Here is a 72,089-nt window from a genome sequence, read left to right as displayed (position 1 = left end):
TGAAGTGACCGAGTTCATTGCAGTGGAAACATCAGATGTTTCGGCCATTACCGTGAGTAGGAACAAAGTTGTTGACGTTATTTGTCCTTGCCTTCTTTCTTTGTCCCTGATTGTGGCCTTGAACTCTCTTAACCTGGGGTCTGAATGCTCCTCCGCTTGGGTCGCTATAAGACCAATTCTTAATACTCCTTGTTTTAGCTTGCACTTCCTGAATTATGGGTGCCGCTCGAATGAGTGCATCCTGAAGATCTGATGGTCTCATAGATTCGAGACGGGTATTTACAGGTGGATTTAAGCCTGCGCAAAATTTGGACACCTGCTGTGTCGTGTCCATTCGTGGCGCATACTTCAAGAGTGAGACAAACTTAGAGTAGTATGCGTCAAGCGTGAGTCCTAACTGTTTTAACTCATAAAACTCATTCATTTTCTGAGTACGATATGCTGGTGGCAAATATCTCCCTTGTACGGCTTGCTTTAACTTCTCCCAGGTAACGGAACCCTCTGAGATCCCTTGATCCGTGCACCATTGCTTCTACCATAGTCTGGCTTCACCGGTGAGTTTCAATTTGGCGAGCATGGCCTGATTGGTAGGTGCAGTGCCAGCGGCTTCGAAGTAGTCCTCCATAGATTCAATCCAAATCTCAGCGTCTGACTGGACGAATCTGCCTCTCCCGTCAAACTCGGGTGGCTTAATCTGTTTGAGGAGGAACTTCTTCTCCTGGATCACAGTAGTACTTGATGTAGGGGGCGAATTTGGAACCTGTACCTGGGGTTGTGCCAGGCGTAAAAAGTTTTCTTAACATTATTATATGATAATTGCCATTAGCTTATCTTTAGTTCAGCTAATTCGTAACTCATGAAGCAACTAGACTTTTTGCAACAACTTTGATGCACAATCGGATAGTGATAAAAGAAGTCCTTATTTATATTTATATGGCGTAGCCTCATACAACAATTCCAGTCATTACATCTAGTTTGGGGAGAATAACATAGTATTGGATTTGTCTACAGGAACTGTGTAGTAATAGGGTTTTGGGTCATGTATCTTTAGGAATCGATAATTCATCGGAAGTTCGGGATATCCTTTCCGCTGGAAACCATACTTCCCATGGCGTCCCAATACCTTGATCCTATCAGCTGGAATTACACGGGTTACTTCCTCATAAACATATGAGTTTAATTCAACCCTCCGACCTTGAATATGCAAAGTCGAATTCACGTGAGCTTCCACAAAAATGAACAGCTTCACGACTTTCAAATCTTCCAACCACTTGATCCTCTTCAAGTTGGTTTGTAGATAAGCAAACCGGTGGGCAGCTATGTAGTAGATTCCTGAAGACCCAGTCCATCTTCGCTCTATATATAGAGGTGATGGGTTATAAATCCGCTCCAAGATGTTCATCATCTCAATTCTCTGCCTATAATGCGGAGAATGCATCGCAGTCATGAACATGATCTGGAACACCAGAAATTTATTCCACGCCTCGTAATTCTGGAAGACAGTATTGAAGATGAGAAAATGTTTGGACAGGAACAAATTCTTTACTTCACTTCTAATGAAATCTTATGAAAACAATTCCATTGTAAGTCGGCTCTGATACCAACTGTAACGTGTCCACTAACATCCTCTAGGACACGTCTTAGCAGTCCATCGGAAAGATTGTCTAGAAGACTCCACCCGGCACTCCCATGGAATGTTGCGGGTTTTGTAATCTAGGACTTTCCGCGTCTGCCCCGTAACGGAAGTGTCCTGGGCGCTTTCCACTTAGGATCGAACAGAATTGTTTGGTCGTTTGCTAACAGCGACTAGCGTCAGACCTGATCGAACTACTTTACGCAGAACGCTCGGTCTGAAGCGAATTCATGCTGCACTTGGTTCAAGGAGAATGGGAAACGAGAGAGGATGCAAGGCTCGATCTCTCTGCCAAAAGGCATAGTCCCATTCCGTTCCCCTAAAACAGCCTGAATCGGGTAATCGGTACTTCCAAGTCATTGTTCTCCTTGCTTGCTTTGGTGATGACAATCATCCTCTGTCCATCGAAGATCTTGAGAAAAGTTCCCGGCTAACCGGGACCACCCATCCATAGGACAGACCCATGGTCCATCCTCCGCACTTTCCTCGGTTTGTTTTAGTTATGTAATTACCTACCACATTAGTTTGACACATACAAACAGCTTCCTTGATTAACCCTGTTAAGCACTGGTTCCTTCACGTAATCTTATCACAGGACATAAAGAAAACAATGCCAAACAGCTCCTTTATTATCATTTTATCCTTTTATCTTTGGAATACAAGGAGTTCCCGCCCGTAGGCGTATTCATAATCCGCCCGCAGGCTATCCAGTAATCCTTCCTGTGATTACTATCCCAAGTTTCCGCCCGTAGACTAGTATGCGGGCCTCGAGATCCAATCCCGAGTCACGTTAGTCTCTTGTGCAGGACCCGGAAGGCGAGGGATTTACGGCCAGAGCCCCCCCTGGCACCCAAGCGTCCTCCTGCTCCAAGCAGAACTCAACGGATAGACCTCTCACGGCGGGTTCGGTCCACGTTCCCGGCGCGGTTCACAACCCCCTTGGTTAGGGTCAGGCAGGCAGTCGGGGGTAACTGAAGCTTCCTCTCAGGCACCAACCTGAAGCTTTAGATATATTTCCATCCTTTAGTTCATTGAGCAAACAATGCAAACAGTCCTTTCTAACTTTTACAAACACAATCAAATTCCAATGGCCGTTTGGCTGGCAAACTGTTAAGGATTGACTCCTTATCTCCGAATGCAACCCGCATTCGATCCGGAATCAATTGCAACTTAGCAAGATTCCTATCATTCTTGGGTTAGGGTCATACCCTTCCAATACTTAAGGTTTTGTTGTGGCAGGATCCAGCGACCATGTCGCCTTAGTTTATTGTCGGTCATTTGCTTCAAGGCAAATACTTAACTTACCTTTTCCTTGGCAAACTTTTCCCAAGAAAGTGAATAACAGGATGATTACTCATCCTCAATAAATTAACTTCCTTCAATAACTTGTCAACCTCATTTCGAGAGATGACAAGACTCTTTGCGGACAAATTCCAAGACTATACAATGTTGCGGCTTGTGCGCAAGTATTGCATCTATCCTACGGAATCCTCCTACCCATTTCTTAGTGTTCCGACCACGGGTTTTAACCCTAGCCGAGAAACAGGATTTTGGGGTATCCTTCAAGTCATTTCTAATTAGGTTTGGCTCATGGTTCTAGAATATGCAACTCTGTCGGAGTTCCATCATGATCCTTAGGATAAAACCTTAGATCATTTCATGAATAAACAACCAATCGCTTTGACATTTTGTGAATGCGTGTAAGATCCTTAGACTCACAGTTTTTTTTTGTCTTAAGCGGGGTCGAATTATCCTTGCACTAAATCCTAGTTATCTCTTAGGATTCCTATCATATTGACTCAGTCATGTTTATACGAATCCTTGATGTTTATATTACCTAGTCAATTCAATTAGGCTTGTTCTGCGACAAGAATGATCCTTCTAGGGTGATAAACCAAATCTAACGGGATCCAATTCGCGTAAACATGCGATTGATTGCCGTTTCCTTGGTAAGGTAAAATTACTTACTAATCTGTACGCTAACTTTCCTAAGTCTCCCTAGGGTTTACCAATTAATCATGCCTACTACTTTGTAGTCTATGCTTTCGAAACTTATGCATTGGCGAACCATGCAATCTTTCCTTGGTGCACGATAATCTAGCTACAGCTTTTCCTAGGACCTTCTAGGTCTTACATCAATAGTCGTACCTACAACCTTGTTGTTTACCCTTTTTCATTTTATGCATTTACACCTAATTACGGCTCTTAATGATTGACCTTTTTCTCATGACGACTACGCAATTCCTAACATTCTCCTAGCCACTAAGTCGTTGATGATACTCAAGCAAAATTAGTGTTATTCTATTCCATCTTATAACTATTTTGCAAGTTATAAGTTCACTTTAGTACCCTATTAATTCTTTCTGAATGAAACCTTATGGTGCTAGCCTTTCCCTATAAAATCATTATGAGAGGTATGTTACCTAATGTGCAGCATACGCTTATTCTACCATATCTAGGATGACAAATAATGCACATATAAATTCAGTTTCCTTGCTTAGGATTAGATTCCTTACCTTGATAAGGTACCATCTACATGCATCTAACTCTCTAATCGTTCAATCTTTTATAATGTTCAAAAGATGCATTTCTTTCAATTTCCATATGCTTTTAATTTAAACGTAAACATGAAATTCCCTTTCTAAGCACGCCTAATCATTTCCTTATGCGGAATTAACATGGAAGAACCTGGACTTGTGGTGTCGGGGTGATGTCCACTTGCACATTTGGAGTCGAGCCTCCCGCGGTTGCCTCCTGGGATCTTTTTGGAGCCATCGTAGTCGTAAATTCGACTTCCGATCTGCCTTTGTGCTTGTATGCGGATGGGTTCCTCTTCGGGATAGTGCTTGCGACAAAAGCTTAGGACTCTCCACGAATTCGAATCGGCGCGGTAATTGGACGGCTTGCGGCTTAACCCTTCTTGCGGAGATCACTCGATGGATCTTGCGGTGGTCTTTGAGGCTCCGCCGTCTCTAGTTCTTTGGAAATCCCGGTCTTTAACGGATCTTCGAGGAGATACTGTGGGAAAGGCCTTTTGGCCAAATCGTGGGAAAATTTCCCCTAAAATGGGTGACAAAGGATAGGAGATTTTGGGTCGTGGGAAGGGGGTCTAGGGAGGCCCCCCCTATGGAAGCTTCTAAGAAGCTTCCAAAGGAGCTTCTTTTTCTTCAACTCCACGTGGGGAAAGGAGGTGTCGTGGACAACGTGTCGGCGGCTCAAATGTGGACGGTGGACAGGCGGCAGAATGCTCGGCGGGGCTGGCGACAGCTGCGTTCGATGGCGGCAGCAGCACGGCGGACCGTGGCAGCGGCGGCCAGGCCGGACTGGGCGGCAGCAATCGACGGGCGATCTGGCGGCTTCCCACGACGGCCTCTCCTCCTCCTCTCAGAGTCTTTGCCCCTCCTCTCCCTCCCTAAGCACACGACTTCCTCCTCTTCTCTCCCCACAGAGTCCTCTCCAGTCTTCTCCCTTAAGCCACCCCCCCCATCAAGGGGGTGTTTTTATAGCCAGTGGGGGTGGGGAAGGGGTCTCCCCCACGTGGGGGATCTTCCCATGCAAACTCCTCTTTCCCATCCCCCCCACACACTCCCTTTCCTCCAGCCATGCATCGGCTGGGGGAAAGGGATAAATACATAAAAAAATTTGCCTTTAATTAATTGAATTTGCCCCTCCCAAGAGGGTGTTCCCGTGCGGTTAGCGGTTTTTATCCCCCGGTTCAATTTACTACTCGCAGAGGATTCTATTTTCCTCGTGCGGCTCACACATTACGCGGCCCATAATCCAAATGCGAGAGATACCCTTTGCACAGGGTTTGCACGGCGTGTGGGAAGTGATACGATCACGCGGAAATATTACATTCTCTCCCCCTTAGAAGAATCGAGATGTCCTCATCTCGAGATAAACTGGGGATATTGAAGATTGAGAGAGCTTTCATCCATCCAGGTAGCATCCTCTTCGGGGTAATCTTTCCACTGGACGAGGCATTCTCTCAAGGTTCTAGATCTCAACTGTCTCTCCTTGACCGTGGCCAATACCTTGACGGTGTCCCTCGCTGAGCTTGGGGCATTGCTTTCTGAAGTGACCGAGTTCATTGCAGTGGAAACATCAGATGTTTCGGCCATTACCGTGAGTAGGAACAAAGTTGTTGACGTTATTTGTCCTTGCCTTCTTTCTTTGTCCCTGATTGTGGCCTTGAACTCTCTTAACGTGGGGTCTGAATGCTCCTCCGCTTGGGTCGCTATAAGACCAATTCTTAATACTCCTTGTTTTAGCTTGCACTTCCTGAATTATGGGTGCCGCTCGAATGAGTGCATCCTGAAGATCTGATGGTCTCATAGATTCGAGACGGGTATTTACAGGTGGATTTAAGCCTGCGCAAAATTTGGACACCTGCTGTGTCGTGTCCATTCGTGGCGCATACTTCAAGAGTGAGACAAACTTAGAGTAGTATGCGTCAAGCGTGAGTCCTAACTGTTTTAACTCATAAAACTCATTCATTTTCTGAGTACGATATACTGGTGGCAAATATCTCCCTTGTACGGCTTGCTTTAACTTCTCCCAGGTAACGGAACCCTCTGAGATCCCTTGATCCGTGCACCATTGCTTCCACCATAGTCTGGCTTCACCGGTGAGTTTCAATTTGGCGAGCATGGCCTGATTGGTAGGTGCAGTGCCAGCGGCTTCGTAGTCCTCCATAGATTCAATCCAAATCTCAGCGTCTGACTGGACGAATCTGCCTCTCCCGTCAAACTCGGGTGGCTTAATCTGTTTGAGGAGGAACTTCTTCTCCTGGATCACAGTAGTACTTGATGTAGGGGGCGAATTTGGAACCTGTACCTGGGGTTGTGCCAGGCGTAAAAAGTTTTCTTAACGTTATTATATGATAATTGCCATTAGCTTATCTTTAGTTCAGCTAATTCGTAACTCATGAAGCAACTAGACTTTTTGCAACAACTTTGATGCACAATCGGATAGTGATAAAAGAAGTCCTTATTTATATTTATATGGCGTAGCCTCATACAACAATTCCAGTCATTACATCTAGTTTGGGGAGAAGAACATAGTATTGGATTTGTCTACAGGAACTGTGTAGTAATAGGGTTTTGGGTCATGTATCTTTAGGAATCGATAATTCATCGGAAGTTCGGGATATCCTTTCCGCTGGAAACCATACTTCCCATGGCGTCCCAATACCTTGATCCTATCAGCTGGAATTACACGGGTTACTTCCTCATAAACATATGAGTTTAATTCAACCCTCCGACCTTGAATATGCAAAGTCGAATTCACGTGAGCTTCCACAAAAATGAACAGCTTCACGACTTTCAAATCTTCCAACCACTTGATCCTCTTCAAGTTGGTATGTGGATAAGCAAACCGGTGGCAGCTATGTAGTAGATTTCTGAAGACCCAGTCCATCTTCGCTCTATATATAGAGGTGATGGGTTATAAATCCGCTCCAAGATGTTCATCATCTCAATTCTCTGCCTATAATGCGGAGAATGCATCGCAGTCATGAACATGATCTGGAACACCAGAAATTTATTCCACGCCTCGTAATTCTGGAAGACAGTATTGAAGATGAGAAAATGTTTGGACAGGAACAAATTCTTTACTTCACTTCTAATGAAATCTTATGAAAACAATTCCATTGTAAGTCAGCTCTGATACCAACTGTAACGTGTCCACTAACATCCTCTAGGACACGTCTTAGCAGTCCATCGGAAAGGTTGTCTAGAAGACTCCACCCGGCACTCCCATGGAATGTTGCGGGTTTTGTAATCTAGGACTTTCCGCGTCTGCCCCGTAACGGAAGTGTCCTGGGCGCTTTCCACTTAGGATCGAACAGAATTGTTTGGTCGTTTGCTAACAGCGACTAGCGTCAGACTTGATCGAACTACTTTACGCAGAACGCTCGGTCTGAAGCGAATTCATGCTACACTTGGTTCAAGGAGAATGGGAAACGAGAGAGGATGCAAGGCTCGATCTCTCTGCCAAAAGGCATAGTCCCATTCCGTTCCCCTAAAACAGCCTGAATCGGGTAATCGGTACTTCCAAGTCATTGTTCTCCTTGCTTGCTTTGGTGATGACGATCATCCTCTGTCCATCAAAGATCTTGAGAAAAGTTCCCGGCTAACCGGGACCACCCATCCATAGGACAGACCCATGGTCCATCCTCCGCACTTTCCTCGGTTTGTTTTAGTTATGTAATTACCTACCACATTAGTTTGACACATACAAACAGCTTCCTTGATTAACCCTGTTAAGCACTGGTTCCTTCACGTAATCTTATCACAGGACATAAATAAAACAATGCCAAACAGCTCCTTTATTATTATTTTATCATTTTATCTTTGGAATACAAGGAGTTCCCGCCCGTAGGCGTATTCATAATCCACCCGAAGGCTATCCAATAATCCTTCCTGTGATTACTATCCCAAGTTTCCGCCCGTAGACTAGTATGCGGGCCTCGAGATCCAATCCCGAGTCACGTTAGTCTCTTGTGCAGGACCCGGAAGGCGAGGGATTTACGGCCAGAGCCCCCCTAGCACCCAAGCGTCCTCCTGCTCCAAGCAGAACTCAACGGAGAGACCTCTCACGGCGGGTTCGGTCCACGTTCCCGGCGCGGTTCACAACCCCCTTGGTTAGGGTCAGGCAGGCAGTCGGGGGTAACTGAAGCTGCCTCTCAGGCACCAACCTGAAGCTTTAGATATATTTCCATCCTTTAGTTCATTGAGCAAACAATGCAAACAGTCCTTTCTAACTTTTACAAACACAATCAAATTCCAATGGCCGTTTGGCTGGCAAACTGTTAAGGATTGACTCCTTATCTCCGAATGCAACCCGCATTCGATCAGGAATCAATTGCAACTTAGCAAGATTCCTATCATTCTTGGGTTAGGGTCATACCCTTCCAATACTTAAGGTTTTGTTGTGGCAGGATCCAGCGACCATGTCGCCTTAGTTTATTGTCGGTCATTTGCTTCAAGGCAAATACTTAACTTACCTTTTCCTTGGCAAACTTTTCCCAAGAAAGTGAATAACAGGATGATTACTCATCCTCAATAAATTAACTTCCTTCAATAACTTGTCAACCTCATTTCGAGAGATGACAAGACTCTTTGCGGACAAATTCCAAGACTATACAATGTTGCGGCTTGTGCGCAAGTATTGCATCTATCCTACGGAATCCTCCTACCCATTTCTTAGTGTTCCGACCACGGGTTTTAACCCTAGCCGAGTAACAGGATTTTGGGGTATCCTTCAAGTCATTTCTAATTAGGTTTGGCTCATGGTTCTAGAATATGCAACTCCGTCGGAGTTCCATCATGATCCTTAGGATAAAACCTTAGATCATTTCATGAATAAACAACCAATCGCTTCGACATTTTGTGAATGCGTGTAAGATCCTTAGACTCACAGTTTTTTTTTGTCTTAAGCGGGGTCGAATTATCCTTGCACTAAATCCTAGTTATCTCTTAGGATTCCTATCATATTGACTCAGTCATGTTTATACGAATCCTTGATGTTTATATTACCTAGTCAATTCAATTAGGCTTGTTCTGCGACAAGAATGATCCTTCTAGGGTGATAAACCAAATCTAACGGGATCCAATTCGCGTAAACATGCGATTGATTGCCGTTTCCTTGGTAAGGTAAAATTACTTACTAATCTGTACGCTAACTTTCCTAAGTCTCCCTAGGGTTTACCAATTAATCATGCCTACTACTTTGTAGTCTATGCTTTCGAAACTTATGCATTGGCGAACCATGCAATCTTTCCTTGGTGCACGATAATCTAGCTACAGCTTTTCCTAGGACCTTCTAGGTCTTACATCAATAGTCGTACCTACAACCTTGTTGTTTACCCTTTTTCATTTTATGCATTTACACCTAATTACGGCTCTTAATGATTGACCTTTTTCTCATGACGACTACGCAATTCCTAACATTCTCCTAGCCACTAAGTCGTTGATGATACTCAAGCGAAATTAGTGTTATTCTATTCCATCTTATAACTATTTTGCAAGTTATAAGTTCACTTTAGTACCCTATTAATTCTTTCCGAATGAAACCTTATGGTGCTAGCCTTTCCCTATAAAATCATTATGAGAGGTATGTTACCTAATGTGCAGCATACACTTATTCTACCATATCTAGGATGACAAATAATGCACATATAAATTCCGTTTCCTTGCTTAGGATTAGATTCCTTACCTTGATAAGGTACCATCTACATGCATCTAACTCTCTAATCGTTCAATCTTTTATAATGTTCAAAAGATGCATTTCTTTCAATTTCCATATGCTTTTAATTTAAACGTAAACATGAAATTCCCTTTCTAAGCGCGCCTAATCATTTCCTTATGCGGAATTAACACGGAAGAACCTGGACTTCTGGTGTCGGGGTGATGTCCACTTGCACATTTGGAGTCGAGCCTCCCGCGGTTGCCTCCTGGGATCTTTTTGGAGCCATCGTAGTCGTAAATTCGACTTCCGATCTGCCTCTGTGCTTGTATGCGGATGGGTTCCTCTTCGGGATAGAGCTTGCGACAAAAGCTTAGGACTCTCCACGAATTCGAATCGGCGCGGTAATTGGACGGCTTGCGGCTTAACCCTTCTTGCAGAGATCACTCGATGGATCTTGCGGTGGTCTTTGAGGCTCCGCCGTCTCTACTTCTTTGGAAATCCCGGTCTTTAACGGATCTTTGAGGAGATACTGTGGGAAAGGCCTTTTGGCCAAATGGTGGGAAAATTTCCACTAAAATGGGTGACAAAGGATAGGAGATCTAGGGGGTCTAGGGAGGCCCCCCCTATGGAAGCTTCTAAGAAGCTTCCAAAGGAGCTTCTTTTTCTTCAACTCCACGTGGGGAAAGGAGGTGTCATGGAGGACGTGTCGGCGGCTCGAATCTGGACGGTGGACAAGCGACAGAATGGTCGGCGGGGCTGGCGACAGCTGCGTTCGATGGCGGCAGCAGCACGGCGGACCGTGGCAGCAGCGGCCAGGCCGGACTGGGCGGCAGCAATCGGCTGGCGATCTGGCGGCTTCCCACGACGGCCTCTCCTCCTCCTCTCAGAGTCTTTGCCCCTCCTCTCCCTCCTTAAGCACACGACTTCCTCCTCTTCTCTCCCCACAGAGTCCTCTCCAGTCTTCTCCCTTAAGCCACCCCCCCCATCAAGGGGGTGTTTTTATAGCCAGTGGGGGTGGGGAAGGGGTCTCCCCCACGTGGGGGATCTTCCCATGCAAACTCCTCTTTCCCATCCCCCCCCACACACTCCCTTTCCTCCAGCCATGCATCGGCTGGGGGAAAGGGATAAATACATAAAAAAATTTGCCTTTAATTAATTGAATTTGCCCCTCCCAAGAGGGTGTTCCCGTGCGGTTAGCGGTTTTTATCCCCCGGTTCAATTTACTACTCGCAGAGGATTCTATTTTCCTCGTGCGGCTCACACATTACGCGGCCCATAATCCAAATGCGAGAGATACCCTTTGCACAGGGTTTGCACGGCGTGTGGGAAGTGATACGATCACGCGGAAATATTACAGTGTTTGGATCAATTTCCTTCAAGCTCACGTATCTGTCAGGATGTTTTTCATAATTGTTTATTTTTGTGTAGAAATTCAAAGAGATTCACTACATGATATATGTAATATATAATGAAAAAATACAATGTATACACACCTCACAAGCTCTCCCATCTTGTAAATGATATCACGTACATCTTTGGATACACAATGGGATATGCTAGTAGGAAGTACGAACTGAATGTAAATAATATTCATAGATCAAATGATTAGTTGAGGAAAAAGTCATCACACCCCAAAGTTTACACATAGTTACTCCACTAATTACTATATTCATAGTTTACACATAGTTACTCCACTAATTACTATATTCATGGTTAGATATACCCTTACTTGAATCATTTTGCACCAATCGTGGGACTTCAAACCAGATAGTTGCTCCACACCTCTTTTATTTTTCTTTATGAAGGCTCCCTTGAGATATCTCATACATCCTGTGGGTGTTCGAAATCTACATATTTGTTCCTTCACTATTTTTTCCTCGTTCTTTGACAACATCCAAGGTGCATGGGGTAGCTCAATCTTTCCTATGGGTCCAATGAGTGGCCAGGGTCGTCTCATACGACCAATGTTACGTAAATAGGGAGAACATATTTGGGATGGTCAATAGGAAGAAATCGATTATGATTGTCATAGATAACCTTCTTTAAACGTGCCGGCCTAGAGGAAACTAGAGAGGGACTGCAAATAGGACATACATGATATCCTGATGTGGTTAAACCTGAACAAACAAGTGAATTAATAACATGAAATTGATTCAAGTCCTGAATTTTAAATATAGAGTTATATACATGTACATGAATACTCTCCATATCCTGGAAAGTCATGCATGGTCCACAACAACATGGCCTTCAATGTGAAATCTCTAGAGGATTGCACCTCAATACCTTCCCACAACATTTCTAACTCTTCAATCAAAGCCTCTAAGTAAATGTCCATGTTTTTTACCTTATGCTTTTCAAGAATCAGAAGGGACAACATTACATGTCCCTTTTTAATTGCCATGGATGGAGGAATATTATAGTTCACCAATACCACTGGCCATACACTGTATGATGTGCTTTTGATGCCAAATGGATTGATTTCATCCATATCTAAACCAAATCTCAAATTTCTTGGCTCTTCTTTGAAAATGGACCACAAATTGTCTATATGTTGTCATGCCGGTGTGTTTGCAGGGATTCTCCATTTTCCATCACTTGAACGATGACTAGCATGCCATGACATGAGCTTTCCAATAGACTTACACTTGAACATAAGTTGAATACGTGGAACAATCTGAAAATGTCATGGATCTTGACATAATCGAGGCCTCCCAGAGATGTCAAGTAATGTCTTGCTTGCTCTCTCTTAGTTGGCAATTTGTTTCCTTTTGGAAGCATTTGTGATAATAACCTACATATATTTTAAGTGAGTTAAAAAACCACTAACATATATTTGTGTCTGATTTCAAAATAAAACAATTAGTATTATGATTCATAAGCCAAACTGAATTAATATCTACTTCAATAATGCATTCAAATTGACATTACTCCATCCATAAATTGTTTGCAAGTTAAGTATCTCGAGGGACACATGAAGAACGGAGTACGTACAACCTTCATACAACATAGTAGATGACGCTATATATAGTGGGTCATTTGGCTTCGTATAGGGAGCATCTAAGGATGTGACACCGCATCCTGCTCATCCACAAAAGGTAGTTACATGTACGTTGATATATATTGAGTAACATAGACTAGCAATCTTAGTGTTAAAACCAATGAATACCGGTGATTTTTCTTCATCCCATTCTCCATACATGCTGAGGTGTGGCATTGCAACTCGACGTGCTCGAAAAATACACCCTCGACAACGATCACACATGCATTTGATTTTTCATCGTAGCCATGCATCTCGAGTATGAAGACGTAATTTTTCATCCTCACTTGAGGATGTGCTCGTTGACTCATCAGCATGCACCGCACTAGGTGATGATGACGACATGATTAAACCTAATTCATGACAACATCAAATTTGTTATTCATATGTTTACATAAAAAATTCAAGGCGTATTAATTATTCTAAGATCTCAATTTTAAATACACAATCTTATCATAAATACATAAAAACTTATGATAAGAACTTACTATCAAAACTTAACTTAAATACAAAAACTTATTATAAAAACGTAAGCGCACTAAATGCGTGTCTATACGTGCGTTTAACTACGCATCTAAATCTGCGTCTATCTGCGCGTCTAAATTCGCGCCTATAAGCACGTTTACGTAAACGTAGATGTGCATACACATGTAAAAATAGAAACAAAAGTTAAAATTCAAAAGATACTTGAATCATTTCTTTTCAAACTGCACCTTTCCTTTCCTGTGTTTTTTGCGCGTTTTGAAGCTTGAGTTTAGCCGACATGCAGTCTACCTCCCCTAGTCTCTTTATGCCTCACCTCCTCATGACTCACCTCTTCTTTCACTTCAAAGAGACAAGAGGGGAAAGAAAAAAGACAAGGAGAGGAAGAAAGAGAGAACAAAAGAGAGGAAAACAAGAGGAAGAAGAAGCAAACAGAGGAGACAACAAGCAGCAAGCATCAAGGGATTGTAACTCACCAAGGAGAGAAAGAAGGGGAAGGAAGCAGCGCCACCACCCATCCACACCAAAGACCCAAGGTGAGTCCTCTCTCTCTCTCTCTCTCTCTCTCTCTCTCTCTCTCTCTCTCTCTCTGTGTATTAGGATCTATGATTGAACTTCTTATATCACAAATAAATCGTGGATGGTGGTTGTCGGATTGAAAGCAGCCGACTGAGCGCGTTTGACATGTAGATTTTAGAGCAAATGTAGACATAGACGCGCAGCTATGTTTGCTGTTATCGTGTATCCAAGCGCGTATATTCTGCATCTCAGACGCGAGAATACACGTGCTTTTCCCAGAAGCTTTGACTTCAAAGTCGTGTCTCCAGGCGCGTGTATTCTGCATCTCAGACGCGAGAATACACGCGCTCTACCCAGAAGCTTTGACTTGAGAGACGCATCTGAGAGCGCGTCTATTCTGCATCTTAGACGCGATTATATACGTGCTCTGACCAGAAGTTTTGACTTCAGGGAAGCGTCTGAGAACACGTCTATTCTCATCTCAAACGCGATTATATGCGTGCCAGCTCTGATAAAAAAATAATTTTTTATTTTTGAAATTGTACGAATATGTTACACAATAATATAGTTTACACAATATTACAGTTTAGCAAATTTGTCTTATTCCTGTGTTTTGTTTGCAGATGTCGCATCCTAGTTTATCTAGCAATGACCATAGGAGGTGTTTTGTTTGCAGATTGTTTCATTTACTTCAAGAATCAGAAAAGCGGCTTGTGGCAGGAGGTGTTGAGGGCAATCCATAGGAGGTACCCAAATCCTGAGGGTCAACGATTCTCGGATGATTGAGGACGCACAAAAGTGAGGGATTTGCTTCACAACAAAAGATCCCACCTCATGACACGTGCCAGGGAGTCACTATGGATATAGGAGGAGGGGTGTGGAGCCTATAGCCAACCACCTATGTGCCACCGCATAGGGTGGAAGAAAGCAGTAAAGAAAGTGAAGAGTTGCCAGCACGTAGAGGCGCAACACATCCAAATGAAAACCATGGGATCATCGCATTACGGATCGGGCGGCAGAGAATCGTGGGAGGCAGAGTTTGTAGGTATATTTTGATTTCTAGTTTTTTAAAATTTATATTTCTTTCAATTCTTTATATAATTTGTTCTAATACATTGTGTCTCATAATTGTTTGTATATATCATAATTGTTTTGCAGACTACTATCGTTGGTAGGATACCTACTCCTAGAGAGGTAGGTTATTATTGAGGCCATAACCGCGCAACCACATGGCTTCACTTCTATGAGGAGGGTCTCATCACTGAGGAGCAATACAACCGGGCTAAGAGGATTCGACAGCCAGAGGAGGTATGTTTTTGTTACTTTTTATTAAAAGTATAGCTAATTATAACTTTTTATTTGCAATTATGCGTAAGCAACCTTGATCTTTTATGTGTGTAGGCGAACCCCGATGTGGAGCATAGCGAGGAGGGGGATAGAGACGCTAGTAGCCATGGTGGTGCTAACGAAGATGTTTCTTCTTCAGATTCGTAGAAGAGCACCATACCTCCTCTATGGCCTTGTTTTCTTGTATGTCTATTATCCATCTTTGAGCCTACTGCTTGTGGCCACGCTTTAGGTCACAAGCACTTGAACTCCCCATGTAAATTCGTTTTATATATAATGAATGCATGGATTTTTGTTTTCAATTCTCGTGCCTTCAGATCCATTGTGTTTTTTCCGAATGCACAATCTGATGTATGGAAGGGGGAAAGAAAGACCAAAGAGCATGTGGTTGCAAACCAAAGAGCATGTGATTGCTTTGCAACCACATACTCTCTGGTTTTTTTTTGCCAATTCTGTGCTTCATGTCTATTTGTGCATCTAGATTGCAGAAAACGTGCGTCTATACTCGCGTCTAAAATGCAGAGTATACATGCTCATACACGTGCTATATAATTCAAATTAATAAAAATAAATAAATATCTTTTTTTAAAGGAGATTTTGGGTTTTTCGTTCGTGTCTACTGCCGCATGTAAAAGCGTGTCTATGAACGTGTCTATATGCTCGTCTAATTTTCCATGTAGTCATGCTTGTATTCATGCATGTATTTGTGCGTCTCAAGCGCATCTATTGGTGCGTCTGAATTTCCTCATACATGTGACAAGCAACACCATGAACAATTCTAGTCCTTGATTTTTATACTTTGTGCATTAAACCTTTGCAAGCAGGTCATAAGTCATGACTTATAAGCCAATCAGCTTTAACTATTCACTTTGGGGAGACGGGACTCAGTTCTCCTACAAACTACAATTGATTACCTCTTATGATGAATCCTCGGGGGGGTCACCTTATAGAACACGTAATATACCACGTGAGTTCAAAAGAAAGGGTATTTTTATTATGTTAACTTACAGTTTTCCAAAAACTGAAGGGGTTTATAAATGCACCTCATTTAAAATTTATATTAGGGGTCTTTTTATTCAAAAATTTTTAGAAGCACACTTCTTTAGGGAGCAAGGGGGGTGTGGGGTGGGAAGGGGATGGGTGGGGGGAAGATGGGGGGAGGGGGAATCAATTCTTAAAGGCATATATGTTATCATGAGAAAAATATTTACAACTAGCATGGGGGAGGGGGGTTGGATTCTATCCTAGCTTTTCATCAATACGAATTTACCTTGTGTTCACATTAAAATCCAAACAACCTCCAAGTTTGAGGATTATATGCAACACATGTGCATGTTTCCATGTAAACAATGCATGAATTTGTCACAAAAGTATGTAGCAATGGAAGCAAAGAGACACCAAGGTATTAGATTGCAAGAACATAAAAGATAGAAAAGAACATTGCAAGAGCACAAGAATTCAAAGAGAATCATCTTAGGAAATGGAATCCATATAGCATGGCACAAGAATAATACAAAGGCTTGGGCATGACTCATTAGCAATGTGTATAGTCTTTCTCTCTCTACTTAGAAGTAGTGTGATGATTAGATGTGTGTCTAATTATAACTGATAGTGGGAGAGGGGAAGCCTATAAATAGGCTAAAATAATGCCTTAAAAATGACCAATTGGCTAGCTGAAAATTTGTGCCCAAAATACAAGTTGGCTAGCATAAAAGTACTTTGGTATAAAAGTAGAAATGCATTGTAAGGCCCAAACTCTTGCACCCATGAGATGTACTCTTCTAACACCCTCTGTTAAATCATGGGTGATCAATAAAATAAAGTATATAATGATAATGACACATCATAGTACATACAACAATGACCATTAGATAAGACCATGGATACCCAAGTAGTGGGTGATCAAGCTACCACAAGCATGCCTAGACACTGATGTCAATGTTGAGTCTACCAAAATCCCTGACCGCAAAAAGTATGCATAGTTGAACCCGAATGCTTGTCATGAACTAGCTCCATGGAAGGCACATCATGACCATCTTTGGCTTTTGGCTAGACTTTTGTATGAGGCAAGTTAGAATATACAGGTGTTTGGGTTATATAGATGCAAATTGGGTTGGTAGTATATCTAATAGAAGATCTACCAATGCGAATTAGCTTTTCGCTCCAAGGACATTGATGCTACGAACATCATCTTCTAGATCCAGATGGGTGCCATCATAAGAGATATGTGTGTCTAGCTCTTGATTCACATTATCATTGGTATTTGCATCCATATGAGATTCCTACAATATATATGAATCAAGAAGTAGAATAATCATTAAAAGTAGAGAAAAAGGTTATGTGTGCTTCCTCATACTCATTGCTTTGTTCTTGACATGTATCATACTCAAGGAATTCTTCCACGACATTTACATCTTCCCCCCTAAATTGTTGCTCACAAGAAGGCCTCGAAGATATGTGATGGTGTCTTCCTTGAGGTGTTATGGGCTCTCCAACTCTTGAGGTTTGGGTGTTGGTTCTCCAAGGGATTCTACTTGTATGGAGTTCAAAGGAAATCTTGTGCTCAAATGGCCATCAACACTATCATATCTCCTCAACATCTTCTTTTCACTGCTCTCGAGTTTCCTAAACCAGTCATTGAATTTCTTGATCATTTTAAGCTATTGCTTAAGATTAGTGTACTTGCCAACCTTGGTAGACTTTGCATTGGTTGGCCGCGATGTGGTTCTTGTGCTTTTTGCACTACGTTTTTTGTACTCAAGCTTTGCTTGTGGTATCTCTATCACTTTTCAAGTTTATCAAAAGTACATTGAACATGTGTGTCATGGTTTTTCTACTTTCTTATTGCCTCTACTTGCTAGACTCTTGAAAGTTTGATCAAGTGTGTGGGTGTGGTAGGCATCACTCCTTAACCTTGAATTCTCTTGCATGTTGCTAGATAATGAACTAGAAATCTCGACTGGTGATCTAGGTCTAATGTAAGGGTGGACTCAAAACTACACAGATAATCATGGAATCATGGAAAAAGAAAATGGCATAGAGGTGCTTGATTGACTACAAGTGTGTCCATCACATGATTTGAACAGTGACCTTGACATGACATACAAGAGATGGTAGCATCTTCAATTAGAATATCAACAATGGGATTTGAACTCAACACAAACAATAGTAATTCTTGACTTTCTACATAATCGAAGTACTCGATAAGAAGTGGATGCAAGGAAGATCTATCCATCAAAGTATTCTTACTACTGTAGTTTAGATAAGCCATCCATCTAGCATGTGTGGACCGACCCTAAAATGAATAAACCCCACCATTTTTTCTAAACGTCATATTTTTTTATATAAAATAGAAAAAACTAGTCTTTACTCTCACCTTACTATGTCATGATTGGAATAATGTTTTCCCTTTAACTTTAAGAACAACCTCTCAATTAGGATTTGAGAAATTCATTAAAGATTCACATTTTTAAAGGCCTTTTTTTCCTTAAGATAGGTTTCTAAACCTAGCCTATTTCTTAAAGCTACCAGTTTTTTATTGTTCTACACAATTGGTTTAGTCTCATTAATAGATTTAGATAATCATACTTCTCTTCATCACCCAACACTAGTCTTTACTCTCACCTTACTATGTCATGATTCTGCTTATCATGTTTTGACTCAAACTCAAGACATTCAAACTCACAATTATGTGTATTTTCCTCCAACATACAAAAGAATTCCAACATCAAATGAAATGCTCTCTTCTTGAGAACCCCCAACAACAATTAGTTGAAGAGGGTGCCATGCCAAGGACAATGGCGGGGAAGATAGTCATTTCACTAGAGGATGCCTTTGAGATTGCAGATGCAAGGATTGAGGTCAATGGAGGAGGGCTTGAAGTCATCAGCATGCGAGGGGAGCCCAAGGCCGCACATGGCTGAGAGGGTGCCGTTATAGGACAATTTGATGTCACGACACACCTTGTAGAAGTTGTAAGCAGTGTGCTTGTAAGTTGTGTGCCCCAAAGACACCCCGCTTGGTCTTGCAAAGGATGCACACTGTAGCATGCCATTCACATTGTCCAACCTCTTGCTCAGGTGGATGGCTACTCTGACCCACCCTAGTTGGGGCTACCCTGCTGGTTGCTACATGTGGCTATCATCCCCATGCTCTCCTCTACCTCCACTAGTGCGAGGTTATTGCACGACATCTGAGCAAAGTTGTTGGTGGACCACTCGCTGCACTCTGTTGGAGGGGATCAATCAACAGAAACATGTCTATGTAGCGATTGACACCATATGGTCTTATCTTTTGGTTTTGCAACCTGGATGTATGTTGATGAAATACGCAAACTATGAGGAAATTCAAGAATACTTTCACAGTCATCCTCGGGGGAGTCAGATTGAGGCGATTGTGACTAACAGAGTTAGATATTACCAAATAGGTAAGTATTCTATGAATACCACTGAAAAATATGCAATTCTAACTCACAGAGAGGCTGTACACATACTTGGGGAGTTGCCAGCACATTAAAAAATTTATAGCAAATTAAAGAGATGTGACAACCTTGACAGGCATATCTACTCGGGTAAGTTACTCATGAATATATGTGTACATCACGTGGGTTCAAAATAAGGGATTTTTAAAATACCATTTTATACACTTTTTACATACAAAAGGGTGTAATATAAAGAGGTTATTTACATATTGAATAGAAAAGGATTATATTTTATTCAGGAAACATTCACAAATAAGGATATTTATAAATAGGCCTTAAACGCACGTGATGTAGAGGATATACATATAGTAACTTCCCCGAGCATATCTATCAAAAAATGGGATGTGGTTGTTGCAATAAGAGGCTTGTGTGCCACAATCAAAGATGCACACCTACTATAGGAGGAACAACTACCATAAAGAAGAAGAGGACTGGAATCTACTCTCTATAGATGCAAGTGCTACATGTGCTATAGAGACATAATCATGGCCACAACAGGGGTTGCATGCTGAAAACTACAGGTTGTGGGCTAGATTGTGGTGATGTTTGGATGTGGATTGAGAAATCAAATGATGTATGCCTAGAAGAGGCTTTGTATAAGAGAGATGACAAAAGTTTTATGCTCCAAAAGCTCTAGGAAAATATATCTAGAATCCCATAAGCACAGAGAAGAAAGTGGTGCTATCCAAAAATCTATATAACCATGTACTTGACACTCATTCATAATGGAATGGAACTTTCAATTTGAGGCACTCAAGATTGTGTTTATGAGTCCAAGCTAATCTATCTTGGAACCTAATTCACTTGAGTTACAATCTCTTCTCTTTATCATGTATCATGTGTTTGATTTATGTCCACCATAGCTCATCTAGTTCTAGGTCCATGATTCTCAACATGGTATCAGAGCCATGGCTGAGCTAGGTAGCTAGTGGTGTGGTTTCTTCATGAATGGATCATAGGTCTTGTTACTTCTCAAGTTCCTCTTAGCTCAACTACTCTCGTCCTAAACTTCTATTATGTAGTCCAATATAGGACAGAGGTGATGATTCTAACGAGCTAGGGCAAACAGCTGGTTGGCTGTCAATATGGGAACAAACCCCAAAACAACTATCCCTATTGGTGGCTTAGAAGAAAATGTCACAAAATCTATTTTGCATGCTGCATTCATTCCTTTTGGTGACATCAAGGACCTTACAATCCCCTTGGATCAATCTACACAAAAGTATAGAGGCTTTGGATATGCTACATACTTGGAGAAAGAAGATGCTGCTGCTGCAGCCATGGACAATATGCACAACGATGAACTCTATGGGAGAGTTTTTGACACTAAACTATGCCCAACCCATAAGAATAAAGGGTGGTGAGCAAGGATGGTCATCTCAGCCAATTTGGGCAGATGCAAATACTTGGTTTGAACGGCAGTAGCAGGAAGCAGAGATGAAGCGGCTTTAGGCAGAGCATATAGCCAAAGCACGCGCTACTAAGGAGGAGAAAAAGAAATTACTTCAGGAAACTGGAGAGGAAACATGAGAAAAGAAAGCCTGAGATGGCCCAATGGCTAGGGAAAAAGTAGCTCTTGAAGAAAAAATCTTGACTGCTTGAAAAGCATAACATCTGGAGCTTTCGATGTTGGCACAAGATTGCATCCGACTATATCTTTCAGTTACGAATCTGCAGTGAAAAATGCCCTACGAACAACAAATGGAACATATGATTGAACAGAGAAAGGGGGAGGGATTTGGATCAATTGTATGGTGGCCCCCCAGTGATCGCCAACAAGAAGAGGAAGAAGCAAAGAGCAAAGCAGACCCATCTTTGCTTTCATGGCGCCCTCCTCTCAAGCATAAGAAGAGATTCTCTTTCAGCAGAGGCAAAGTAGGAAAGGAACCTACAGAAGATCTGACACAGGTCAACGCGGTAGCAATCAGATTCAACCTTCCAGTACGTTTCATGGTAGCAGGTCAACATCAGATTCATTTCCTAATCCAAGCTTTCAAACGAAAAGAAAACCTAAGGGTTGAACCTTACTACCTTTGAAGGCTCATTCACACTTGAGCTTTTGCTCAAACTCGGTTCCTTATCACCCATGTTCACACCTTGCCTTAATAAAAAGGTCATTGCTTATTTAAAGTGCTTCTCAAATTAAAGATAACACACATACATTATATGTTTCAACATTTATTAGCATTGTGTGCTTTATCAATAACTCTAAAGCATCTTGTAAATTGGGATTAAACACTACCCGAGTATACTCGTGGTAAGACCCTCCCATATCCCAAAATCAAAATGATTTGCTTATATCAAGTGATGTACCTATAAAGCACAAAGATCATGTCAAGAAGTCTGGAGCAAAAAGCATGTACCACGCATCAACAAAAGGGATAAAGAGCACAACTAAAGACAAAGAAATCTTACACCATGAAGACAAAAATGCCAGAAGATCAAACATTGGAGCAAAAGACCAAGAAGAAGATCAAACAATGCCAAAGAAGCATAAGGAAATGAAGAAGATAAAATACTCCACTGCTACAACAAAAAAAATGTGTCTTGAAAAATTTCCCATCATGGATCATGTGGATCTTGTATTCCCTTAGTGGTTTTGCTTCCCACAGTGGATGTAACAAACCCTACCCAAAATGTAAAGTTTCAAGCCTTAACTTGACTAGGCTGCTAGAGAGCTAGTTTCCCGAGCCAAGTCATCATGTAGGGGGGGGCAAAAGCCAACAAGGGTAGAGACTCATCATTTGAGGGGTGGGTGTTGAGAAATCAAATGATGTATGCCTAGAAGAGGCTTTGTATAAGAGAGATGACAAAAGTTGTATGCTCCAAAAGCTCTAGGAAAAGATATCTAGAATCCCATAAGCACAGAGAAGAAAGTGGTGCTATCCAAAAATCTATATAACCATGTACTTGACACTCATTCATAATGGAATGGAACTTTTAATTTGAGTCACTCAAGATTGTGTTTATGAGTCCAAGCTAATCTATCTTGGAACCTAATTCACTTGAGTTACAATCTCTTCTCTTTATCATGTATCGTGTGTTTGATTTGCATCCACCATAGCTCATCTAGTTCTAGGTGCATGATTCTCAACAGAAAGGCAATAGTGTGCTATCTTGGACTAGCTCATCATGTGGGAAGATGAGAGCTACCACTTCCAGGCTGCATCTGCTCATATATTTGCATATTTAAAAAAATTAGACAGTCTTAGGTAGATCACTTAGTTAAAGGATGATTATTAAATAATGGTTACAGGAGGACCATTAGATAATTCACTTGTTTGCAGTATGAAGGATGGCTTTCTAAACTACCCTTCAAGGTTTTTAGATGAACCTTGTTGCCATACATTGCTAGATCTGATTGTGGATCCCTCTTTGTGTGAAACGTGTGGTAAATAAAGTACAAATTGCAAGTCTCAAGATGCAAATGGTCAATTAGCGATTATCATTCCATGAGGGAGCAATGAGTTTTAAGAAGTTAGAATTCTAAACTCATTGAAAACAAAAATGATCATGTTCGCTGAAGCAAAAATCTCTAAGTAATAGCAAGCAAGTGTAATAATAACCAGCAAATATGCTCTATGAAGAAGTAGAGAAATTGTAGGTCTAAATGTATGATCTAAAAATCAGGATGTACTACCACCAGAAAAGAGAGGTCCTAAAAGCTAGTATCATGAATAAGTATAAGAAAAAAAGCCATCTAAGGTAGATAATAAATTACAGATATGAGGCAGTATGCAGTTGGGACAAAGAAAAGGATAATGTATTCATATATTTTCCATAATGTGACAAATATACGAGGTAATATGCAATTGCAACAAATATATGAGGTACTTAAAGGTAAATATCTTTGCAATGATTCAATTTTGTACTGGTAGAAAAATAGGTGGATGAAATTTATTGGTGAGTCTCTATCATACACATGTTGTTTTCATAGGTTAATACAATGTTCTAGTGTGCAATTTCTCATCATGTTTTGGATTGTTGATAGAAGGAGCTATGGGTAGGAGATTGCTCCTATTTTGAGAGGATCCAAGATATCAAAGAGACTAGTCATTAACGTGTATTCTGGTGCTTATAAAAGCATCTTTTGTGTAGTGAGAGCACCATGGATTGGTGGTGCTAGAGGTTGAAGAGCCTTGGAAGGTTTGTTTCTTCTTAAAAAAGTGTGTTTCCTTTGATCTCTTCAAGTAAAAAAGTGTGTTTCCTTTGATCTCTCATACTTGAAGATTCATTTTTGATGCTTTATGGGATACATATTTGGGAGTAAGTGTTGAAGTTTGTATGTTGGTGCCTACCTTCTTCCTCCATATTTTGGAGCTAGAGCAGAGTTATATACAATGTATTGAGTGTGAACTTTGCTCATTTCTTGATGATGCAAGGCTTATCATAAGGGCTTATGCTTGACATGGCTAGTGTTTCTGACTTTGATTGATGTGTGAAACTTGTGATCAATGAACACACGATTTCTGAGTTCAAAGCTGGTAAGGTTGAATACAGAGTTGACAAGGTGGGGATGTTGAAGTTTCTCTTACATTATGCTCATCAACGTAGGCTATAGTTTATTTTCCATTGTGCTCATCTTTGTTTGATGTTGAAGTTGATAGTTTGATAGCTAGTTTATCAGAAAGTAATGACCAAGTTGCAGGTTGCATCTAAAAGACTTTCCAGGGGTAGATTCTACCTTGTTATGACCCTCACACCAAATTTATGTGGAAGCCTTATAGAAGAGCTAGATATTTGACTTTATTAGGGGTATAGTGCATTTTCAAGTCATAGTCTTCTCCTACTAGAATGGATTAGACTATATGCTTAAAGTTGCTACTAGTTATGATGTCCGGCTACTTCATACTCTATTTAAACTGATTATGATAACCTGCTACTTTTTGAAGTAGTCAAAGTTGATCTGGCAATAAGGATACTGGTATGGAGGAGGATGCAAGTTCCTACTCCAACATTACCTACACCGACGTCTCACCAATTTTGTCTTTAAATCTGTAGGTATAAGTGGTGAGCATTATCATTTTGGATACATATTTCTTCATGTCATTGTAATACTCTTGTTGTATCATTGTTAAATATTTTATGCAGATGGTACCGTGGTAATGATGTTTTGAATACATACACATCCGCTAAGGCATCTTCTTCTTCTCTGCCATGCATTAGGGTAGCAAGATTGGCTGTAGCATCAGCTGCATCTTCATCTATATAGAGATCCGTTTCATTGTTGGCTCCCTTTGATGGAGCAAAGAGATTGGCCAGGCACAAATCAGAGGTGATCAAATTCATGTTCATGATCTTTGATCATTGGAGCAAGGTCAACATCCAATATAGCCATGGTGGACATGGGACAAAGGTTCTCCTAGGATAGGGATTTTTCACGAAAGGTAGTAGGATTCAGGGCAATGAGGAAGGCTACATTGATATCTTTTGGATCATCTGTGGTATTGGACATGTCAGCATCATCATTGACCAGCGCTAGATTGGCTTCCACTAAGGGTAAGGTGGGCATCGGAGGGCAGTGATCTCCAAAATCAAGTGCACCATGACCATCAGAAGATTGTTCTTCTTCCTCTCATTGGATGGGCATTAGGCCCCAGGCCATTATCAAGCGACTAATACCATGTGGAAGGCCATGGCCACAAGAGGCCTCCCACTATCAAAGTGAAGCAAAGAAATCATAACAGAGAGTAGAATCAGAGTTGAAAATAGAGAATACCATGAAGAAAGGATATGTATTGAAATAGGCATTACATCTGCTATAAAGGGGTTGTGTGCATGATCCGAAGGGGTACATGTGTCATTTAGATTCTCGAGGTATTTATTGGATTCACACCAATGCCACAAAATAGTCAAAGGAGCATACTGAGATAGAGAAAGTGATGAAGCTAGAAGCTTCAACACAATTGACTAACATCTTAAGGGGAAGTCAGCGATTGATGTCATAGAGGCAAGATTGTGTTGCAGAGGAACTGCACTTGCTCTTAGATATATATTGGTCCTATATTAGTGTATTTCAAGTCAACCACCTTGAGTGCCCTTGAATCTTGTTAGTTTAACAAGGTTTGTGCTTTACCATTCTATGATTTACTTTTGATGCTTTTTGTCGCATTCTTGAAAGGAATGCTTTATCTATCAATATATAATTTTGTATTATTTCCTTGCTCAAGTGAAATCAATAAGAGACAATGTGCATGATGGAACACAACTATGGAAAAGCCTTTTAGGGGCAGATTGTGAATCTCCTTCATCACCAAAGAAAGCTGGTATTCTGTTTTGAAATATATCCAGTTGTCTAGTTCTGCAGCCTAGTTGGAGGAGGTTGGGATTGCAATAAAAAGGCATACGCTTATCTTCTATAAGAGATGGTGATTCACCTGCAAAGAGTGTTGGGGTACACATGAAAAAGGGGGTGGGGCATGCATGTGACAAGAAGAAGCAAGGGCTGCAATTTGCATTAGGCTACTGCAGGTCTTGCTTATTTTCTTATATTTTCCATAATGTGACAAATATATGAGGTAATATGCAATTGAAACAAAGATATGGGGTTCTTAAAGGTTCAATTTTGATGCTTTAAGGGATGCATACTTTGGAGTAAGCATTCAGGTTTTTATATTGGTGCCTACCATCTCCCTCTATATTTTGGAGCTAAAGTAGAGTTATATATAGTGTATTGAGTGTGAATTTTGTTGATTTCTTGATCATGCAAGGCTGGCCATAAGGGATCTTATGTATTTCTTATCTTTATGTAGGACTATTGGAGTTATTGTTTGAATGGATCTTGTGCATTCAAGATAGGGCAAGGTAGATATCTTTGCAATGGTTCAATTTTGTACTGGTAGAAAAATAGGTGGACAAAATTTATTGGTGAGTCTCTATCATACACATGTTGTTTTCGTAGGTTAATACAATGTTCTAGTGTGCAATTTCTCATCATGTTTTGGATTGTTGATAGAAGGAGCTATGGGTAGGAGATTGCTTCTATTTTGAGGGGATCTAAGATATCAAAGAGACTAGTCATTAACGTGTATTCTGGTGCTTATAAAAGCATCTTTTGTGTAGTGAGAGCACCATGGACTGGTGGTGCTAGAGGTTGAAGAGCCTTGGAAGGTTTGTTTCTTCTCAAAAAAGTGTGTTTCCTTTGATCTCTCATACTTGAAGATTCATTTTTTATGCTTTATGGGATACATATTTGGGAGTAAGTGTTGAAGTTTGTATGTTGGTGCCTACCTTCTTCCTCCATGTTTTGGAGCTAGAGCAGAGTTATATACAATGTATTGAGTGTGGACTTTACTCATTTCTTGATTATGAAAGGCTTATCATAAGGGCTTATGCTTGACGTGGCTAGTGTTTCTGACTTTGATTAATGTGTGACACTTGTGATCAAGGAACACACGATTTCTGAGTTCAAAGTAGCTAAGGTTGAATACAGAGTTGACAAGGCGGGGATGTTGAAGTTTCTCTTACATTATGCTCATCAAGGTAGGCTTTAGTTTATTTTCCATTGTGCTCATCTTTGTGTGATGTTGAAGTTGACAGTTTGATAGCCTGTTGATTAGAAAGTAATGAGCAAGTTGCAGGTTGCATCTAAAAGACTTTCCAGGGGTAGATTCTACCTTGTTATGACCCTCACACCAAATTTTTGTGGAAGCCTTATAGAAGAGGTAGATATTTGACTTTATTAGGGGTATAGTGCATTTTCAAGTCACACTTTTCTCCTACTAGAATGGATTAGACTATATTCTTAAAGTTGCTATTGGTTACGATATCCTGCTACTTCATACTCTATTTAAACTGATTATGATAACCTGCTACTTTTCTGAGGTAGTCAGAGTTGATCTGGCAAAAAGGCTGCTGGTATGGAGGAGGATGCAAGTTCCTACTCCAACATTACCTGCACCGACGTCTCACAAATTTTTTCTTCAAATCTGTAGGTATAAGTGGTGAGCATTCTCATTTTGGATACATATTTCTTCATGTTATTGTAATACTCTTGTTGTATCATTGTTAAATATTTTATGCAGATGGTACCATGGTAGTGATGTTTTGAATACATACACATCCGCTCAGGCATCTTCTTCTTCTCTACCATGCATTAGGGTAGCAAGATTGGCTGTAGCATCAGCTGCATCTTCATCTATATAGAGATATGTTTCATTGTTGGCTCCCTTTGATGGAGCAAAGAGATTGGCCAGGCACAAATCAGAGGTGGTCAAATTCATGTTCATGATCTTTGATCATTGGAGTAAGGTCAACATCCAATATAGCCATGGTGGGCATGGGACAAAGGTTCTCCTAGGATAGGGATTTTTCACGAAAGGTAGTAGGATTCAGGGCAATGAGGAAGGCTACATTGATATCTTTTGGATCATCTGTGGTATTGGACATGTCAGCATCATCATTGACCAGCGCTAGATTAGCTTCCACTGAGGGTAAGGTGGGCATCGGAGGGCAGTGATCTCCAAAATCAAGTGCACCATGACCATCAGAAGATTGTTCTTCTTCCTCTCATTGGATGGGCATTAGGCCCCAGGCCATTATCAAGCGACTAATACCATGTGAAAGGCCATGGCCACAAGAGGCCTCCCACTATCAAAGTGAAGCAAAGAAAGCATAAGAGAGAGTAGAATCAGAGTTGAAAATAGAGAATACCATGAAGAAGGGATATGTATTGAAATAGGCATTACATCTGCTATAAAGGGGTTGTGTGCATGATCCGAAGGGGTACATGTGTCATTTAGATTCTCGAGGTATTTATTGGATTCACACCAATGCCACAAAATAGTCAAAAGGAGCATACTGAGATAGATAAAGTGGTGAAGCTAGAAGCTTCAACACAATTGACTAACATCTTAAGGGGAAGTCAGCTATTGATGTCATAGAGGCAAGATTGTGTTGCAGAGGAAGTTTAGTTGCTCTTAGATATATATTGGTCCTATATTAGTGTATTTCAAGTCAACCACCTTGAGTGCCCTTGAATCTTGTTAGTTTAACAAGGTTTGTGCTTTACCATTCTATGATTTACTTTTGATGCTTTTTGTCGCATTCTTGAAAGAAATGCTTTATCTATCAATATACAATTTCTTATTATTTCCTTGCTCAGGTGAAACCAATAAGAGACAATGTGCATGATGGAACACAACTATGGAAAAACCTTTTAGGGGCAGATTTTGAATCTCCTTCATCACCAAAGAAAGCTGGTATTCTATTTTGAAATATATCCAGTTGTCTAGTTCTGCAGCCTAGTTGGAGGAGGTTGAGATTGCAATAAAAAGGCATACGCTTATCTTCTATAAGAGATGGTGATTCACCTGCAAAGAGTGTTGGGGTACACATAAAAAAGGGGGTGGGGCATGCATGTGACAAGAAGAAGCAAGGGCTGCAATTTGCATTAGGCTACTATAGGTCTTACTTATTTTCTTATCTTTTCCATAATGTGACAAATATATGAGGTAATATGCAATTGAAACAAAGATATGGGGTTTAAAGGTTCAATTTTGATGCTTTAAGGGATGCATACTTTGGAGTAAGCATTCAGATTTTTATGTTGGTGCCTACCATCTCCCTCTATATTTTGGAGCTAAAGTAGAGTTATATATAGTGTATTGAGTGTGAATTTTGTTGATTTCTTGATCATGCAAGGCTGGCCATAAGGGATCTTATGTATTTCTTATCTTTATGTAGGACTATTGGAGTTATTGTTTGAATGGATCTTGTGCATTCAAGATAGGGAAAGGTAGATATCTTTGCAATGGTTCAATTTTGTACTGGTAGAAAAATAGGTGGACAAAATTTATTGGTGAGTCTCTATCATACACATGTTGTTTTCGTAGGTTAATACAATGTTCTAGTGTGCAATTTCTCATCATGTTTTCGATTGTTGATAGAAGGAGCTATAGGTAGGAGATTGCTTCTATTTTGAGGGGATCTAAGATATCAAAGAGAATAGTCATTAACGTGTATTCTGGTGCTTATAAAAGCATCTTTTGTGTAGTGAGAGCACCATGGACTGGTGGTGCTAGAGGTTGAAGAGCCTTGGCAGGTTTGTTTCTTCTCAAAAAAGTGTGTTTCCTTTGATCTCTCATACTTGAAGATTCATTTTTTATGCTTTATGGGATACATATTTGGGAGTAAGTGTTGAAGTTTGTATGTTGGTGCCTACCTTCTTCCTCCATGTTTTGGAGCTAGAGCAGAGTTATATACAATGTATTGAGTGTGGACTTTGCTCATTTCTTGATGATGCAAGGCTTATCATAAGGGCTTATGCTTGACGTGGCTAGTGTTTCTGACTTTGATTAATGTGTGAAACTTGTGATCAATGAACACACGATTTCTGAGTTCAAAGCAGGTAAGGTTGAATACAGAGTTGACAAGACGGGGAAGTTGAAGTTTCTCTTACATTATGCTCATCAAGGTAGGCTACAGTTTATTTTCCATTGTGCTCATCTTTGTGTGATATTGAAGTTGACAGTTTGATAGCCTATTGATTAGAAAGTAATGAGCAAGTTGCAGGTTGCATCTAAAAGACTTTCCAGGGGCAGATTCTACCTTGTTATGACCCTCACACCAAATTTTTGTGGAAGCCTTATAGAAGAGGTAGATATTTGACTTTATTAGGGGTATAGTGCATTTTCAAGTCACACTTTTCTCCTACTAGAATGGATTAGACTATATTCTTAAAGTTGCTATTGGTTACGATATCCTGCTACTTCATACTCTATTTAAATTGATTATGATAACTTGCTACTTTTCTGAGGTAGTCAGAGTTGATCTGGCAATAAGGCTGATTGTATGGAGGAGGATACAAGTTCCTACTCCAACATTACCTGCACCGACGTGTCACAAATTTTGTCTTCAAATCTGTAGGTATAAGTGGTGAGCATTCTCATTTTGGATACATATTTCTTCATGTCATTATAATACTCTTGTTGTATCATTGTTAAATATTTTATGTAGATGGTACTGTGGTAGTGATGTTTTGAATACATACACATCCGCTAAGGCATCTTCTTCTCTGCCATGCATTAGGGTAGCAAGATTGGCTGTAGCATCAGCTGCATCTTCATCTATATAGAGATCTGTTTCATTGTTGGCTCCCTTTGATGGAGCAAAGAGATTGGCCAGGCACAAATCAGAGGTGGTCAAATTCATGTTCATGATCTTTGATCATTGGAGCAAGGTCAACATCCAATATAGCCATGGTGGGCATGGGATAAACGTTCTCCTAGGATAGGGATTTTGCACGAAAGGTAGTAGGATTCAGGGCAACAAGGAAGGCTACAATGGTATCTTTTGGATCATCTGTGGTATCGGATATGTCAGCATCATCATTGACCAGCGCTAGATTGGCTTCCACTGAGGCCAAGGTGGGCATCGGAGGGTAGTGATCTCCAAAATCAAGTGCACCATGACCATTAGAAGATTGTTCTTCTTCCTCTCATTGGATGGGCATTAGGCCCTAGGCCATTACCAAGCGACTAATACCATGTGGAAGGCCATGGCCACAAGAAGCCTCCCACTATCAGAGTGAAGTAGAGAAAGCATAACAGAGAGTAGAATCAGAGTTGAAAATAGAGAATACAATGAAGAAGGGATATGTATTGAAATAGGCATTACATCTGCTATAAAGGGGTTGTGTGCATGATCCAAAGGGGTCCATGTGTCATTTAGATTCTCGAGGTATTTATTGGAATCACACCAATGCCACAAAATAGTCAAAAGGAGCATACTGAGATAGATAAAGTGATGAAGCTAGAAGCTTCAACACAATTGACTAACATCTTAAGGGGAAGTTAGCTATCGATGTCATAGAGACAAGATTGTGTTGCAGAGGAAGTGCAGTTGCTCTTAGATATATATTGGTCCTATATTAGTGTCTTTCAAGTCAACCACCTTGAGTGCCCTTGAATCTTGTTGGTTTAACAAGGTTTGTGCTTTACCATTCTATGATTTGCTTTTGACGCTTGTTGTCGCATTATTGAAAGAAATGCTTTATCTATCAATATATAATTTCATATTATTTCCTTACTCAGGTGAAACCAATAAGAAACAATGTGCATGATGTGACACAACTATCGAAAAACCTTTTAGGGGCAGATTGTGAATCTCCTTCATCACCAAAGAAAGCTGGTATTCTGTTTTGAAATATATCCAGTTGTTTAGTTCTGTAGCCTAGTTGGAGGTGGTTGGGATTGCAATAAAAAGGCATACGCTTATCTTCTATAAGAGATGGTGATTCACCTGCAAAGAGTGTTGGGGTACACATGAAAAAGAGGGTAGGGCATGCATGTGACAAGAAGAAGCAAGGAGTGCAATTTGCATTAGGCTACTGTAGGTCTTGTTTATTTTCTTATCTTTTCCGTAATGTGACAAATATATGAGGTAATATGCAATTGCAAGAAAGATATCAGGTACTTAAAGGTTTAATATTTATGCTTTAAGCGATGCATACTTTGGTGTAAGCATTCAGGATTTTATGTTGGTGCCTACCATCTCCCTCTTTATTTTGGAGCTAAGGTAGAGTTATATATAGTGTATTGAGTGTGAATTTTGTTGATTTCTCGATCATGCAAGGTTGATCATAAGGGCTCTTATGTATTTCTTATCTTTATGTAGGACTATTGGATTTATTGTTTGAATGGATCTTGTGCATTCAAGATAGGGCAAGGTAAATATCTTTGCAATGGTTCAATTTTGTACTAGTAGAAAAATAGGTGGATGAAATTTATTGGTGAGTCTCTGTCATACACATGTTGTTTTCATAGGTTAATATAATATTCTAGTGTGCAATTTCTCATCATGTTTTGGATTGTTGATAGAAGGAGCTATGGGTAGGAGATTGCTTCTATTTTGAGGGGATCTAAGATATCAAAGAGACTAGTCATTAACGTGTATTCTGGTGCTTATAAAAGCATCTTTTGTGTAGTGAGAGCACGATGGACTGGTGGTGCTAGAGGTTGAAGAGCCTTGGAAGGTTTGTTTCTTCTCAGAAAAGTGTGTTTCCTTTGATCTCTCATACTTGAAGATTCATTTTTGATGCTTTATGGGATACATATTTGGGAGTAAGTGTTGAAGTTTGTATGTTGGTGCCTACCTTCTTCCTCCATGTTTTGGAGCTAGAGCAGAGTTATATACAATGTATTGAGTGTGGACTTTGCTCATTTCTTGATGATGCAAGGCTTATCATAAGGGCTTATGCTTGACGTGGCTAGTGTTTCTGACTTTGATTAATGTGTGAAACTTGTGATCAATGAACACACGATTTCTGAGTTCAAAGCAGGTAAGGTTGAATATAGAGTTGACAAGGCGGGGATGTTGAAGTTTCTCTTACGTTATGCTCATCAAGGTAGGCTACAGTTTATTTTCCATTGTGCTAATCTTTGTGTGATGTGGAGGCTCTTGATCACCCTCACCAGAAAATGAGAGAGGTGAGCCTCCACAAATGTACTACTCTATCATTGATGTTGGTAATATCTTGCATGACTTTGAGGGGAGGGAAGTAATAGCCTACTTGAGGAGTGTCGTGCATGCCACATACAAAGATTGCATGATTCCCTTCAAGCACCAAAAAATGGTTTGTGGCAAGAGGTACTGCGGGCAGTACATAAAAGGTACCCTAATCCTGAGAATTCATGATTCTCAGATGATTGGGGATGGTCAAAGGTGAGAGACGCGCTTCATAACAAGAGGTCTCACCTTATGACGCGTGCCAAGGAGTCATTGCGGAGACAAGAGTAGGGGCACTCTAGATATGGCCAACCACCCAATTGCCACCGCAAGGAGTGGAAAGAGGCCAAGAAGAGAGCAGCGGAGAAAATGACAAGTCGCCAGCATGTAGAGGCGCGATGTATCCAGATGGCAACCATGGGATCGTCGCATTATGGATTAGGTGGCAGGGAGTCATGGGAGGCTGAGTTTTTAAGTATTATTTGATTTCTTTTTTTAAATTAAATTTTGTAATTTGTTTTACTTCATTATGTAGTGTGTTTTAATACGTTGTATGTTCAAATTGTTTTGTAGTATCATATCGTTGGTAGGATGCCTACTCCTAGAGAGGTAGGCTACCATCGAGGTCATAACCGGGCGTCCACTTGGCAGTATTTCTACGAGGAGGGACTCATCACGGAGGAGCAATATAATCGCGCCATGAGGATTCCACCATCAGAAGAGGTATGTTTTATTTTTTACATGAAAAGTATAGATAACTCTAATTTATTGTTTGTAATGGTATTTATATACCTTAATCCTTTGTGTAGGTGAACCCTGATGTAGTTGAGGATAGCGAAGGAGGGACTAGCAGTAGCGGTGGTGGCAACGGCAACGACATAGGTAGAGGTGGTAGCGATGATGATGCCTCTTCTGAGGAGATATAGAGGAGCCCCATGTATGCATGCCTCCCCTTGGCTTGTAATTTTCATTTTTGATATATATTACTTTCAGCTAGTGCTTGCGACCATGACGTCATAAGCACTAGAACTCATAATGTAAAAACGTTTCATCTATATATATGAAATTTCGTGTGCTACATACATTGTTTTGTTTTCACTATCCAATCTTCAAAATAATCTTTCTCTGTTTTCCCTAAGCATACAATTTGATGTTGATGGGGGAAAAAAAACCAGAGAGCATGTGGCTTGCATGCTCTCTGGTTTTTTTTTCATACCTCTGTTTTGCGCGTCTATCAGCGCGTCTAAATTGCAGGATAAATGCGCATCTATTCTCGTCAAAAACTTTCAGAGTAAACGCGGTTGTAGACGCGTAGATACACGCATGTATAGACGCACAATATGAATATGTCCACTTTTTTATAAATATGATTTTATATTTACGTAGCGCATTTATACGCGCGTCTAAGTGTATGTGTAACTCTGATCATAAGCGCACTTTTAGACGCGATCTTGTAGATGTGCAAATAGACGCGTTAATAAACGCGCACGACATTTTTTTTCACAATTCAAATATTGCGTCTACAAGCATGTCTATGAACCCTTTTTGTTATAGTGACATGTCTGGCTGTTACAAGTACAGAACCATAAGATATGTATCTCATCATTTTAAAATCCAAAATTAGAGATAATCATAGAAGCATTGTTTATAATACACTTCTTAATATGGGATGCATAGAGCCTGTCCCTTCATTAATCGTATTTATTTTCTTAAAATAAAATCATGATGCTAGTATGTTTTTGTATTTTCTAATGGTAAATTTAAGTAATTCTAACCATACACAATTTATGAAGCAGAAGATTCATGAGTCATCCTACATGTTTTTTTAATGTCTCGAGCTTCTTTCTTTAATTCCAATGAAGTGCATATACGTAACTATATTAGCTAATGAAATAATTTATAAAATTATTTGAGTTAGAATTTGAAGATTTAGAAATAACTATTTTTTTCATTCACAAACTTGATTATCCTTTATGGGCCAACCATCGTTGTTACGGGGTATGACTTCAACTTCGATTTGTTGTGTGATGACTGGTTCTATGGGTTGGATGGGTTTGTGAGTAGCACCTTATTGTCTTATTACTCAAAGAATAAAGAATGAATGTGTACATATATAGTTAGGGTTAGTGAGTAAGAAAGGTGGCTGGCCACATTAGCCTTACCCCAACAACCTTCCACTTAAAGGCCAATGTGCCTTTAAGGGAAACAAAAGAATGAGAGAATGTGTGAGGTATAGCACTTGTGAGTTGTGCTCACCCATCAACTCTTGAAGGGCTATCATTAGTATGAACATTGATAAGCCTAACTCAATCATGCTTAAGCACCTGATGAATAAAGTGATACCTCACTTCTATGTGCTTGATTTTCACATGACATTTCATGGCACTTTGACTATTGCTATGCAACAATGGCATGTCTTCATCCAAATCAATTCTCCCACTAAAAGAGTAAACCATATGGCTTCTATGCATGCCTTTGTGATTCCAATATACTCAGTTTCAATGGTAGATAATACCACATATTGCTACAAATGAGACATCCTTGAGATTACACCAACATACAAAGTAAAAACCTATCCTATGGTTGAATTTTTATTATCAACATGTCTTATATAATTTGAATCTATGTATCCAAGTATACCAATACTATGTTTGATTAGCATATATTGGTTTTTGGTTGAGTTGCAATGAACTGATATATTTTGTTGATGGCCTGATTGGTTTTAATATGTTGTGTATATGTTTGTTTGGATCTATTTTTTATTCTAATGAAAGGTTGAGATTGTGGAAGATTGATTTTGAGTGTGGGTGGATATATTTTGAATGTTTTTTTATGAGTTGGAACGGATTTTCTTAGAGCTAAGTGGCTTTTTTAAATTATGCTGATCTTTAGTGGTATTTAATGAGTTTATATATATCTTTTGTTAGTCTTTATATGTTTATATATATGTTTTGGATGGTCTTATAGGTTGGAAAAAAATTTCCAACCTTGGAAAGAGAAGAATATAAGCCCAAAGTAGCTAGCTCAAATAAAAAAGTAGCAGTTGAAGACTGAAGTGAAGCTTGGGATGACCATTCACTACAAGAAGATATAGGCCTTATATCGACGTTAAAAGTGACGAAAATGTAAATAACAAAATTTACCCCCGTTGTTGCAAAAAGCGCCGTTATTGGCAATGCCATAGAACAGTCGGTCTCAGCATCACTATCAGCATCGGTATTGGCGTCGATATCAGAGTCGCATTTATCGACACTGATAGCGACGAAAATAACGACGTGAGCAGTAAATTTGCAACGCTAATAGCGACGGTAATATGGATTTTTTTTTTTGTGGTAGGACAATATAGCATTGTTTGCTTTATTTGAGCCATACAAAATAGTTTCTGCACTGTGTATAATGCTCGTGCAAACAAAAACAAAGTATACTAAAATCATAACACTGATACATGAAATAAATACACGATCGCATAATAAGCGATTGGTACAATCATGACAAGATAGCGCTAATACATAGAAAATGTCTACACAGATCAGGCGACCAAAAAATAAAGGTGTGTGAGCTCTAGGGATCCAAGGGCGAGCTACATATCCTCGCCATTCGAAATCTCATCCCGTCGCAAAGGAGCATCGAACTGACTCTCCAAAAAAAGAAACAACAACACATCAGTCCACCATACAATAATACATTCTAATTAAACATGGTACCTACGAACAAGAAAGATGAGTGACTTACAGGGCCGCTACATCTATATAATCGGTCGATCAATGAAGTGAGACCGTGCCTCTCTGCATATTGAGTCTGAAGGCCGGTTGGGATCATGATTTGTAATGGAGTGGTACAAAGAAAACAGAATGCTAATTGTTAGAAACATGATTGTTAGTGCAAAGGATATTGCAAAGAAATAAACAAGCAAAAAAAAAAAACTTACAAATTCCTCCAAATATGTCCTGTGGCCGCCACTCCCAAGATCATGGACCACTCCGGCCTTGAGTCGTGCCCTCGCGGCCTCGCGCTGCTCACTCCAATGTCCTGGAAAATCTGTAGCCTCCTCCCTCAGTCACCGCCAATCATCCGTGTCTAACCACTCGTGCTTTACATCCGCACTCTTGATTGCCTTGTGTGCGTCGGATCGTCTGTGTGACATATATGCACGCATGTAATCCATCATCCAGCCCTTAGAAAATCTATCTACTGAGGCTGGAACCAAAAACTCCTCATGCAAGGATGGTACTATGTAGTCCTTGCTCCCCTCCGGTATATTCTTCCAATTATCTAAGATGTTGTGCCGAAAAACTTGTTGGGACAACTCTCTCACCACAACACAAACGAGGCATAGACGCGCATGTTAGATGCGCAAAGTTGGGCATGTCTATCATTGTGTCTATATGTGCATGTAAAAGAGCGTGTAAAAGAGCATGATATTTTCCATAGAATTAAGAATACACATTGAATCATTAAGGGAATAAAGTATGTTACAGTGAATGATCCATCTCATCTTCAATGAGATCAGCCCTTGCTAAACTATCTACTTCTAGGTCTACGTTACCAAGAGGTAACGAAACAAATAAGTCTATCCCACTATCAGATGTGTTGTTATATTGCTCAATAACTTCATCATCATCAACCACATTATTGTCCTCTTCTGCGTTTCCTTGAACATCCTCGCGAGGTTCATCTTGTACTATATCACGCATATCATCCATTATGGTGTCATCGTGTACATCATCATTAATTTTTGGATTGTCATCTGCTATCTCTATATCGGTAATATTACCATATATTGGTTTTGAACAATTTATTTAGATATAGGGATAATATATCACCATCGGTTATTGTTTACCATTGGATAATACACAACCTGTATTTGAAAAAAAAACCAAGAAAATTAAATACTTATTATATTGTGTATATGTATCACATGTATACATATTAAAAAATTAGCTTTTACATATATACCTGCTCGCATTGTTGAGGTGGTACTAATGTGTCATTCTTGTTTTGGTGAAATTTTGTAGAGTCAATGATTACAAAACCACTTGTATGACGTCTGATTGTGCAATTCTCACCATTTGTTACCACTTCACATCCAGTACAATATATATAAAGAATCGTCTGAAGTCAAGCTTCATAATATCTTGGATCAAGCCACAATAATCTTCTATGGTACAATTGGCATCCTTGAAGTGAGCAAGGACACCACAATCTTGGGTATTTCTCTTTTCATCTATACTTGAGTTCGAAGATGTTTACCCTCACACCAAATAGCATTGAATAATGTGCACTAGTAATAAAAGATTAAGATCAAACATGTCAATTTATTATATAAAATATAACTAGAAACAAATTAATTGATAGTATGTCTCACCTTTGATAAGCAATCTCGTGTGTATTCCCACTCTTCTTGAGATATATTAATTTTCTCATCTTTTTCCATTCTCTCCATTTTCTCATGTAACCAATCTATATCAATATGATGTGGGAGCACATTTAGATGATCTGGAAATGAGACATTACGTCCATATCTGGTGCAAAATGTTTGTCTTTCGCTTTTTCTTCTTGCCCTTGCTTCATTATATAGTGTCACCCATTTGCTCATTTCATCACTATTGAGCACACAAAAACTATTTAACTTACAAAGTTCTTCTTTTGTTAGCACTTTACTCATTCATTTTCCTTGAGGTATTATAGAGGTCAAAATGGCCCGAGGAAAAATTTCATCCACCAAACAAACCACCTCAACAGATAATACTCGAGCATCTTGCAATGTGTTTGGATCAATTTCCATCGAGCGCACGTATCTGTCAAGATGTATTTGACAATTGTTTATTTTTGTGTAGAAATTCAAAGAGGTTCACTACATGATATATGTAATATATAATGAAAAAATACAATGTATACACACTTCACAAGCTCTCCCATCTTGTAAAGGATATCACGTACATCTTTGGATACACAATGGGATATGCTAGTAGGAAGTACGAACTGAATGTAAATAATATTCATAGATCAAATGATTAGTTGAGGAAAAAGTCATCATACCCCAAATTTTACACATAGTTACTCCACTAATTACTATATTCATGGTTTACACATAGTTACTCCACTAATTACTATATTCGTGGTTAGAGATACCCTTACTTGAATCATTTTGGGCCAATCGTGGGACTTCAAACCAGATAGTTGCTCCACACCTCTTTTCTTTTTCTTTATGAAGGCTCCCTTGAGACATCTCATACATCCTGTGGGTGTTCAAAAGCTACATATTTGTTCCTTCACTATTTTTTCCTCGTTCTTTGACAACATCCAAGGTGCATGGGGTAGCTCAATCTTTCCTATGGGTCCAATGCGTGGCCAGGCTCGTCTCATGCGACCAATGTTATGTAAATAGGGAGAACATATTTGGGATCGTCAATAGGAAGAAATCGATTATGATTGTCATAGATAACCTTCTTTAAACGTGCCGGCCTAGAGGAAACTAGAGAGGGACTACAAATAGGACACACATGATATCCTGATGTGGTTAAACCTGAAGAAACAAGTGAATTAATAACATGCAATTGATTCAAGTCTTGAATTTCAAATATAGAGTTATATACATGTACCTGAACACTCTCCATATCCTGGAAAGTCATGCATGGTCCAAAACAATATGGCCTTCAATGTGAAATCTCTAGAGGATGCAAATGTGCTTGTATCTTGCACCTCAATACATTCCCATAACATTTCTAACTCTTCAATCAAAGGCTCTAAGTAAATGTCCATGTTTTTTACCTTTTGCTTTTCAAGAATCAGAAGGGACAACATTACATGTCCCTTTTTAATTGCCATGGATGGAGGAATATTATAGTTCACCAATACCACTGGCCATACACTGTATGATGTGCTTTTGATGCCAAATGGATTGATTCCATCCATATCTAAACCAAATCTCAAATTTCTTGGCTCTTCTTTGAAAATGGACCACAAATTGTCTATATGTTGTCATTCCGGTGTGTCTGCAGGGATCCTCTATTTTTCATCACTTGAACGATGACTAGCATGCCATGACATGAGCTTTCCAATAGACTTACACTTGAACATAAGTTGAATACGTGGAACAATCTGAAAATGTCGCAAAACCTTACGAGGCACATCCATTGACTTCATCTCAACTTCATATCTTGATTCGCCACAAACAGGACACTCTCGTGTGAACTCATGAATCCCACGAAATAAGACACAATTATTGACACATGCATGGATCTTGACATAATCGAGGCCTCCTAGAGCTGTCAAGTAATGTCTTGCTTGCTCTCTCTTAGTTGGCAAATTTTTTTCCTTTTGGAAGTATTTGTGATAATAACCTACATATATTTTAAGTGAGTTAAAAAACCACTAACATATATTTGTGTCTAATTTCAAAATAAAACAATTAGTATTATGATTCATAAGCCAAATTGAATTGATACCTACTTCAATAACGCATTCAAACTGACATTACTCCATCCATAAATTGTTTGCAAGTTAAGTATCTCGAGGGATGCACGAAGAACGGAGTACGTACAACCTTCATACAATGGAGTAGATGATGCTAAGTATAGTGGGTCATTTGGCTTCGTATAGGGAGCATCTGAGGATGTGGCACCGCATCCTACTCAACCACAAAAGGGAGTTACATGTACGTTGATATATATTGAGTAACATAGACTAGAAACCTTAGTGTTAAAACCAATGAATATCGGTGATTTTTCTTCATCCCATTCTCCATACATGCTGAGGTGTGACATTGCAACTCGACGTGCTCGAAAAATACACCCTTGACAAGGATCACACATGCATTTAATTTTTCATCGTAGCCATGCATCTCGACTATGAAGACGTAATGTTTCATCCTCACTTGAGGATGTGCTTGTTGACTCATCAGCATGCACCGCACTAGGTGATGACGACGACATGATTAAACCTAATTCATGACAACATCAAATTTGTTATTCATATGTTTACATAAAAACTTCAAGGTATATTAATTATTCTAAGATCTCAATTTTAAATACACAAACTTATCATAAATACATAAAAACTTATGATAAGAACTTACTATCAAAACGTATCTTAAATACAAAAACTTATGATAAAAACGTAAGCGCACTAAATGTGTGCCTATACATGCGTTTAACTACGCATCTAAATCTGCGTCTATCTGCGCGTCTAAATTCGTGTCTATAAGCGCGTTTACGTAAACTAGACATGCATATACACACAAAAATTGACAAAAAAGTTAAAATTCAAAAGATACTTGAATCATTTCTTTTCAAACTGCGCCTTTCCTTTCCTGTGTTTTTTGCGTGTTTTGAAGCTTGAGTTCAGCCAACATGCAGTCTACCTCCACTAGTCTCTTCATGCCTCACCTCCTCATGACTCACCTCTTCTTTCACTTCAAAGAGACAAGAGGGGAAAGAAAAAAGACAAGGAGAGGAAGAAAGAGAGAAGAACAAGAGAGAAGAACAAGAGGAAGAAGAAGCAAAGAGAGGAGACAACAAGCAGCAAGCATCAAGGGAGAGTAACTCACCAAGGAGAGGAAGAAGGGGAAGGAAGTAGCGCCATCACCCATCCACACCAAAGACCCAACGTGAGTCCTCTCTCTCTCTCTCTCTCTCTCTCTCTCTCTCTCTCTCTGTGTATTAGGATCTATGATTGAACTTTTTATATCACAAATAAATCATGGATGGCGGTTGTCGGATTGAAAGTAGCCGACTGAGTGCGTTTGATAGTGCATGTAGATTTTAGAACAGACGCAGACATAGACGCGCAGCTATGTTTGCTGTCATCGCCTCTCCAAGCGCGTGTATTCTGTATCTCAAACGCGAGAATACACGTGCTTTGCCCAGAAGCTTTGACTTCAGAGTCGCGTCTCCAGGCGCGTGTATTCTGCATCTCAGACGCGAGAATACATGCGCTCTGCCCAGAACCTTTGACTTGAGAGACGCATTTGAGAGCGTGTCTATTCTGCATCTCAGACGCGATTATATACGTGCTCTGACCAGAAGGTTTGACTTCAGGGAAGCGTCTGCGAACACGTCTGTTCTCATCTCAAACGCGATTATACGCGCGTCAGCTCTGATAAAAAATAATTTTTTATTTCTGAAATTATACGAATATGTTACAAAATAATACAGTTTACACAATATTACAGTTTAGCAAATTTGTCTTATTCCTGTGTTTTGTTTGCAGATCTCGCATCCTAGTTTATCTAGCAATGACCATAGGAGGTGTTTTTTTTGCAGATTGTTTCGTTTACTTCAAGAATCAGAAAAGCGGCTTGTAGGCAGGAGGTGTTGAGGGCAGTCCATAGGAGGTACCCAAATCCTGAGGATCAACAATTCTCGGATGATTGGGGACGCACAAAAGTGAGGGATTTGCTTCACAACAAAAGATCCCACCTCATGACATGCGCCACGGAGTCAGTGTGGATACAGGAGGAGGGGCGTGGAGCCTATAGCCAACCACCTATGTGCCACTGCATAGAGTGGAAGAAAGTAGTAAAGAAAGTGAAGAGTTGCTAGTACGCAGAGGCGCGACGCATCCAAATGGAAACCATGGGATCATTGCATTACGGATCGGGTGGCAGAGAGTCATGGGAGGCATAGTTTGTAAGTATATTTTGATTTCTAGTTTTTTAAAATTTATATTTCTTTCAATTCTTTATATAATTTATTCTAATACAGTGTCTCATAATTGTTTATATATATCATAATTGTTTTGCAGACTACTATCGTTGGTAGGATACCTACTCCTAGAGAGGTAGGTTACCATCGAGGCCATAACCGCGCAACCACATGGCTTCACTTCTATGAGGAGGGTCTCATCACTGAGGAACAATACAACCGGGCTATGACGATTCGACAGCCAGAGAAGGTATGTTTTTCTTACTTTCTATTAAAAGTATAGCTAATTATAACTTTTTCTTTGCAATTGTACGTAAGCAACCTGGATCTTTTATGTGTGTCGGCGAATCCCGATGTGGAGCATAGCGAGGAGGGGGATAGAGACGCTAGTAGCCATGGTGGTGCTAGCGAAGATGTTTCTTCTTCAGATTCGTAGAAGAGCACCATACCTCCTCTATGGCCTTGTTTTCTTGTATATCTATTATCCATCTTTGAGCCTATTGCTTGTGGCCACGCTTTAGGTTACAAGCACTTGAACTCCCCATGTAAATGTGTTCTATATATAATGAATGCATGGATTTTTGTTTTCAATTCTCGTGCCTTTAGATCCATTGTGTATTTTCCAAATGCACAATCTGATGTATGGAAGGGGGGAAAAAAGACCAGAGAGCATGTGGTTGCAAATCAAAGAGTATGTGATTGCTTTGCAACCACATGCTCTCTGGTTTTTTTTGCCAATTCTGTGCTTCCGTCTATTTGTGCATCTAGATTGCAGAAAATGCGCGTCTATACTCGCGTCTAAAATGCAGAGTACACACGCTCATACACGCGCTATATAATTCAAATTAATTTAAAAAATTAAATATCTTTTTTTTTAAATGAGATTTTTGGTTTTGCATTCGTGTCTACTGCCGCATGTAAAAGTGTGTCTATGAACGTGTCTATATGCTCGTCTAATTTTCCATGTAGTCACTCTTGTATTCATGCGTGTATTTGCGCGTCTAAAGCGTATCTATTGGTGCGTCTGAATTTCCTCATACATGCAACTATAGACGCGAAATGGTAGACGCACAAATAGATGGGCTTGTAGACGTGTCTGTAAGATTTTCTCTCAATTCAAAAATCGCGTCTAAAAGTGCATCTAAGAGGCCTTTTTGTTGTAGTGTAACTTGCATATGGAAAAGGTCTGCCAACACTATTTGCTAGGCATGCATGGGCATAAATCATGCCGTGATATTTATATCGACTTGGCCACGTGCCCAAAAGCTCATTTCCCACCGAGTCCTTCACAGGTTGATATGTATTAGAAGCCAAGCAGCTTAGCTAGTCACATTGGTTATGGTAGTCTATAGATCACATGTACAAGCTTGCATCACATTTTCCCTTTGTCCAAGCTCATTGCCTTAGAACACTTTATAGTCATCTTGGAGGCATTTGCTAGAGTATAGGGCTAGCCTTACTAGTGAATAGTCTTGGTCAATTTCCTTTTGTCCATATGACAAACGAGGTATATTGGCGCATACCTAAATGTTATACAAAAGGTGTTACAAATACATGAAAGAGCTTTGTGTATGCTCAAATTCAAGATTAACGTAGCTATTAAAAGAGTAAGTCAATGTTAATGAGAGAAGTCTTGTACAAAGTTGAAGAAAGTAGGTAGATAAACTAATTCTCAACACCAGTCTAAACAATCATGAAAAATGATATAGAATATATAGTCACTATATATGCCAAATTACAATGGTGGAAGATTGCACACATAAAAGATTGTTTTTCTTGCTCTCTACAAGTATGTGAAATTGCGGCTAGTTGAGGATGATAGTTAGCATGCATTCAACAAACAAAAGAGCATTTTTGAGATGTGTGGTGGCACGTGCCATGCTCAATTACGTACATGGTAGCCACCTTCTTATAACCATTGTTGCTCATTCGACTTCAGTAGATAGTATATCATGTGCTTCACTTGTGATCACATGGTAGTCACCCTCTTCTTAGCTCTTAAGTAGTGGATTCGAAGGGCAGCTTGGCCAGTTCGCTGAATGTTACCAACGGATTACCTTGGATATTCTACTCACGAGGACCTCGGCTGGGTACGAGATGGTCGTCCTTGGGTACGTAAGGATAAACGAAGCTTTCCTCCCTATCGACACCATCATCGTCGCGATCAGAGTAGGTGCTGTATTGGAGCTGCAGAATGCGGTCTTTGTCCTGTGTGTCTAGGCCGAGCTTGATGTTTTTAATCATACCGCCCCACAGTAAGGGCATATAGAGTGTCCGGAACTCCTGGAAGGGCACGCGCAAGATCCGCCCGTTCCTGTTGATGCTGGTGGTGAGCAAGCCGACCTCGTCCACGAGGCCCCAGTGAATCATCATCATGATGTACAGCCTGTCGTCCCGACTGTACTCCGACTCCCAGAAGTGATGCTGGACGAGGTCTACTGCCAGCCTGATATTCACCTTCTTGTTCTTCTTCGGCTGCTGATCATCCTCAGACGGGGCCTCCTTGGCGCCGATCATCGTCGACTTGTTGGACTTGGGATGATAATCAAAGAAATTATCGGCAGTGAGCGGATGCACGTGCCTCTCCACTGCGTACGACATGCGCAGCTTCTCTGCCACCAGAAGCTTCACGTTGGGCGGAGCCTGCTCATCCAACAGACGTAGGAATCTTCGACGTTGCCTGAACGTCCACGTGCATGGTGCCGTAGTGATATCCTTACTGTCCGGCCGCCAGCAGCTATCAGCGTCATCGCTTGCCATCGCCGTTACTTGGTGTTGGCACGCCGGACGTCTTTGTGGCAACAACACGTATTTATATGTAGTGAGATAAGATGTCCGATTCCCAAAAGCGAAAAGGCAAAGTGTGGGCGAAAAGCGAAATGTTTTATTTTCTTTTCTAATGCGAATCGAACGTTTTCTCCTTTTACTTTCGCTCCGACCGCTTGAGCCACAAGTTCCCACAACCGCATTGATTTAAACTCCGATGTTCAAACTCCCTTCGCCATGGCCTATCCACCTTCCTCCTCTCCTCTGGCCAGCTCCACAAAATTATGGCCATTGGTCCGTCCGTACCGCCCCGCCCCGCCCGCCCGCCCCCCCCCCCCCCCCCACAAGAACAAAAGTGGTCACGGAGTCTCGCTTGCAAGACGTTCCAAGGTTTCTTTAGGGTTGCTGATCCCTTTTATAAGCATTTTGACCTTCAAGAGAAGGCAATTTCTTTTAAAGCCTTGATATGAAAGGCCAAGATAAAAATTTTACCCTTCTTCACAAAAGGCAAGTTTTTCTAACCTTGCTTTAGAAGGGCAGCTTTTTAACCTTGTTTAGGTAGGCCCAAAACCCAAGGCCAAATTTTGAAGGCTTGTGAGTCGCCACTCAAGGATTAAAATTGGGACCCCTGATTTTTAAACCTAAAGGCAGTACACTCAAGTGAGGACTACTCATTGCTCAAGAGGCATGAGTACAATTTCAAGCTTCAGCAGCTCAACCTTCCAAGTTCCCACCCAGCTCGTGACCGTCATGAGTCGCCACTGGCCGACAATCCCAATTCCCCATTGACTCGTGTCTGCCGTCATCACCTATGCCTCCTGTTGTAGATGGCCGTCTATCGACTCTCGAGTCTTCAAGAGCCATTGCTAGGTATGGGGCAGCAATAACATATGTTTTTAATATAGACTCCACTCACTGCTCAGCACTCTCCACAAAGGTACATTGAGGTCACAAAATAGATTATGGAGATTCACTGCCTTCACTATCCAGAGATACATTGAGGTCACAAACCAGATAGACTATAGTACTTACTAGAGTCTAGGCAACCTGCAGGCACAGAATCATAAATAGAGCACCCTGGACCAGTCTCACAACTCAACATAGAGTAGGCAATAGCTTAGCAACTTGCCTTTCAATCATCTCGACTGTCCCTCAGCCTTCAGTGGCCCTTCACACTTCAATGGCACAGCTACACCAATGCACATGCAGTTGGCTCTTGATTCCCTAGCCTACCGTAGCCTCTCCTAGGCCATTAATTCATGAGCAATCCTACCGACTTCCAAGGCTACAACATTATTAGTTTTGCAAGCTACAAGACTCATGAGCAACACTATGAACAATCATAGTCCTTGATTTCTATACTTTCTGCATTAAACCTTTGCAAGTAGGTCATAAGCCATGACTTATAAGCCAATCAACTTTAACTAATCACTTTGGGGAGACGGGACTCAGTTCTCCTACAAACTACAATTGATTACCTCCTATGATGAATCCTCGGGGGGGCCACCTTATAGAACACGTAATATACCACATGAGTTCAAAAGAAAGGGTATTTTTATTATGTTGACTTACAGTTTTCCAAAAACTGAAGGGGTTTATAAATGCACCTCATTTAAAATTTATATTAGGGGTCTTTTTATTCAAAAATTTTCAAAAGCACACTTCTTTAGGGAGCAGGGGGTGTGGAGTGGGAAGGGGATGGGTGGGGGGAAGATGGGGGGAGAGGGAATCAATACTTAAAGGCATATATGTTATCATGAGAAAAATATTTACAACTAGCATGGGGGAGGGGGGTTGGATTCTATCCTAGCTTTTCATCAATATGAATTTACCTTGTGTTCGCATTAAAATCCAAACAACTTCCAAGTTTGAGGATTATATGCAACACACGTGCATGTTTCCATGTAAACAATGCATGAATTTGTCACAAAAGTATGTAGCAATGGAAGCAAAGAGACACCAAGGTATTAGATTGCAAGAACACAAAAGATAGAAAAGAACATTGCAAGAGTACAAGAATTCAAAGAGAATCATCTTAGGAAATGGAATCCATATAGTACGGCACAAGAATAATACAAAGGCTTGGGCATGACTCATTAGCAATGTGTATAGTCTTTCTCTCTCTACTTAGAAGTAGTGTGATGATTGGATGTGTATCTAATTATAACTGATAGTGGGAGAGGGGAAGCCTATAAATAGGCTAAAATAATGCCTTAAAAATGACCAATTGGCCAGCTAAAAATTTGCACCCAAAATACAAGTTGGCTAGCATAAAAGTACTTCGGTATAAAAGTAGAAATGCATTGTAAGGCCCAAACTCTTGCACCCATGAGATGTACTCTTCTAACACCCTCTGTTAAATCATGGGTGATCAATAAAATAAAGTATATAATGATAATGACACATCATAGTACATACAACAATGACCATTAGATAAGACCATGGATACCCAAGTAGTGGGTGATCAAGCCACCACCACTACAAGGATTTGAGCTAGTAGCGACGCCGATTAGCGACGGGGGATAGCGGCGTCGCTATTGGCGTCGCTATTTGCGTTGCTAATAGTCGTCACTATTTGCGTCGCTATTTGCGTTGCTAATAGTGTTGCTATTTGCGTCGAATAGCGTCGCAAATAGCAACGGGCCGCAGGGAAAAAACGCGGCCGAAACCGAGCGTGGTTTTCATTTCGCATTTGCTCCATTGTGAGTTTTGAGAGCGAGAGCGAGGGAGAGAGCGACCGTCGTGAGAGAAGGAGAGGAAGAAGACTTGCCACTGCCGCCGCCGCCGTTGTTCGCGAAGGAGAGGAGGAGCCTTCATCGCAAAGAGGAGCCACCCCACGCTCGCCATATCTCATCAGTGAGTCACCCTCTCTCTTTCTTTTTCTTGTTTAAGGTTTAAATCACTCTCTTTTGCTTGTTTAGAAGAGGAAATGAAAGAGAAAGAGAGGGAGAGGGAGAGGGAGGGAGAGGGAGAGAGAGAGAAAGAGAAAGAGAGGGAGAGGGAGAGGGAGAGGGAGAGGGAGAGGGAGAGTGCATTCTCTCTCTCTCTCTCCCTTTTGCTTGTTTAATATTTAAATCACTTTCTTTTTTGCTTCTTTACAAGAGGAAACAAGAGAGTAAGAGAGAAAGAGAGGGAGAGGGAGAGGGAGAAAGAGAAAGAGAAAGAGAGGGAGAGAGAGAGGGAGAGGGAGGGGGAGGAAATGAGAGAGGGAGAGAAAGAGAAAGAGAGTGAGAGGGAGGGAGAGTGCATTCTCTCTCTCCCTCTCCCTTTTGCTTGTTTAATGTTTAAATCACTTTTTTTTTGCTTGTTTAGGAGAGGAAATGAGAGAGAAAGAGAGGGAGAGGGAGAGGGAGGGGAAGGAAATGAGAGAGGGAGAGAAAGAGAAAGAGAGGGAGAGTGCATTTACTCTCTCCCTCTCCCTTTTGCTTGTTTAATGTTTAAATCACTTTATTTTTTGCTTGTTTAGGAGAGGAAATGAGAGAGAAAGAGAGGGAGAGGGAGAGGGAGGGGAAGGAAATGAGAGAGGGAGAGAAAGAGAAAGAGAGGGAGAGTGCATTGTCTCTCTCCCTCTCCCTTTTGCTTGTTTAATGTTTAAATCACTTTATTTTTTGCTTGTTTAGGAAATGAGAGAGAAAGAGAGATAGAGAGGGAGAGAAAGAGAGGGAGGGGAAGGAAATGAGAGAGGGAGAGAAAGAGAAAGAGAGGGTGAGGGTGAGGGTGAGGGTGAGGGAGGGAGAGTGCATTCTCTCTCTCACTCTCCCTCTTGCTTATTTAATGTTTGAATCACTTTCTTTTTTGCTTGTTTAGGAGAGGAAATAAGAGAAAAGGAGAGAAAGAGAGAAAGAGAGGGAGAGGGAGAGAGAGGGAGAGAAAGAGAGGGAGAGGGAGGGGAAGGAAATTTAAGATAGTAGACTTATCGATAATGGTATGCTATGTGCTTTGCCATGGGCCACGTACATTGGTGACTCTTTAAGATGGCTTAAAATTGGTCATGTTCTTCATAATGTCCACATAAGGGATCTAATTGTGATATGCATAATTCATTGTTTTTGTATTAACTTTATAGGCATAACAAATTAGAAATCATGCCAACTAGTCAATGGAAGGACTAAAAGAAAATGATACCCTAGCTAATGGTCATTACGGTACTTCATCAAAATGAACCCAAAAGTATTGTTATAGAAGAAGAATCCCTTAAATTGAGTATAGTATATTTTCTCTCAGGTCTTATGACTATGAGTAGAATTGATTGAAATAAATTTTATTACTATAGTTGGTAAATTTCATAGATGGCATTAATTTTAATACGCGATCCTAGGACAAAAAAACCACATTTCTAAGATGCTTTTTGTTGAGACTGATTTATTATTAGACTAAGAGATCCTCAATGATGCTCAAAATGGATTACTTATACTCAAAGCCCTCTAGTGCAGTTTTTTACAATAACGAATAATTATCTACCGGGACAAACAAATCCTTGAGCATGATACAAGGCCGAGATATAACATCGGAAAATCTCTCAACTACTATGTACAATGCAAGATTTATGGTCAACTTGCAACTTGACGTACATATCCATAAAGCTATCCATTTAAGTCTCGTTTGCTGTAATGTAGATAAGATGGAAAACAAAGAAGGTATTATTGTTCAAGACCACGAGACGTATCTTAATCAGTGTGTCCCATGTCCTTGCTCTCAATGCAAGTTGGAAATTAGATGAAAACGCCGATTGTCTATAGAACACGTACGACGATTTAGCGAGTTTCAATCTAAGATCATTGATCAGGCGATTGCGGATTTTTAGGAAACGGTAATTTGAAGTCAATATTAATCATGCATTGTACTTGCAAGCTAATTGAAAACCATGCACAATAAGATTGGGTCTCGTTGGCAAATTTTCTATCTAGGGGGGTGATGTCTCGACCCAAGGGGGAGTGCACCCTTTGCGGCCAATTAGAATTGTTCGTGGACATGCGATGGATGGATTGTAGGAGCCAATCCACCACTCGCAAGGCCCATCTATACCGTCAATGCCAGAGGAGACCAAACAACCTTCCCGACCTACCTACAATCTTGGAGCCTGAGATGGAGGCAATGATCGATGCATTGATTCCCATGGATGTTGAGACATCTGACACGCTTAGAGAGGAAGCATCCATACCATTATATGATGGGTGCCGAGTATCTCGGTTGAAGACATTGCTTGCACTCTTAAGTGTGCAAGTAATTTAATACGGTTGGAGCGATACGAGTGTGACTGAGTTATTCAAGTACCTTGCACATAGGCTTCATTGATTTTTTTTTTCAGTATTATTGCAAACATTTGTTCTTTTTCAAGGTGTTTTATGATTTTTTTTCAGGTTATTGAAATATCATATATTACCACCTGCAAATACCATGCCTGAGTCTCGTGATGATGCACAACATGTTTTACGGAAGCTTGGCATGGACTACAATAACATCCATGCATGTATCAACGACTGCATACTGTTTCGAGATGAATATAAGGCTATGGAGACATGTCCAAAGTGTGGTACTCACAGGTATCAACAGGACTTGCAAGGGCAAACCATCCCTCAAAAGGCTCTCAGACACTTCTCGCTCATCCCCCGCATAAACCACATGTTTCGCACGTCTGGCATGGCAAGCTTGACAACGTGGCATGTGAAAAATAGATCCACGGATGGAGTTCAACGAATATCAGTAGATTCACGCGCATGGAGCCACATTGACTCTACCTTCCCAGGCTTTGCGCGAGAGCCAAGGAATCTTCGGCTCGGTCTCGCCATGGATGGTGTGAACCCATTCGGTCTGCGCTCGACTTCTTACAGTGTGTGGCCTATAGTGCTTGTCAACTACAACATCCCTCCATGGCTTTCTACGAAGAAAGGACATCTCATCCTTAACTTGCTCGTCCCGAGCTGCTACAAAGTAAAAAATATGGACGTGTATCTTCGTCCATTAGTCGATGAGCTTAAGATTTTGTGGGAGAAGGGGGTCATTGTGCAAGATATGAGCAGGCGTGATGGTTGGCGGTCAGCCAACATTCGAGCCACTCTCATGTGGACGATGCATGACTTTTCGGGATTGGGAGAGTGCTCAGGTGAGTAGACCTTCGTTCTCGCTGGTAATATCTATATTTTATTTCATTCAATCAAGTATTCACTAGGTCGTGGCTCGCCTTACAGGTCTGGTTACCTCAGGTTATCATGCATGCCCATTGTGTGGGCCACAGCTAGACTCCCGAAGGTCACAAACCATGAAGAAGATGGTATATCAAGGACACGCTGCTTTCTTGCCAGAGGATCATGAACTCACGGAAGGTTTTCTTGGACAACCTCCAGCACGTATGAACGCTGCAAGCTAGTATGAGCTGAAAATGGTAAACCCGAAATCACATCCAAATGGAATGCGACGGTTCTCAGTTTTATACGAGTTGCCATATTGGACCCACTTACAGGTTAACCACTTGTTGGATCCCATGCATATTTTCAAGAATGTGGACAGCTTGCTATGGGACCACATCACAGGAAAGAGAGACACTATAGGGTCATAAATGGATTTGAAGGAGGTAGGTAAGATGGAGGCGCTTTGGCCGCAGTCGAGTGCTGAAGGGGGAGTGCAGCTTCCTCACGCTCCATGGGTTTTGTCTACCAAAGAAGAGCGCATTGTGAAGCAAGTAATCAAGTCTATCCGCACTCCGACGGGTATGATGTATTCTCTCAGGTCTGCATTTTCTAAAGATGACCAATTGTCCGAGCTAAAATCCCATGATTGGCATAAGATATGTCAGGTTTGTGAACAGAATGGATTGTAATTAGCGTGGGCATTTTGCAATTTGAAAAGTGGCCATTATTCATAATGGTTTCTCATTTGTGGCAGTTTATCCTACCGATCGCGATCGCAGGATACCGTACTCCAGAAATTCGCGGGGCCATTTACAAGCTGTCGACTTTGGTGCAATGGATATCACAGAAAGAGATTAAGATGTCCTCTATTGAATCCGCAAGGCGGGAAGCAGTGGAGATGGTCTGTCTCTTTGAGAAATACCTGCCCATTAGCATGCTCACGATACAAGTTCACCTGCTGGTGCATCTTGTGGACGAAGTGGAGATTGTTGGACCTGTCCATACGCGATGGATGTTCTTCTTGGAGCGCTTCATGAAAACCCTGAAAGGCTTTGTGCGACAACGAGCTTGTCCAGAAGGTAGCATGGCGGAAGGTTGGTTGGTGTCAGAGGCGTTAGTGCATATCTCACAATGGCTACCAACGATGGAACCAGACAATGAAATGCTATGGACGTTGAAGGACGATGATAGACTGACTAGAGATGTGGTGGTTGGAAATGGGTTAGAAAAAAGAACGGATGCCTCAATGGAAGAGAAGGTGAATCGCTTTTGTATGTTGCACCATGCCTACATGGAGACGTGACTCGCCAAGTACCAGATTGCAAGGCAAGATCGAGAGGAAGCGCGAGCTAAATTCCGACGCAGTACGCATCACCGACCGATTCGATATCTCGAAGGCATGGAGGAGATGCCGTGGCTTATGTCAATACGATGGTTGTATGGAGCCTTGACTGAGCATCCAGCGAAGGGACAAAGGTCTCAATGGAGGAGTGGGAGTTCTCGAGGGGATGTAGTCCAAAGGTGATGAGGGGTTTAGAATGTGTCGTATCTAAATTTTCTTGCTACATCTAATTTGAGTGTTTCAATGTACAGTACAAAATATATAGTGCAGCATGGTCGTGCGGACGGCATTTTCGCGTGAAGCGTATTGACAAAATGCGCTCCACAATGGACTGTGGTGTCATGGCAAGGTTTGAGCAAGAGAGCCGACGACGAGCAATGGATCCGAACACGGTTGTGGATGAGAAGGAGTATTTTGGGAACTTGCAAAGTATTATTACGGTGGATTACCGTAGCTTCTCCATGATATTATTCGATGTGCAGTGGTTCAAAGTGGTACTTGGAGGAGCTGGAGTAACAGTTTGACGAGGTCCATCTGGATTTCTCGAAATAGATTCCCAAAAAAAATGGACGGATTTGCACGACACCTTTGTGTTGTCGGCCCATTGTGAACAGGTGCAAAGAGTCATTTGCTTGCTAATTGTAATACGACATGGTTTATGTCACAATGGTTTGAACTCACTTTGTACGTGTTTGTGAATAGGTAATCTTCTATCCAAACCCCCGACAACCTCGATGGTGGTATGTTATACCTTCAACTCCTCGAAGTGCGAGAGTATATGATCAAAGCGATGTTCCAGGCATAGATGAAGAAAATATACAAATAGAGGGGTCGATATTACAAGGGGTGGAGGCCACCGCAAGTTTGGAGCCCACATCGGCTAACAATGATGGAAATATAGAAGTCCAAGAATTTTTTGAGAACGAGGCAGACTCATTCTTTTGTGGTGACATGTCTATCGACCTTCCAGTGTATGCAGAGTTGTGTCAGGAGATTAACATGGGACCATAGAATACTTCATTCTTGGAGAATTGTATTACTCAATTCGTTGTTTAGATCTTCCATAAAGGTACATAAGATATGCATTTTAAGAGGGATTTTTCAAAAATGATTTATATTACTTTGCTTTGTATAGTTTAAATTGATTATTCTAACACCATTTTTTATCTGTGCAGGTGACATTTTCAGGATGAGTCGAGGGATGAGCGATGAGGAGTTTTAGGACATGATGGCACGCATGTCTCTAGATCAGCTCACGAGATTCAGAGAGATGGCAGACCAGGAGCTGTCTCGTTCTTCATCAAGGCGCTCTGCTAGATCTGCTTCAGCGCGATCAGATGCTTCAGCTTCAAGCAAACGATCTCGACGCTCACGACTTGGGCCAGAGGGAGAGACTGCATCAGGATTAGGGGGGTGCTGCTGTGGAGACACGGACGTGGTGTCTCCGTCTCGTCGTTCAGCTGGAGCTACGTCACCTCCAGGATTTGTCACACCTGTGGGGACGTCTACTCCAGTTACTTCGGCTTTTGCGCAGCCGTCAGCAGGTGGCACCCCTTTTGGTGGCACCCCTTTGAGTGGCACTCCGAGAGATGTTACCCCTATTGGTACACCGGATTTACAGGGGTCTCCTGGATATGGCCAGGAGCGTGGACGGAGAAGGGAGAGCACCCATCTTAGGCAGACTCCTAGGGGTTATGGATACCTAGTTGATAGTAGGTTAGGAGCCATCATCATGAATGATGAGGGGAGGAGGGTGATGCCTCGCATGAGGGAGTTGTGCCAACAAGTTTTTCGGCACAACGTCTTGGATCATTGGAAGAACATACTGGAGGGGACTAAGGACTACATAGTAGCATCCTTGCATGAGGAGTTTCCGGTGCCAGCCGTAGTAGATAGATTCTCTATGGGCTAGATGATGGATTGCATGCGTGCATACATGTCACATAGACGATCCGACACACGCAAGGCAATCAAGAGTGGGGCTACAAAGCCCGAGTGGTTACATGCAGATGACTAGCGTCGACTGAGGGAGGAGACTACAGATTCGCCAGGACGTTGGAGTCAGGAGCGAGAGGCGACGAGGGCACGACTCGAGGCCGGAGTGGTGCATCATCTTGGGAGTGGCGGCCACAGGACATATTTGGAGGAGTTTGTAAGTTTCTCTTTTGTTTTGCTTATTTGTTTTTTTGAAATATTCTTTGTACTGACAATCATGTTTCTAACAGTTAGCATTTTGTTTTCTTTCAAGCACTCCATTACAAATCGCGATCCACAAGGCCTTGAGACTCGATATGCAGAGAGGCATGGTCTCAATGCATTGATCGACCGATTGTATAGATGCGGCGGCCCTGTAAGTCACTCATCTTTCTTGTCCGTAGTTACCATGAGATATTTGAATGCATTATTGTATGGTGGATTGATATGTTGTTTCTTTTTCTGCAGAATCTGTTTGATGCTCCTTTGCAGCGGGATGAGCTTTCGGGGGACGAGGATTTGTAGCTCGCCCTTGGATCCTTGGAGCTCACACACCTTTAGTTTTTAGTCGCCTGATCTATGTAGACATTTTCTATGTATTAGTGATATCCTTTCATGATTGTACCAATCGCATTTTATGCGATCATGTATTTATTTCATGTATCAGTTTTATGATTTCAGTATACATTCTTTTTGTTTGCAAGCACTTTGTATGCAGTAGTGCAAAAACTATTTTGTATGGCTCTCATACAACACACAATGCTATATGTGGTAGGGCAGACAAATTTTTTTTTCCCTGTTACCAACGCGACGCATATAGCAACGCCAATAGTAACGTTTCTATGGCGTCGTCAATAACGACGCTTTTTACGACGACAGGGGCAAATTTTGTTGTTTGTATTTTCATCGCTTTAAACATCGGTATAAGGTCTATATCTTGTAGTGCACAAGCATGCCTAGACACTGATGTCAATGTTGAGTGTACCAAAATCCCTGACCGCAAAAAGTAGGCATACTTGAACCCGAATGCTTGTCATGAACTAGCTCCATGGAAAGCACATCATGACCATCTTTGGCCTTTGGCTAGACTTTTGTATGAGGCAAGTAAGAATATACAGGTGTTTGGGTTATATAGATGCAAATTGGGTTGGTAATATATCTAATAGAAGATCTACCAATGCAAATTGGCTTTTCGCTCCAAGGACATTGATGCTACGAACATCATCTTCTAGATCCAGATGGGTGCCATCATAAGATATATGTGTGTCTAGCTCTTAATTCACATTATCATTGGTATTTGCATCCATATGAGATTCCTACAATATATATGAATCAAGAAGTATAATAATCATTAAAAGTAGAGAAAAAGGTTATGTGTGCTTCCTCATTCTCATTGCTTTGTTCTTGACATGTATCATACTCAAGGAATTCTTCCACGACATTTACATCTTTCCCCCTAAATTGTTGCTCACAAGAAGGCCTCGGAGATATGTGATGGTGTCTTCCTTGAGGTGTTATGGGCTCTCCAACTCTTGAGGTTTGGGTGTTGGTTCTCCAAGGGATTCTACTTGTATGGAGTTCAAAGGCAATCTTGTGCTCAAACGGCCATCAACACTATCATATCTCCTCAACATCTTCTTTTCACTGCTCTCGAGTTTCCTAAACCAGTCATTGAATTTCTTGATCATTTTAAGCTATTGCTTAAGATTAGTGTACTTGCCAACCTTGGTAGACTTTGCATTGGTTGGCCGCGATGTGGTTCTTGTGCTTTTTGCACTAGGTTTTTTGTACTCAAGCTTTGCTTGTGGTATCTCTATCACTTTTCAAGTTTATCAAAAGTACATTGAACATGTGTGTCATGGTTTTTCTACTTTCTTATTGCCTCTACTTGCTAGATTCTTGAAAGTTTGATCAAGTGTGTGGGTGTGGTAGGCATCACTCCTTAACCTTGAATTCTCTTGCATGTTGCTAGATAATGAACTAGAAATCTCGACTGGTGATCTAGGTCTAATGTAAGGGTGGACTCAAAACTACACAGATAATCATGGAACCATGGAAAAAGAAAATGGCATAGAGGTGCTTGATTGACTACAAGTGTGTCCATCACATGATTTGAACACTGACCTTGACATGACATACAAGAGATGGTAGCATCTTCAATTAGAATATCAACAATGGGATTTGAACTCAACACAAACAATAGTAATTCTTGACTTTCTAGATAATCGAAGTACTCGATACGAAGTGGATGCAAGGAAGAGCTATCCATCAAAGTATTCTTTCTACTGTAGTTTAGATAAGCCATCCATCCAGCGTGTGTGGACCGACCCTAAAATGAATAAACCCCACCATTTTCTTTAAACGTCATATTTTTTTATATAAAACAAAAAAAACTAGTCTTTACTCTCATCTTACTATGTCATGATTGGAATAATGTTTTCCCTTTAACTTTAAGAACAACCTCTCAATTAGGATTTGAGAAATTCATTAAAGATTCACATTTGTAAAGGCCTTTTTTTCCTTAAGATAGGTTTCTAAACCTAGCCTATTTCTTAAAGCTACCAGTTTTTTATTGTTCTATACAATTGGTTTAGTCTCATTAATAGATTTAGATAATCATACTTCTCTTCATCACCCAACACTAGTCTTTACTCTCACCTTACTATGTCATGATTCTGCTTATCATGTTTTGACTCAAACTCAAGACATTCAAACTCACAATTGTGTGTATTTTCCTCCAACATACAAAAGAATTCCAACATCAAATGAAATGCTCTCTTCTTAAGAACCCCCAACAACAATTAGTTGAATAGGGTGCCATGCCAAGGACAATGGCGGGAAAGATAGTCATTTCACTAGAGGATGCCTTTGAGATTGCAGATGCAAGGATTGAGGTCAATGGAGGAGGGCTTGAAGTCATCAGCAACAGGCGAGGGGAGCCCAGGGGCGCACATGGCCGAGAGGGTGCTGTTATAGGACAATTTGATGTCACGACACACCTTGGAGAAGTTGTAAGCGGTGTGCTTGTAAGTTGTGTGCCCCAAAGAATCCCCGCTTGGTCTTGCAAAGGCTACACACTGTAGCATGCCATTCACATTGTCCAACCTCTTGCTCAGGTGGATGGCTGCTCCGACCCACCCTAGTTGGGGCTGCCCTACTGGTTGCTACATGTGGCTATCATCCCCATGCTCTCCTCTACCTCCACCAGTGTGAGGTTATTGCACAACATCTGAGCAAAGTCGTTGGTGGACCAGTCGCTGGACTCTGTTGGAGGGGATCAATCAAGAGAAACATGTCTACGTAGCGATTGACACCATATGGTCTTATCTTTTGGTTTTGCAACTTGGATGTATGTTGATGAAATACGCAAACTATGAGGAAATTCAAGAATACTTTCACAGTCATCCTCGGGGGAGTCGGATTGAGGCGATTGTGACTAACAGAGTTAGATATTACCAAATAGGTAAGTATTCTATGAATACCACTGAAAAATATGCAATTCTAACTCACAGAGAGGCTGTACACATACTTGGGGAGTTGCCAGCACATTGAAAATTTTATAGCAAAGAGCTGTGAGAACCTTGACAGGCATATCTACTCGGGTAAGTTACTCATGAATATATGTGTGCATCACGTGGGTTCAAAATAAGGGATTTTTAAAATACCATTTTATACACTTTTTACATACAAAAAGGTGTAATATAAAGAGGTTATTTACAAATTGAATAGAAAAGGATTATATTTTATTCAGGAAACATTCATGAATAAGGATATTTATAAATAGGCCTTAAACGCACATGATGTAGAGGATATACATATAGTAACTTCCCCGAGCATATCTATCAAAAAATGGGATGTGGTTATTGCAATAAGAGGCTTGTGTGCCACAATCAAAGATGCACACCTACTATAGGAGGAACAACTACCATAAAGAAGAAGAGGACTGGAATCTACTCTCTATAGATGCAAGTGCTACATGTGCTATAGAGACATAATCATGGCCACAACAGGGGTTGCATCCTAAAAACTACAGGTTGTGGGCTAGATTGTGGTGATGTTTGGATGTGGATTGAGAAATCAAATTATGTATGCCTAGAAGAGGCTTTGTATAAGAGAGATGACAAAAGTTGTATGCTCCAAAAACTCTAGGAAAATATATCTAGAATCCCATAAGCACAGAGAAGAAAGTGGTGCTATCTAAAAATCTATATAACCATGTACTTGACACTCATTCATAATGGAATGGAACTTTCAATTTGATTCACTCAAGATTGTGTTTATGAGTCCAAGCTAATCTATCTTGGAACCTAATTCACTTGAGTTACAATCTCTTCTCTTTATCATGTATCGTGTGTTTGATTTACATCCACCATAGCTCATCTAGTTCTAGGTCCATTCTCAACATGGTATCAGAGCCATGGCTGAGCTAGGTAGCTAGTGGTGTGGTTTCTTCATGAATGGATCATAGGTCTTGTTACTTCTCAAGTTCCTCTTAGCTCAACTACTCTCGTCCTAAACTTCTATCATGTAGTCCAATATTAGACCCAGGTCATGATTCTAGCGAGCTAGGGCAAACAGCTGGTTGGCTGTCAATATGGGAACAAACCCCAAAACAACTATCCATATTGGTGGCTTAGAAGAAAATGTCACAAAATCTATTTTGCATGCTGCATTCATTCCTTTTGGTGACATCAAGGACCTTACAATCCCCTTGGATCAATCTACACAAAAGTATAGAGGCTTTGGATATGCTACATACTTGGAGAAAGAAGATGCTACTGCAGCCATGGACAATATGCACAACGATGAACTCCATGGGAGAGTTTTTGACAGTAAACTATGCCCAACCCATAATAATAAAGGGTGGTGGGCAAGGATGGGCATCTCAGCCAATTTTGGCAGATGCAGATACTTGGTTTGAACGGTAGTAGCAGGAAGCCGAGATGCAGCGGCTTTAGGCAGAGCATATAGCCAAAGCACGTGCTACTAAGGAGGAGAAAAAGAAATTACTTTAGGAAACCAGAGAGGAAACAGGAGAAAAGAAAGCCTGAGATGGCCCAATGGCTAGGGAAAAATCAGCTCTTGAAGAAAAAATCTTGACTGCTTGAAAAGCATAACATCTGGAGCTTTCGATGTTGGCACAAGATTACATCCGACTATATCTTTCAGCTGCGAATCTGTAGTGACAAATGCCCTACGAACAACAAATGGCACATATGATTGAACAGAGAAAGGGGGAGGGATTTGGATCAATTGTATGGTGGTCCCCCAGCGATCGCCAACAAGAAGAGGAAGAAGCAGAGAGCAAAGCAGACCCATCTTTTCTTTCATGGCGCCCTCCTCTCAAGCATAAGAAGAGATTCTCTTTCAGCAGAGGCAAAGTAGGAAAGGAACCTGCAGAAGATCTGACACTGGTCAATGCCGTAGAAATCAGATTCAACGTTCCAGTACGTTTCATGGTAGCAGGTCGACATCAGATTCATTTCCTAATCCAAGCTTTCAAACAAAAAGAAAACCTAAGGGTTGAACCTTACTACCTTTGAAGGCTCATTCACACTTGAGCTTTTGCTCAAACTCGGCTCCTTATCACCCATGTTCACACCTTGCCTTAATAAAGAGGTCACTGCATATTTAAAGTGCTTCTCAAATTAAAGATAACACACATACATTATATGTTTCAACATTTATTAGCATTGTGTTCTTTATTAATAACTCTAAAGCATCTTGTAAATTGGGATTAGAAACTGCCCGAGTATACTCGTGGTAAGACCTTCCCATATCCCAAAATTGAAATGATTTGCTTATATCAAGTGATGTACCTATAAAGCACAAAGATCATGTCAAGAAGTCTGGAGCAAAAACCATGTACCACGCATCAATAAAAGGGATAAAGAGCACAACTGAAGACAAAGAAATCTTACACCATGAAGACCAAAATGCCAGAAGATCAAACATTGGAGCAAAAGACCAAGAAGAAGATCAAACAATGCCAAAGAAGCATAAGGAAATGAAGAAGATAAAATACTCCGCTGCTACAACAAAAAAAATGTGTCTTGAAAATTTTCCCATCATGGATCATGTGGATCTTGTATTCCCTTAGTGGATGTGCTTCCCACACTGGATGTAACAAACCCTACCCAAAATGTAAAGTTTCAAGCCTTAACTTGACTAGGCTGCTAGAGAGCTAGTTTCCCGGGCCAAGTCATCATGTAGGGGGGGCAAAAGCCAGCAAGGGTAGAGACTCATCATTTGAGGGGGTGGTGTTGAGAAATCAAATGATGTATTCCTAGAAGAGGCTTTGTATAAGAGAGATGACAAAAGCTGTATGCTCCAAAAGCTCTAGGAAAATATATATAGAATCCCATAAGCACAGAGAAGAAAGTGGTGCTATCCAAAAATCTATATAACCATGTATTTGATACTCATTCATAATGGAATGGAACTTTCAATTTGAGTCACTCAAGATTGTGTTTATGAGTCCAAGCTAATCTATCTTGGAACCTGATTCACTTGAGTTACAATCTCTTCTCTTTATCATGTATCGTGTGTTTGATTTGCATCCACCATAGCTCATCTAGTTCTAGGTCCATGATTCTCAACAGAAAGGCAATAGTGTGCTATCTTGGACTAGCTCATCATGTGGGAAGATGAGAGCTACCACTTCCAGGCTGCATTTGCTCATATATTTGCATATTTAAAAAAATTGGACTGTCTTAGGTAGATCCCTTAGTTAAAGGATGATCATTAAATAATGGTTACAGGAGGACCATTAGATAATTCACTTGTTTGCAGTATGAAGGATGGCTTTCTAAACTAACCTTCAAGGTTTTTAGATGAACCTTGTTGCCATACATTGCTGGATCTAATTGCAGATCCCTCTTTGTGTGAAATGTGTGGTAAATAAAGTACAAATTGCAAGTCTCAAGATGCAAGTGGTCAATTAGCGATTATCATTCCATGAGGGAGCAATAAGTTTTCTGAAGTTAGAATTCTAAACTCATTGAAAACTATAAAGCCTGTCAAGACAAACTATAAAGCAGAAATCTCTAAGTAATAGCAGGCAAGTGTAATAATAACCAGCAAATATGCTCTATGAAGTAGAGAAATTGTAGGTCCAAATGTACGATCTAAAAATCAGGATGTACTACCACTAGAAAAGAGAGGTCCTAAAAGCTAGTATCATGAATAAGGATGAGAAAAAAAGCCATCTAAGGTAGATAATAAATTACATATATGAGGCAGTATGCAGTTGTGACAAAGAAAAGGATAATGTATTCTTATATTTTCCATAATGTGACAAATATATGAGGTAATATGCAATTGTAACAAAGATATGAGGTACTTAAAGGTTCAATTTTGATGCTTTAAGGGATGCATACTTTGGAGTAAGCATTCAGGTTTTTATGTTGGTGCCTACCATCTCCCTCTGTATTTTGGAGCTAAAGTAGAGTTATATATAGTGTATTGTGTGTGAATTTTGTTGATTTCTTGATTAAGCAAGGCTGATCATAAGGGCTCTTATGTATTTCTTATCTTTATGTAGGACTATTGGAGCTATTGTTTGAATGGATCTTGTGCATTCAAGATAGGGCAAGGTAAATATCTTTGCAGTGGTTCAATTTTGTACTGGTAGAAAAATAAGTGGATGAAATTTATTGGTGAGTCTCTATCATACACATGTTGTTTTCATAGGTTAATACAATGTTCTAGTGTGAAATTTCTCATCATGTTTTGGATTGTTGATAGAAGGAGCTATGGGTAGGAGATTGCTCCTATTTTGAGAGGATCTAAGATATCAAAGAGACTAGTCATTAACGTGTATTCTGGTGCTTATAAAAGCATCTTTTGTGTAGTGAGAGCACCATGGACTGGTGGTGCTAGAGGTTGAAGAACCTTGGAAGGTTTGTTTCTTCTCAAAAAAGTGTGTTTCCTTTTATCTCTCATACTTGAAGATTCAGTTTTGATGCTTTATGGGATACATATTTGGGAGTAAGTGTTGAAGTTTGTATGTTGGTGCCTACCTTCTTCCTCCATGTTTTGGATCTAGAGCAAAGTTATATACAATGTATTGAGTGTGAACTTTGCTCATTTCTTGATGATGCAAGGCTTATCATAAGGGCTTATGCTTGACGTGGCTAGTGTTTCTGACTTTGATTGATGTGTGAAACTTGTGATCCATGAACACACGGTTTCTAAGTTCAAAGCAGGTAAGGTTGAATACAGAGTTGACAAGGCGGGGATGTTGAAGTCTCTCTTACATTATGCTCATCAAGGTAAGCTATAGTTTATTTTCCATTGTGCTCATCTTTGGGTGATGTTGAAGTTGACAGTTTGATAGCCAGTTGATCAGAAAGTAATGACCAAGTTGCAAGTTGCATCTAAAAGACTTTCCAGGGGCAAATTCTACCTTGTTATGACCCTCACACCAAATTTTTTTGGAAGCCTTATAGAAGAGCTAGATATTTGACTTTATTAGGGGTATAGTGCATTTTCAAGTCACACTCTTCTCCTACAAGAATGGATTAGACTATATGCTTAAAGTTGATACTGGTTATGATGTCCTGCTACTTCATACTCTATTTAAACTGATTGTGATAACTTGCTACTTTTCTGAAGTAGTCAGAGTTGATCTGGAGGATGCCGTGGGGATCCTCTTCAGTAGAGTAGCCATTTCTTGAAACTCGAACATAACCTGCAAGAAAAGTTGTGCACTCCCTAAGGGTTGTGTCTGCCTCCCCATGTAGTGCATGGTGCCCGTGGTAGTGGAACTGGGAGATGGGTCTAACCTTGGGCAAGCCCTTGGTAATGTCCCACACTTGAGGACCCAGTTTGTGTGGCGTTGGAGGTGCGGTGCAAGTCTTAGGTTGACAGGTCTGAAAGTCCTGCCCTTGATGTGCCCTAAGCACGAGGTGGGGAAGGGGCTAGGGAGGACCCTAGGTGCAATGATGGCGGTGCACGATGCGGCGAAGGGGAGTTGCAAGCGGATCTTTCGAAGGCCTCTCTCGCTTATCTTGGCTTAATAGTAGATGCATCCCTTGGCTTGCTATGCTTTGCTGTTGTCTCTTCTTTCCAATTCACCCTATTCTTTTTTTTTAAATTAATTTATGTAAAGAGGCTTATACATGGATACATGTGATACAAGGGCATGACGGGAGTTTACTTCTCATCATCCGACTAGCGAGTAGGGGATGGTGGAGGGCCGGGGGCCTTGTTAAGGAATCTGCGACTCAACAAGTAGCCCTTGAGATTGAGGTAGGTTTTGAGAGTAGTGGTGGAAAGGAAGGGGTGGTTGCATTGGGTGAATTTGCTATCGCTCATATCTTCGAGCAGTGCAACACAGAAGGATGGAAAAAGAGTAGCGCGCATCATGAGGCGAATCATGGTGCTGCTATCTATGGCGTTGGGGTCAAAGTGGAGGGGTGGGAGGTGGCGTTCTTGAGGTGCAAGCTCTAGGTGGACTAGAACCCTAATTAGTCTAAGACAATTACAAGTGGTTATGAAGGCGGGGTCAAGACCTGTGGATCCTATCAAAGAGTATGATTTGGTCAAAGACCTAGCACTTTTATACCAAAATTAACATTCTGACAGTTGTTGATCTTGTCTCCTAGCCGTCGAAAGAAATTCAAAAGCATACTGACTAGAAGAAGAGGCTTAAAATTGCTCCCTCCATGGTGACAAAGTCCAACAAAGCCTCAGAACCCCGTGAAAGAAGTAGATGTGGCTAACCGCCTTCTTGGATCTTGAAACCCCAAAGATTGGCGTATGGATTGAAGGGTGCTTTATTGCAGATGCATTGATTGATGGAGGTTCATAAGTAAACATAATGACAGATGTGACAATGCCTAGACTTGGAAGGAATGTAGCCTTCACAGTGGCTTATCAGATTGGTAGATCAAAGGAAAATCAAACCGTTTGGTACTCTCACATATGTAAGGACAATCCTCGTAGGAAGAGACTATTGGATGACATATTTGGTGGTCAAACCAAATTCCTACAGGACTGTGGAGGGAACTCACACTCAATTGCTAAGATCCACAGACTAAGACCCACAGATTGCTTATTGTATCAAGCGTTTCAAGCAAGCTCTAATGGCTATCTCTCACCTAGCTAATGCACCTTCAAACCTATGAGTGTAGTGAGCTTACCTTGATGTCGAAATGAGTTGCCTCCTTCCTCTCACACATTGGTAGCTCCACGATCCTAGATGCTAGCTCAAGCATTCTCAAGCCTCCTCCATCGAGCTCCATCCACCATAGCCACACGTGCACAAGAAAAGAGAAGAGAAGAGTAGAAGAGAAGAGGGGATGGTGAAGAGATTCACCCTCTTGATCCCTCACTCCCACACACTCACTCCCTCACACTCTCACACTCCCTCTCTTAAGAGCACACACACAAGCAAGGTGAAGAGAAGAAGAGAAGAGAGGACTCTTGTTAGCCACACACCAAAGAATGAGCTTCCATTCACTTTTTGAACTTTATATACAAGCCCTAAAATCACATGGGCACCCATCCCTTTTTACATGACTGGCCGTTGTGGCAAGGCCCTTTTTCCTATTTCCCTCTTCTTGCCTCATGCTTTAAGCCTACACCCGGCTATTCTTTACAAATGACATAGGAGGGAGCCGGGACCTCTTTTACAAGATTTTTTAGAGTTTTTTGAGATGCCTTCGATTTAAAATTGTGCTTTTTGCCTCAGCTTAGCTTTAGGGACTGCCTCTACGCCTTTGCTCTTTTTGCTCTTTGCTTCATATTTTTGCCATCTCAAAGTGAGGTTAACATTACCCCCCTCTGAGATGGGTGTCAGTCCCATGGTACTTCGAGCTCTTTGTTATGGAAGGGTGGACTTTGGGTAGGTGGCTGGTGGGGTGATGATAGGGCCACATTGTGGACTCCATTGATTGGGAAGCTTTGGTAATGTTTTGGATGGAGAATCCAAGGTATGTCAAGTGGATGATGGGGGCCTCCGAAGTTGGTGGTTTGTAGCATCTTGTTGTACCTTGAGGGCTGAAATGATGAACGGATTGCCTCTTACCCATCCAACCTCCAATCCTCACTAAGAGAACTAAAGAGGGGCACCACCTAGCCAAAGGGAGGATGGGCTAGGACATCCCTTTTCTCAAAGAGAATCAAGAGAACCAAGACACAAATTTACAAGAGAGAATATATGTGCTAGACACCATATTGGAATATAAGAGAGAGAGATGAGAAGAGAGGGAGACAAGAGGAGAAGAGGTAGAAGAAGCTTGCCATTATGCTACATGGAATGAGAAGATGAGAAGAGAGGGAGATAATAGGAGAAGAGGTAGAAGAAGCTTGCCATTATGCTACGTAATAAAAGAACTTACTCATAGCTTACCTCAAAGAGATGAGGGTATTCTAAAATGCTCTCATGGACTTGTCATTCTCCCCTTCTTCTCTTTTCTCAAAGAGAATCAAGAGAACCAAGACACAAATTTACAAGAGAGAATACATGTACTAGACACCATATTGGAATATAAGAGAGAGAGATGAGAGGAGAGGGAGACAAGAGGAGAAGAGGTAGAAGAAGCTCGTCATTATGCTACATGGAATGAGAAGATGAGAAGAGAGGGAGATAATAGGAGAAGAGGTAGAGGAAGCTTGCCATTATGCTACATGGAATGAGAAGATGAGAAGAGATGGAGATAATAGGAGAAGAGGTAGAAGAAGCTTACCATTATGCTACATAATAAAAGAACTCACTCATAGCTTCCCTCAAAGAGATGAGGGTATTCTAGAATGCTCTCATGGACTTGTCATTCTCCCTTCCTTCCCTCCATGGGCTCTTTATATAGCCTCCATGAGGGATTAGATTAAGCTAATCTTCTTGATTAACATAATCCTAGATGATGTATGGCATCTTTGAAAATATGGAGCATAGTGGATGGGACAAGTCCCCACCTTGGTCATCATGCAAGAAGCCAAGGGTGGTGGTAGACAAAATAGATAAATGGAGCTAGATTACAAGAGGTGGGTGGCCAAAGCACATTATTATAATATATTTACAAGAAGGATAGAGTGGAAAGTTGGTGTGGTGAAAGAGAGAAGAAAATTGCATGTAGCCAGCAGTCTGCGCCTTCGTAACTTCAAATCCGTGAGGAATTTGAAAAAAGTTTCTTCTGCAACTTTGTAGACCAGGTCGAAACCGATCGGCCTACGCGAGAATTTTCTTGAAATTAGCTTTTTCTTGGGAGTTATTGAGATTATAAAAAAGGCTTCCAAAAGCTGCTTTGACTTTAGTATCCCATATGTATATAAATACATATAAGCATGTGACAAAAGGGGTCCATGCTTGTAAGCTTTTGTGCAAGATCCAAATGACACCATGATGTGGATATTGACTTGTGTGCAAGGGTGAGGTGTCCTCTAATGATGGTGATAGATTCCAAATCTTAGTGATGCAGACGGGGCCCATGTGTAGTTGGAGGCTAGTCCTTTGAAAAATCCATGCATTCACTCAACTCCTAGGTGTAATCCATTTTCATCTTCACTAAGATAACCATCCCTTTTACCCTTTACATTGACATGCCTCCTAAGAACTCGTTCCCCCCATTTGCTAGAGTTATCGTAATCGAGAAGCAATGTAGCATACCTAGTGCTTGAAGAGTAAACCCAGAGTGATATGGTAGGCTCTTGATAGGGGCTTTGGCCAAAATTTTGTGGTAGTAATCCGGGTTGTAAAAAACCCGGATCATTAGCCCTCCCCTTAGGCTAGAGGTATTCATGCCTCTAGCTTGATCATGATGGTCCAATAGAGCAAGGAGGACTACACCCCCTCATTGGTGGCTCTTCATTGAATGACTGCTCCAAAGTGTTCATATTTCTTTGAAAATAAGGCTTCAGTCGCCATCCATTTACCCTTGTCTTGTGAACCTTCCCATCTATGTCACCTAGCTTATAGCTGCCATTTGGATATCTCCTTATGACCATGAATGGCCCTTCCCACTTGAACACAAGTTTAGCATCCTTTCTGTTATCGAAGCGGTTATCATAGCGTAGCACAAGTGATCCTTCCCTTATGTGTTTGCTAGCCAGCTTCTTATTAAAGGTCTTCCTTCTCTCTTCAGCCTGCATGGAATAGTGTTGGACTGCTGCTTCTCTATCTAACTCCAGCCTCTCTAGATCCAATATCCTTTCCTCTAACTTCTTATCTTGATTCTTCTCTTGACTGGCTACTAAAACACGCAAACTGGCCAGTTCCACCTCTATAGGAAGCAAAGCTTCTTGGCCATAGACGAGATGAAATGGAGTATAGCCAAGCGAGGTTCTAAATGAAGTCCTGTAGGCCCAAAGAGCTGCATTCAATTTTTTATCCCAGTGCTTGGGGTGCATGTGTACCTGCTTGGTAATTATCTTACAAATCAGCCCATTCACTTTTTCGACCAAACCATTACACTGTGGATAGTAGGGAGTAGAATGCCTGTGCTTGATTTTTAGCCTTTCCATTAGCTCCCCTACTAGGTTTGCCCTAAAACCAGGACCCCGATCAGAGATAATTTCCAAAGGTGTGCCAAACCTGCAACAAATATTTTCAAACACAAATTTTCCCACTTCTTGGGCTGTGATCCTACTAGTTGCTGAAGCCTCTGCCCACCTCGTCATGTAGTCCACTCCCATTATGATGTATTCCTTGCCAGATTGAGTTCGTGGGAGTGGCCCTATTGCATCAATCCCCCATTTCTCAAATGGGCCATATGTAGTTATGGGATTTTGTTCCTCATGCACTAGCTTCCTTGGTCCGGCCTTTTGGCAATTGTCACAAGTGCGGCACCAATGTTGCACATCTCGATGTAGACTAGGCCACACAAAACCGGCTTGGAGAATCTTTCTGCTGGTTATTTCTTGAGCAAAATGTCCGCCACAAACCCCTTCATGGCAGCTCTTAATCACATCTATAATCTCCTTTGCTGTTGGCACCCTTCTAAGCACTGCATCCTTTCCTTTGCAGTACAACACATCATTTATCAAGCGATATTTAGTGGCCTTAGTAGCTAGCCACCTTTTCTCACTTTTACTCATATGTGCAGGTGCCTCACCTTGCTCAAGAAAATAAAGCACATCTTGTAGTTGAAACTTACCTTGAAACAAGGGAAGCTTTACGGCAATGATGCCCACCATTGCCTCTTTCAATTTTTCAGCTGCTAGAGCATCTGCGTCGCCATTTGTGCGCCTTGGCACAAAATAGATTTGGGCTTTCTGTAGCTTTCTCATGAGAGTTTTAGCTTCCCTCATTTTCACTGCTAAGTTATCATTTTTACAAGCGCAGATTCCTTTCATTTGCTTAACAATGAGCATAGAATCCCCAAAAACATTAAGCCGAGTGATACCATGTGAGAGACACCACTTCAAACCTAAAAGCAAGGCTTGATATTCTGCCTCATTGTTAGAATGGACATCCTCCAAGCTGATACCTTCTCCATAAAGTTTGTCACCTATGGGACTGAACACCACTATTCCTGTTGCCGCTCTGTCTTTAATACGCTTGTAGGCTCCATCAAAGTAGAGGGCATGGGCATTCTCCACCCGTGGCGGCTCCTCAAGAGGAGGTGTCTCCTCTTTTACCTTTCCCTTCTCCTTTTCCTTCTTTTGATGGCATCTATGGGTCAACAAATCAGCTAGGCAAGCTCGAGTAGAATCCTCCACTTTGAAGGTGTAGTCAAACTCTTGGAGTTGTATCACCCACTTAGCGATTCTAGCTGAAACATCCATGTGTTGTAAGGCATAGGGAAAATGCTCTTCTGTCGTGATCACTGTGAATGGCCTAGGAAGAAGATAAGGACGAAACTTTCTTATAGCAAACATTAGAGACAAAACCATCACCTCGACCATCTTGTACCCTCGTTCTGATGCTGTCATTACTCTACTAGAAAAGTAAACCGGTCTCATTAGTCCAGTTTTAGCATCCTTTTGTATTAGTGCTGCCCCTAGAGCCTTGTCCCCAAAACTCGGATTGACAAAAAACTCTTGATCCCAACAAGGCTGTAAAATTATAGGAAGGGTGCTAAGAGCCTTCTTCACCTCGTGAAAGCACCTTTCGCTTTCGTCACTCCACAGGAGCTCCTCAGAGTGGGTTAACTGTTGCAGTGGAAATATTAATTGGGAGAGGAGATGAATGAACCGCCCCATATATCGCACCTTCTGAATGAAAGAGGTTAGTTGCTTCACAGAAGATGGTGATGGCACTGCCAATAGGGCCTTAACTTTGTTTGGATCTGCTTCAATGCCCCTCTCACTTACGACATGCCCTAACAAAGTTACACTACTTTCGCCAATTCGACACTTCTCATGGTTTAATTGCCCCCCCATTTGTGCGAGTCGGTTGAAAGCTTCATCCACCTTCCCTAGATGTAGAGCCTTAGAACTATAAATACAAAAATCATCAATAAAGACCCTGATGGATTTCCCAAAATATGGCTGGAAGACATAATTCATGAATCGTTGGAAGGTAGCTGGGGCATTTGTTAATCCAAATGGCATTACTTTGTAAGCAAAACAACCCCAAGGTGTAATGAAGGTGGTCTTCTGTTGATCCTCCTCAGCTATTCGGATCTGGAAATAACCTGAATACCCATCACAAACAGTGTATCTCTCATGCCCGGCCACCTTGTTGAGTATTTCATCCTGAAAGGGAAGAGGAAAGTGATCTCTCTTAGTTGCGGCATTTAGCGGCTTGTAATCCACACAAATCCTCCATTTTCCATTCTTCTTGGGTATCACCACCACAGGTGAAACCCACTCTGAATCCCCTATTGGATAGATAAAGCCTGCCTTTAAAAGTCGTTGCACCTCAGTGAGTAGAGCGTTTTGTTGAACTACTCCCAATCGTCGTAGTCGCTGCACCACTGGCCGTGCTCCCTCTTTTAGATTAATGTGATGTTGTACTGCTGTCACACCTGTGATGTGTTCATAATCAGAAATAAAAAGTGCAGAATGTTTTATCACCACTTCCATGTAGGCTGCCTTCTCCTCAACTGATAGATCCTTAGCCAACATTTTTTCTAACCCCTCCTTCTCGACCTTTGGAAGCTGCTGCGGAATTTCACTACTAGAAGGCCCTTTTAATGTAATCCCCATCACTTCTAGAGAGCTTTCTTCCTCCTCATTAGAAGACTCTCCCTCTGTCATAGATGACCAACCCTCGCTGGAACTCCATTCATCAGCGGTGGTTTCTAACACAAGATCCTCCTGTCGGCCCTCCTTCATGTTGTAGATACTGCTCTTCCATTTTTTATGCAGCCCCTTTTGTGGCCTGAGCTCTAAAGCCCCTGTCTCCCAATCTTGTCTGGCTTTCATTCCCATTAGCCATGGTCGCCCAAGAATGAGCGGATAGCCATCCCCCTTCACTGGCATCACATACATGTCAAGCTCCAATTGCACTCCACACACCTTTACCTTGACTTTCTTTATAACTCCCAAACAATTTACTACCACATTGTTAGCCATTTTGGCCCCAAATTTAGTAGTTTCATTTACCTCTAATCCCAAACGATGCATCAACTTTTCTGTCATGACACAAATCTCTGCACCTCCATCCACATATGTCTTTGACACTCTCTGCCCATTGATTTCGGCTTCCACTAGAGGTACAATATCTTTCATCTTTCTAGCCTGGATTGCATTCACATGTCTATTCTTCATGGGTCTAATGCTTACCATCTTTGACCATTGTCGCCGCACTGTTGGAGATAGATGTAGTAATTGTGGCCATGAAATTTTTGGCCCTTGATTCCTCACATCAGCAAGCAAATCATAAGCTCTAGTACCTTTACCCAAGGGAAAATCATCTGGCTCAATGTGTCGGCGTGAGCGAGTCCTCCTCTTTTTACTGGTGCGTGTCTTTGCAGCCACTGATGACTCTGCCTCCTCTTCCATATTTTCAACCTCCTTTTGTGGTGTAGGCTCCATCTTCTCAATTCTCCGGGCTTTCTTCACCGGCATTGCTTCAACCTCTACGACTTTGTCATTTCCTTTGACATCACTCTCATCTAAACTAATTATCCTAACATCATGATTCTCTGGCAGTTGAACAGGCAAGGGCGGCACCTCTGCAAGTGGTCGAGGATGCTGGAGAACTTGAACCGG

Source organism: Lygodium microphyllum, chromosome 29 (assembly GCF_053477565.2).
Source record: "Lygodium microphyllum isolate KBCC chromosome 29, Lygodium_microphyllum_v1.1.10, whole genome shotgun sequence".
Classification (NCBI taxonomy): domain Eukaryota; kingdom Viridiplantae; phylum Streptophyta; class Polypodiopsida; order Schizaeales; family Lygodiaceae; genus Lygodium; species Lygodium microphyllum.
This window is presented reverse-complemented; position numbering follows the sequence as displayed.